Source organism: Myotis myotis, unplaced genomic scaffold (assembly GCF_014108235.1).
Source record: "Myotis myotis isolate mMyoMyo1 unplaced genomic scaffold, mMyoMyo1.p scaffold_m19_p_6, whole genome shotgun sequence".
In the NCBI taxonomy this organism is placed as follows: Eukaryota; Metazoa; Chordata; class Mammalia; order Chiroptera; family Vespertilionidae; genus Myotis; species Myotis myotis.
The window spans coordinates 66,565,832-66,626,779 of NW_023416368.1; the positions used below are offsets into that span (position 1 = coordinate 66,565,832).

A 60,948-nucleotide genomic window follows, 5' to 3' on the forward strand; every position below is an offset into this window, starting at 1 on the left:
TATTATCTATATCTATATTTACCAGCTCTTTAATTGGCAAGTTACCCACACTTAGTGCTGCAGTTGACCTTTCATGTAAAATGGAGGTGATAATGAGTATTTACTCAATGGGTTGCTATAAGGATTAATCATATGCAATATGTTTAAAACAATGTTGGGTACATGGGGGCACCGGGTAATGTTAGTATTGTTCCCCTATAGCCATCTGGTGATATAGATTTTGAAAGGCAGCAGGAGTCCTGGTCACCTTTTATCTCAAGTTTTTCATGCTCACTAAGTTTGATTAGCAGTTACTATATATTACATTTAAAGAGATGTACATTTTTAAAAGGAGTTTTGTAATTTTTATGGTAGTGTTGCTAACACTATTTTTTAAAAGAACTCTTTTTTTAAAAAGGCTTTTACATGTTAAGAACTGCAAAGAGCTGTATTAAAGAATTTCAAATCTTAAAAGTTCATAAATTGGAAGGAACTTTTGGTAAACTCACAGAGAAGGGCATGTTGTATGGTAGGAACATTTCCTCCCACTAAGTTCTGGGACATTCTGTTAAGCATAAATCAAATCAAGTTATAATTGTTCATGTGTACACAAGTGTGCAAAACCTCTAGTAGTCATCTTTTGCATAATTCTTTTTTAGTTAATGCTTTTCTAATATTCCCGTCAAGTGCAAACAAAATAGGTTGGGTTGCCAGAGAAAGAACAACCTTTAACAAAAATACAAATGAAAAGGAGAAATGGAATGTGGGAGGTTACTGAATGATGAGTTAAATCTTTATAAAGATTCTTAGCATTGTCAAAAGATAATAAGGGTTGCTTAAAGCTTCATAATTGCCTCTTACGCAGAATTTGCAAAAGAATTGTCAAGTGAAAATGCAAGGTCCTTTATCATCTCAAAACATCAAGTTGTTAATGTTAATAACATTTAAAAAGGGCTAATTTCTTTTCCTTAAATATTTTCCTAAAAATCCCTGAGAATTCATTTTCCTTTATTACTCTTCTTAATCACCATCTATATATGTGCAAGGTATTTAAGTTCAGAAGAAATGCTTTATTCTAAACTATACATGATAAATTTGTTGTATCACAAGTCAGCCAGCTAGATACCAGACGCCTTAACAAGCCAATTAATTAATTAGGAGTCATTTATTGTGCGCAGGTTCAAAGAAGATTACCTCTGTCAAATTCTGAACACCCAAAGGAGGAAGCATTCTCTTTTTATATTTTTTAGGTCCTTGTGTAAGTTATTTTTGCAGACAATTTGTAACCTTGAGTACATATCATAAATAACAAACACCCGTAACCTTGAATATATATCATATTTATACAGACACCTGAAACCTTGAGTATCATATCTATACAGGCACCTGGCATCAATATCAGTGTATCAGTTAGATGGCTAGTTTGCAAGGCCAGACAATTAAGTTTATCTTTTCTATTCAAGCAAAAAAAACCCCCCAAAAAACAAAGTTATTTTACAGTCTAAAAATAACAGAGTTGACCTACAGAATAAGAGACTGTCTAAGAATAACAGATTAGTTCAAACAGCAGTTTCAGACAGCAGTTTTCCAAAGGAGGGAATACTATGCTTCATTCCCCACAGGTTTTATGTAAATGAGTCAAATCATTGACTCTTGTGGGTCACTGTTGGGTAGGAGGTCATACTGGCTCCTGAGGACCATAAGCTTGATAAAATTAATTCTCTGTTGAATAAAGTTAATAAACCAGTTTATAAGACAGGGGCCCAGAGTGAGGGCCAGGAGTACATGCAAGAGAGTCTCAGCTTTAGTGGGTCTGACGAAAAGTCCTGGGTTCTCTATTCTGCCAGTGCTGCCTTAAGCCGGGTGTGATGAAGCCACGTCGGTATCCCGTCGACCTTGACTGCCGTGGGGGTGGTCAAGATGACGGTGTGTGGTGCTCTCCCAGGTAGGAGTCAGTCCTTGGGTGGTAAATTTCTTTACCCAAACAGAGTCACCAGGTTGGAAGGGATGGACTGGATCAGAAGTTGCTTTCTGGGTAGACTGTAAAGCCTGTAACAACTTGAGTAAAGATTGGTTATGGATTTCAGCTTTTCTAGATTGGGTTTCCATATAAACTGGTGAGGTGGGTAGGTCAGGGTATGGAAGAGTTACTAGAATTTGTAGAGGCCCCACTGGTTTTTAAGGCAGCCTCCTGGGCTGCTTTATCTACAGCCTAGTTTCCTCTTGCTTCTGGGGAGCCCCCTTCTCTCTCATAGGTAGAGGTGGGAAGACTTAGTTACATTTGGTAGCACTAGTTGGTCCATCATCCTTGCTCCGCGCATGTCTGTCTTACTGACTAATATGTTACCTCAAGGATCCTGGCTCTGAATTCTTTCAGGGAAAATGGACGTCAGTGGGCTCCTCTAACTGCTTCGTGCTGAAGGAGGACGGAGTTTTCTTTCAGAGCCAAGAGATCCTTGCTGTCTGTCAGAGGGACGATGAGGCCTGGGCACCAAAGGAGGTGTGCTTGTGACCTGGTGGAGACAAACTGCCTTATAAAAATTAGTATTATTGAGCAATTATATAAAAATTGAGTATTATAGAACAGCAAGAGTTATAACAAAAATGGTTTGGTGGAAGGGAAAGAAAACATTCCAGTTTTAATAACTTCTATTGAAATAGAATTTTTTTTCCTTAAAATTATTCCTCTGTTTATTAAAAGAGCTAAATCAAGACTAATTTATCTATTGCATTCAATTTGGCCTGATTGTTTGCATAAATATAATAAGAACGGTAACTGACCACCTTTGCCGGAATTTCATGATTGAATCTTAATTGACCCATAGGGCCAGGAAGCCAAGCCATCCAGCTGCCTCAGGCCTGCCTGCAGTATCTGCTGAGTTAGGTGAATCCCTCACCTGCAGGACTCCATCTGGGCCAGCGCCTTAGGCTTCAAGGCCTATTTCAGTAGCCCTCCTACTCCTGGCGGCCTAGAGTGCATGGGGGCCCCACAGGGACACAGAGGTGCCCTTATTGGTCCCCTTCTACTCTGACCAACCGCCATCGATGGTAGGGTGTGGGCTTGATGCTCCAGCACCAGCCATTTTCAGGGCCACCAAGCAGGATACCAGGCTTTCTTTATTGGCTTCAAGTGTTCAGAGTTCAGACAGGGCTCTTTAAAACATGACACTCCAGTCAAAGTTTTCCGTTAATAAAACCACTATTGAAAACCGGTCTTATTGAATCTATGCAAAGAAATGTATTGCCATGATTTATTAAAAAATTGCCAAATTTCAGAGGAATTATCTAAGGAGAAAAATATACTGACCTGCTTTAAGATTTTCTGACTTTCCTTGCCAGTCCTTTCTATGGATTCTTCAGAGTAGTATTTTTCTAAATGTATTATAATCAAATAGTAACTGCCTTTAAATGACAAGAAGAAATTTAAAATGTGTCTATACTCAAATAGGTAGTCACAGCTGTCCCTGTAGTAGGGTTCCCCCTACTTGACTTGTCTTTAAACTATATATGGTCTCTGGGAGGGGTGACATGCTCTCTCAGAATGGATTAAGGGAGTAGCTCTTCCACATGAGCTTTATCCCTTTGCAGGGTCTCACATGTCACAGGACCTCACAGGGTCTGTAATTCCTGTAGCAGAGGGCTGGTACTCATCACTTCCTTCTGCTCTATATAGGCCTCCCCCACTTTTCTGAAGTTGAAGTTTGTGCCACCCCTGACATGGTGGGCATGGTCACACAGGCCTGCAAGGCAGTATACAGGCTGCCAATTGTCTCTGAATAGAAACTAAAACCTGGTGGGTATTTTTCTTTGCCTATTTGGACACCAGCCCTTTTGGCAACTGCATTCAAATCTGCAAGAGAATTAAAGGTTAATATAACATGTTTATATAATGAAGCCCAATATTGGCACTATGGCCACTTCAGGCAGCCAAATTTTCTGCTACCAAACATGACACACGGTAGGGCTATACAAACATCTCAGGGAGTTGACTAAAGTTCATTTTCGACTTTCCCACACAAAGCAAAAGTGTCTTTGTCTCTCTGGAGTCATGTCCATAAAGACGCAGGCATCATCTAAGTCTATTATACAGTTTTGCAGCCGGTTCTTCTTTCTAGTCTGTCTATTTTCCCTAAAATGTATTCTGGCATAGGAGAAAGTTGTTTTGCTTTGCACAGGCAGCTTAACCCCTATACAACTGGCTTGGACCTCCATCTAGCAAACTGCAGTCTATAAGTTCAATATGCAGCCTCCAGTCCTTCTAATCTAACCCAGTCCTGAAGGCTCTCCGGTCCATGGAAATTACCTTCCCTTTACCCTCTCCTGTTAACCCTGTTTATCAGTTACAGGGCATTGCCATCCCTGTCTTTCACCACTGCTTGGTTTCTAGTGGTAAGCCGAACATCTCCGGGGCTGCAGGGAGAAACAAGCTTGCATGTAGCAAAGTGCTCCGGTGATGGCTTGGGCATCAGGCCCTTGCCTACCCACCTGTCCTCTTTCCTGGCAGAGACTATGGCCTCCTCTGCAGGCTCCTTTGCCGGGGATGTGCCATCCAGCCCCCCTTAACCAGGTATCTTGGCCCACCCCTTGGTCTAAGAGGTTAACTCTCTTTATTTCTCGGGAAGAATTCAAAGTCCTGAGCCCTCCAACTCAAAGGAATGTCTTTTCTCCCATTAATTCCTTGCAGTATCAGAAGCTGCTGCTGAAGTCTTAACCCTTTCAGTACATTGGCAAACAGGGAGCTTTCACTAGCTCTATTTGCTGCTTTCACAGATCCTGGGCTAGCTGCTCTATTCCTGGGGCTGCTGGAAGGCTGGTAGCAGTCACTGGCTTCTGGTTTAACTGCTGTAGCCAGCAAGCCAAAGGCCTAAGTTTTGTATTGCTTGTTGTGAAACGCTCATTATTCACTGGGCGGCAGCTGGGCAGCTCCAGTGTCAGGTAAATGTCTGCTGCTCCCACCCCCTTCTCCCCCCACCCCCCCTTGTCATTATTGCTGCTGTTTGGCTCTAGGTGTCTGACCTCCCCTCCTGCTTGCTCTTCTCACCCCACCCCCCCTTACCTACCCGCTCTTACTCTAGGCAAAAGTTTCTGCTGGGATTGCCTGGCTGCAGCTAAGATATGTGGCCCCTCTACCTTCTTTTGCCTGCTCATGCTTCTCTGGCGAAGGTCTCTGTCAAGACTTCTGCTCCCTGCTGCTCTTTGGGGATCTGCTTCCAAGTCCTTAAGAGGTGGGGAGTCAACACAATCTCCTGACAGGGCACTTACCCCTAAAGTCCTGTCCTGATACCTAGTGTTTGGAGCACTGGCTCCTGCTGGGACCAGCACATCTTCTAGATCACCGGTTCTCAACCTGTGGGTCGCGACCCCTTTGGGGGTCGAATGACCCTTTCAAAGGGGTCACCTAAGACCATCAGAAAACACATATATAATTATATATTGTTTTGTGATTAATCACTATGCTTTAATTATGTTCAATTTGTAACAATGAAAATACATCCTGGATATCAGATATTTACATTACAATTCATAACAGTAGAAAAATTACAGTTATGAAGTAGCAACACAAATAATTTTACGGTTGGGGGTCACCACAACATGAGGAACTGTATTAAAGGGTCGCGGCATTAGGAAGGTTGAGAACCACTGTTCTAGATCCTGCCAGCGAAGCCAAGTGTCAGAGCAGCAAGGGCACAGCTGCTCTGAGTTGTTCTGAGTTCCTATATTTTTCCTTTTTTTAATTAATTGTTTTTTGCAGTTTTAACCTTTTAACTAGTAAGCCAAATGCTTAAGTCCTTTATTGTACACTGTAAAATATTTATAATTCACTGGGCAACAGCTCAGGTGTCAGGTTACTGCCTGTCATTCCCCACTTTTCTCCCTGCTGCTGCTGCGGCTGTTTCTTCTGGTGGCTGTAGGCATCCAGGGAATCCAGCCTTTCCCCCATCCTCGCCCCCACCCCGCCTTCCTTCTCCTGGCTCTTGGGGGCTGAGTCTGCCTAGTAACCAGCTCTAAATCACCAGGGTGGCTGTGGACTTCAGCTCCGTCTCTCCTCCACTTGGCTCCTGGGAGTTTATGTGTGTGTTTTTTCCGAAGTCACGCCTGCCCCTGTCCTGGCTGCTTTTTTCTCTTGCTACTAAAACCTTACTCTGTTCTTTTTATTATATATGTAATCTTTATAAATTTCATACTTTCAAATTAGTCTTCAAACCTTTTTTTCTATGTCCTTCAAAAATGCATAACTATGCCTTAGATTAGACCTTCTATTAAGTATCTTTACTCTCTGTCACACTATCACCAACTTGTAGACCTTTCTTTCTTTTATTCTTTAAAATGTATTAAAATTTTTTACTCTTAGCAATAATTGCCAAAAAGTAAACAGCCAGAATTTCTTATTAATATTTATGAACACACTTTACTTTTTCAAGAAAATATAACTAGACCTTCTGTGATAAAACTAAGAGCAGGTAATTTAAAACTTGTCTAGTAAAAACTGCTTTATTTTTCCTTATGTAATTTCAAGTATATTGTATCAGTCTAATTTAGTTCAAAAATATTTCTTTTTGAAAGAGACAGATTTTTGGGTTATGTCAGGGCCCTAGAGATCCATCCCATAAACTGCCTTTTAGTTAAATTCTTGAAATATTACATTCGGAAAAGCTGTTAAATATATTTAATCTAAAGATTATTAAAACTTAAACCAGTTGTAACATTAAAGATTTGGTAGAATTAATTCCTTTTAATCTGGCCAATAAAATATTATATTTCAAAGTATCTCTGCTTGAACATTCTGGGGCAGCCCAAGAAGCACCCAGTAGCCCCACCCTACCAGGCTTGGAGGCAAACTTTTTTATTTTTAAACCTTGTCAGCCAGAGGGGAGATAACAATGCCATAAATAAAAGTTCTTTGTCCTTTGAAATTTACTACTTTGTTGCAAATAGTTAACTTGAAAAGACTTCTCTCTTGCTTTATTTATTTATTTATTTATTTAGAAGCAATCTTGGAACCTAGCCAGCCTTTATTTTCTCAGGGCTAAACCCTTTACAAATTTATACCATTAAATTTAAATTTCAACTAAGACAGTAAAATTATAAATCAGGGAAGAGCAAACCAAAACCCCTACTATAGATAGACAGAAACTTCAATATCTAAATGGGCTGATTCCCTCTGTGATAGAGAGAAAATGTCTCTGAGAAAAACAAGTCTCTGTAGCGCTACTTGAGACCTTTGCAGATTATCACGGCATTCAGCTTTTAATAAATCAAACGTTTTTAGCCAGACAAATCAACAAAGGTGCAGAATAAATCAAAGTAGCTTTTGCTTTTACACAGGCTCCCACACTTATATTTATAGACCAGTTAATGAACAGATAATTATGCCAAGACAGACAAACATCCATACTCACACTCTCTCAGCAGACAAGCACTCTTGGGAGTTAAACAGATAACTGAAACACTGCGCAACTTCCCTGATGGATGTGGGGGCATTCCCAGCACCCATGCCCCAGGCACTCTTGGAAGTTAAGCAGACAACCGGAACACTGCCCACTCCCCTGATGGATGTGCGGGCACTCCTGGTAGCCATGCCTCAGGATAGGATTCTTGACCAACACCTCAGTGAGAACCTCACCAGAGAAATTACAACTGCATCCAGTCCTTCTTCCAGTACAAGAAGACAAGTCAAACAGACAGAAAAGTGAACTCAAAATTCCTTAATTGAATTTGAATTCTTTCACCTCCAGAGGCTTTCTTTCCAATGGCTACAAAAGAATGCAGGGGCATGTCAGGTGTCCCTTGTCTGGCTGTCAAGACCATTGAGAAGCATCTCTGGGGCCCTGGAAAGCTTCGTTAGGTGGTACCTCTCCTTAGAGATCTTCAGGGCCTGGCAGCCAGGCCAGGGAAGCCGTCCTTCCCAGGTGTCCGAGACTAGGTGCGGGTAGGCACACGTCTCTAATCTCATTGGCGCCTCCAAATATTGTATCGCAAGTCAGTGAGCTAGATACCAGAAGCCTTAACAAGCCAATTAATTAGGAGTCGTTTATTGCATGCAGGTTCAGAGAAGATTGCCTCAGTCAAATTCTGAACACCCAAAGGAGGAAGCATTCTCTTTTTATATTTTTTTTAGGTCCTCGTATAAGTTAATTTTACAGACAATTTGTAACCTTGAGTACATATTATATCTAACAAACACCTTGTAACCTTGAATGTATATCATATTTATACAGACACCTGTAACCTTGAGAATCATATCTATACAGGCACCTGGCATCAATATCAGCGTATCAGTTAGATGGTTAACTTGCAAGGTCAGACAATTAAGTTTATCTTTATATTCAAGCAAAAAAACCAAAGTTCTTTTACAGTCTAAAAATAACAGAGTTGACCTACAGAATAAGAGACTGTCTAAGAATAACAGAATAGTTCAAACAGCAGTTTCAAACAGCAGTTTTCCAAAGGAGGGATTACTATGCTTCAAATTCAAATAAAAAGTATAAGCATATACCTTCTATTTCTTTATCAAATGATCGCTTTCATTTTCAACTATTTAGATACTTTTCTTGTTTTGTTTTTAGAAATAGCAAGGCGTGATTCAATGTGTTGATGGGGAAATAAAACAATAAAATATCTAAGATGGCTCCTTTTTGTATGTAAGATCTAATCAGTTGCCTGTATATCTAGACCTGAACTGTCCAATGATAGCCACCTGCATCATGTGACCATTGAGCACTAGAAAAGTGGCTGGTGTCAAATTCATTAAACAAGGAGGCCTTCAGACTAATGTAGCTGTAATGCCAGGGTGGCTTACATAAACAGCCCCAAATCTAAGTTTGTAAGTGCCTCAAGGTTCAGAAATTGAAACAAGATAACCAATGACAAACGGGCTAGGCTTTTAAATTGTAGCCAATCAATCATTTCCTCACTCTGAAAGTCTCTCTTGAGCTCTTGTTGGTAGAACGACGACGTCCTGTATGGTGCTGCCTGAATGGAATGGATTTTCACTCAAATAAACTCTTAAAATGTTTATCGTATAACATTAGCCTGAATCGAGATGTGCCTCAGGTATAAAACATGCACTGGACTTCAAAGTCTTGGGGTGAAATAAAGAATGTAAAATGAGCCCAGCTGGCATGGCTAAGTGGTTAACCATCAACCTCAGAACTAGGAGGTCAGCCGATCAATGATTCTCTCTCATCATTGATGTTTCTATCTCTCCCTCTCCCTTCCTCTCTGAAATCAATACAAATATATTTTAAAAAGAAGAATGTAAAATGATTCAATCATAGTTTTTATGAGGATCACATGTTGAAATTACAGTATTTTAGATACATTAGGTTAAATAAAACATATTGTTAAAATCAGTTTCACCTGTTTCTACTTTTTAAAGAGTTGGCTACTAGATACTTATTTAAAGATTTATATCACACATGACTTGCATTTATTTCTGACATTATATGTCTATTCAACCGTGCTGATAGATCATCCTTGCAATTTTCTAAGTAGACTTTAAAAACATTGCTTTGGAGGAAAGCATAGTTATCCTAATGCATCAAAGAATTACAAACACCCCATTATTTAATATCCTATCTATTCTATGCTTAAAACTGAGGATACAAAGTCATTAAACAAATATGTTTCATAAACATTTTTCCACCCACAAACGGACACCCTGCAAAAGGATTTGGACTCTAGACACACTTAACTCCCAAATCTTTCCTGCTGCTGATTCTCTCAGTTACTGGTTCGTTTTGACAGCCCACTAGGCTTTCTTGTCAGTTCGTAAATTTGATTTCTACCTACTTTCTGAGACTGATGATACTTCCTTCAAACCCTGCCTTCCCTTTGTCTCGGGTTCCACAATATGAACCCCTGATTCCTCATGGACCAACCTACTCACTTACATTCAGAGTCGCAACTGCCCAGGAACAAAAGAATCAGTAGCTGTCTTAGCCTGTGCCTTACACTGTAATGAATTTACACATGAACAACCAAAATCCCTTTGGTTATATTCTTTGTACTAATGCACTCAAGACCCGTGTGCACTCACAATATCAGATTTTGGTGCTGTAATTACCCAACTTTATGATTGCATTATATTCATGGGTGTATATAAATTATATTGAAGGTTGTTTATGTCATGTCATGCAGAAAAACACAAAAGAGAAGGTATTTACGGAGGTGTTCTAATTTAATTTTTTTAAGTTGTTATAATAATTGCCCCAGCTTTACTGAGGTATAAATGACAAACAAAAATTGCATAGTTTAAGGTGTGCAATGTGATGTTTTGACATATGTATACATTGCAAAATGATTACCACACTCAAGCTAATTAATATATCTATCACTTTACACAGTTACCTTTTCTATGTGAGTAATGAGAACACTTAAGATCTACCCTCTTACCAAATTTCATGTGTATAACACATCGCTATTATTAACTAAAGTCATCTTGCTGTACATTAGCTCTCAAGAACTCATTCATCTTATAACTGAAAATTTATACCCTTTGACCGACATCTTCCCATTTCCTACAACCCTGATAACCACTTTCTAATTTCTGTTTCTATGAGTTCAACTGTCTTGGATTCTACACGAGAGATCATTCAGTATTTGCCTTTCTGGTCTGACTTATTTCAGTTAATATAATGCCCTTAAAGTCCAGCTGTGTTGTTGCAAATAACAGGATTTTCTTCTTTTTAAAAACTGACTAATATCCTGTTATATATTTGTATCATATTTTCATCTATGGACATTTAAATTGTTTCCATGTCTTAACTATGGATTTCTTTTTTTTTTAAGGGTGATGTTTTGTAAGTTAATCAAAAATGGGCAATAAATTATATTAGTACTAATTTAAAAATTATCTCTGTAATACTCACTGACACTTCCTGTCTTTCATTTTAAGAGGTTATGTTCTATTTGAAAGCATGGCTACTTAAAATAGAGGCACATTTTCTCCCCTTGTTGTTAGAGAATCAAGAACACAACTCTTTGTTAAGGAATTTAAACTTAGGACACATAATTAAATAATATTACAGGGCCAATTTTTAACAGAAACACATGCATTAACGCTCTTATACACTAATCTGGATTAGTCATTGTGATTTTAGCTTAGAGTAAAAAAAAAAAGTCTTCACCAGGTGCTTGCCCCACCCAGTTTTATTTCCTGGAAGTTAGTTTTAAAATCCCTCACTTGATCTACTCATTGTTCCTGGACTATTAGAGAGAGAGAATGGTTAAGAGTTTAGGTTGTCTTTCTAAGTATTCTCAAAAAGGCCAGGCCCAAGTCATAGCATCACTTCACTGGAATTTTTACCAAAAAATGATGGAATTTTGAAGCAAGAATTAAGTTTAGGTAACCTCTTGTCCAGCTCCTTTTATACAGATTAAGAAACTGAATCTCAAGAAGGTAAATGACTTATCAGGACTGTGGGGCTGGCTTTGCCAGAACTGGACTCAGGTCTTGACTCTCTGTCCAGTGTGTTTTTTTGTTTGGTTTGGTTTGGTTTATTAATGCAAAATGATGGATTCTTCAATTTTCTCCTTGTAAATAAACAGTACTCTCATATTTGTATTGTATAGCTTCTAACATGAACTACATAAAACTTAGTTTGCCTACAATCATTCTGTCCAAATAGTTTTTATTACAAAATGCCCATTTTAACAAGTGTACATCACTTCCTAAGATTTTAGAAGAAATATTTGGGTGAAATTTTGAACTAGGTATGTTTGAATGAATTTCATGTTACACAAATGGACAAAATAGGGTAGAGATAATTATTTTTATGCCATTCCTTTGAATCTGGAGGCTGGTGGAAGAGATGGATTCAAGGTTGCACACAGGAAGTCCCTGTCAGTTGGGAAAAGAGGTGGTGAAATGCACTTGTAGGAGACATCCTATGTCTTTCCCTAACAGCATTCTCTGCTGCCCCCCAGAGGTTCTATGAGTCTTTAGTGAGGGCTGCAGAAAGGGAAACATACTTAGGGGTAAGCAGATAAGTAATGATTTTTCCCTACGAATTCTGCACCCATTTACAATGTGGGCTTTCCCCAACACACACACCACCAAACACTTCCCAGGACACCAGCTGGGTTTCCTACAATTCAACTCAATTTTGACACTATCTTCTAAGATAGCAAGTTTCATCCTTTTTCATCTCATGGAGCACATAAACTGATTCCTAAAATTCTGCAGCACACCCAAAATCTATATTTTTCACCGATCTGACAAAAAGGGGTATAATTTTTATTCATTCACACTGGATGGCTATTATTGTGTTGGCTGTTGTCATTTATTTGACAATCTAAAGGAAAAGAGGTTTAGTGTTTGCTGCCTCCTGCACACCCCACACTGGGGATCGAGCCCGCAACTCGGGCATGTGCCCTGACTAGAAATTGAACGGTGGCTTCCTAGTTCAGAGGTCGATGTTCAACTGCTGAGCCACACTGCCTGGCATATTGCATGTTTTAAAAATTCTTGCGGCACACTGGTTGAAAATCAGTCTTCTAGGAGATAGTATCAGATTCCACAGTTGAAGAGCTCAGCCCTAGAAAACTGCCCCCACTTCAGGGGCCCATTGCAAGTCTAGGTCATCTTCTGTGCTTCTGACCCACCTGCTATAATTCTAACATTCCCACAACACCCAATTTTGGTTTGATTAATGTGCTACAATGGCACACAAGCTCAGAGAAATGGTTTACTTAATTAAAAGCCTATTAACTCAAGAACAGCGAAATGGGAGAGATGCATGGGGGAAGATGTGAGGAAAGGGTGCAGAACCTCTCTGCCCACCTCTGCAGGCACCACTCTCTCTGCATCCTCACTGGACACTAATCTGGAAGCTCTCCAACTTGGTCTTTTTGGGCTTTTATGAATGTACTAGAGGCCCAGTGCACAAAATTTGTGCACTGGGGTGGGAGGAGTTGATCCCTCAGCCTGGCCTGCACCCTCTTACAGTCCGGAAGTCCTCGGGGGATATCTGACTGCCAGCTTAGGCCCGCTCCCCACCTCTGGGTGAGTCATGCTCCCTCTGTGGGAGTGCACTGACCACCAGGGGGCAGCTCCTGCATTGAGCGTCTGCCCCCTAGTGGTCAGTGTGCATTATAGCAAATGGTTGTTCTGCCTTTTGGTCAATTTGCATATTAGCCTTTTATTATATAGGATCATTGCACATATATGATTGATTAGATCACTGGCCATTGGTAATGGGGTTAGCCTCCAACCTCTCTCCCCGCCTTGGAGGTCAGAGGCTGGGGTTGAGAAGACTGAAAGTTCCAACCTTCTAAACACAAGAGTGGCTCCACTGGAAACCAGCCCCCATTCTTAGGTGCATGCCAAAAGTCATCAATAATATAACAAAATAAATCTTTGTCATTTTCACCACTTAAGAAATTCCAGGGGCTTTAGAAACTTGTGTCAGAAAATGAGACAGGAAGACCAAATATATTATAATTTATTACAAGTGACAATATCACAATATAAAATCTTCAGAAAAGACAAATTCTTAGGGACAGAAAGTAGATTAGTGGGTGTCAGGGGCTGAGGGAAGCGGTTAATTTGGAGTGACTGGCAATGTGTATAGGATGTAATTTTAAGATAATGCCAATATTCTGTAATTAGGTGGTTGTACAACCGTGTGAATATACTAAACCATTGAATTGGACACCTTAAAAAAGTGATTTTTGATAGTATCTGAACTGTATCTCAAAAATTTTTGAATATGGCAGACTAGAGAAAGCTAGAAAATGAAATTGTCATGATACAGTGAATTTTTAATAATTATAAAATCTAGTGGCAGGTGTATGGTTGTACCCTGTGCAATTCCTTTAACTTTTCTTTATTTTTTCAAATATTCACACACAAAAATGTTTGGGAAAGAATTTCACAGAAACAATAAAAAGAGAATAATACTTTTTTTAAAAAGCCTGCATGCAGTAGTTATTGGGGCCAATGAAACAGACTGATTGGTATTCACTAAACTTTGGAATTAGGAAGATGGCCTCATGCAAAGCAAACTTGATGCATAGAATACATCTGCATATGAGAGTTACACAGGAAACTATAGACACTGCATGTAGGCCACGTGGACCAAAGAGCATCCAGTTTAAGAAAATGTCTTAACAAGAGTTTATTTGAGCCAAAATGACCACAGTTGCTGGGAAGCAAAATTTCAAGGAACTGGGAAAACACTTGGAGAATGGCCATTTGCAACTTATTTTATACATTAGAATCAAAGGAGGAGATTTAGGAAGGATACATGAAATCCATTGGTGGTAGATTAGGGAGGCAGGAGAAAGCAAAGCAAAGCAATCACTGGGGTTGAATAAAAAGAAAAATGGAGAGACAAATGCTTCTTTTACACGGTGGGTACAGGATACTTAACTGAACATTTACAGCACATGGGGGTGGGATTCTAGGAACAAGATAACAATGAGGGGTTCTGTGGCCTCTTGCTCTGGTGAGGTGGGTGTGCCCCGAGGATCAGGAAAAGATTACTCTGACATTTCAAAGGTATGTTATCTTAGATGCAAAAACACAGTATACAAACCTTTGATAAAGACAGACCTTTGTCAAAGAAGCTACAGGCCTAAGACGTGACTACCCTCCATGCCCTGCCTTTAGTTAGGAATTTTTATGTTCAGACCATCCAATGTGGTTCATTTCAGTCTCTGAGTTTATGAGGCCTGCCATGCCTTCCCTGAGCTTGACAGGTTTAGTATGTGGCCCCTTTTTCATCCACAGCTACGAGGAGATGCAGGTCCTTACTTCCATTCGTCTTTAAACTAGAGCTCCATAAAATCCAACTGGCCTCCGTACCTTCTCACCCCACTCTGTTGTCCCTCTCCCCTCTCCTTCTCTATGTAGTCTTTTCCTTATCTTGGGTATGTTTTATCACTACAAATATCACACTTTTTTTTATTATTTGTATATGTGTCTTTCATTCCTAAAAGGCTGTGAGCACTTCAAGAGCTGCTGTCATTGCATATTAATCTGTATATTCCTTCCCTCCTCCACCTCCCTTGCCAGAGCTAGTCTTGTTTCTGTCATTTTGTCAGTTCTAAAGAAAAATCACTTTTTAGAATATGCCTAAGAGGAGCATTGAACTTTATAACAGCAATGAGTCTAAATTGATTTTACATTTATAATAGGTAAAATCATAAAATGTAAGTACAAAAATAGCATTAATAAAGTGACAACATTCATATCACGTATGTTGATGTAAAAACTGTCAAGAGACAAGTGGAAAAAATAATTTATTGCAGATTCTTTTATACATTAACATGGAACGTCTATACATATATCGATGTGTTGATATGAAATACTAAATTTAAAGACAAACATTTTTACACAAAAGTAATTGCACTATATTTTGTAAAGATAGATATCAATAAATTATGGAGACATTTAAGAACAGGCCAATTATTCCAATAGGAATGCATTGGTTGTTGCAATTAAACTAAGTTATCTGAACGTGATGCCCTACAGATAATCACATCCTTCTGAACTAAGAAAAAGAAGTTCATTTCTGAGAATAAAAGGCCAGGAATGGCTCTGATTGACAGAGTGTCCCAGTTGTATTCTTGGAAGTGGTTAGAGTCCTGAACCTGTATCCCAAGCTAATGTAATAGCTCACGGGGGAAGAGTGCAGTTTTCTGTGACCACTGAGTGTAGTTAATGAGATTTAATACAAGGGCTACAATACAAACAATAGCATTTTACAGGAATTATAATTGCCACATGATTTGAATAAGCATCCAAATATTTTAACAACAGACACGTGTGTTCTATATTTCTGAAGGGAAATTGACACACTTCAAAATAGTCCCTATATTCTTAGCATGATATACTAATTATTACTTTGGGAGTCTGAAAATAAATCATTTTTTTCTCCCTAAAACTTACAATCCACTCCTTTAGAAAATGATTCCTATAATGCTATACACCATCATGATATAAAGTTTGTTATATGTTATAGTCATTAAAATATACATATACATATATATGAAGCATGAGACAGATTTGGTCAACCATGATCTGTATACACAAGGCCAAATACTGTTCAGTTTCATTTAACTAAATTCAACAAATACGTATTGGGTGTCTACTACTTACAAATTACCATGTTGAGTAATGCTTGTAGTAGATTTTAAGACACACGAAGCACATATCATCCACATTTAAGCCGAACTTTAGATAATGTATTAAACCTTGAAAAGAATCCAAAGCAGAGCGAAAGTTGAGTAATGAGTAGTGAAAGTTATACCTAAGAGATAGGCTTGGGGTCACTGAAAAAGACAAAACAAGAATTTGTATCCATCGGTAACAACTGCTCCTACGCTTGCCAGATGTTAGGGGATAACCGGAACCTAATCCCAGTCTTCCTCCCGCAGTCCAAGATTCAGTTATCATCCTGGTTTGTTTCCTTGGGAAGGGGGAGACACAAGGGATTCATTTTCAGTGATGATAAAGCTGACAGCACCCTTCAAAACAATCATTTTCTGTAAGAGTGGGACCTGCATTCCTGTCTACCGTTTTTCTAAGGCATTCATTCCCACCATAACTCTGGGTGAGAGAGGGCCACCCAACTACAAGGACCAACACTCGAGGTACAGTTAAACGTATCAGAAAATATCAGTAAGCATGCCAACCCCAGAAGTAAATTATTTAAAGTAAAAACAGCTGGAAGAGGATACAGATAAATATTTTAAAATTCATCATTCCATTCCTTTCAGGACTTGTTATATTCTAAAAGCATTTTCAGGGGATGTATACATATAGGAAAAGAAATGTAATCAAGTAGTCTCACCCCCTCTACAGAACCAATACAGCAATAGGGGAACAGAGTGTCCAACTAGTTTCTGATGCCACACACTGCAAGTGGGAAAGGCTGGGCTTGGCCTGCATGTGTGCCAGTTCACTGGCAGTCATGGGATTTCAGCTCTGGGGCCAGTGTTCTGAGGTCCGCTCCAGCACGTGGGTTCTGGCGGGAAGACAACCACAGCGCTAGCACGAACCTAAAGCTTTCCTACAAAATCATTTACATTCTGGAAAATTATAAATCACTCTTCTCTGTAGGTAACACACTCAAGGGACCAGAATTGCCAAAGATTCCCCAAACATTTACAGGGAGATCCTTGGCCCTTAGAACGATCTAAAACCTCATGGTTGCCCAGTTGGTGTTGCTCAGTGGTGAGCATTGACCTATGAACCAAGAGGTCACTGTTCGATTCCCCTTTCCCTTCCCTGAGTTGAGGAAACAAGGCCAGGGGATTCCCTTCCCAACCCACGCACCTCAGTTGTGTTTGAGCCAGATGACAGAGCAAGAACAAAAAATCAGGGCTTCGCCATCCAGTGATTTTGGTTTTAATTTCAAAAGCCAGCAACCACAAAGTATCCCTTAAGAAGTATAGGGTGTCCCCCAAAATGTATACACAGATTTTGAATAATTATAAAGGCAGTGTTTATTAAAATACATTTCATTTTCAAAATTGAGCTATCAGCTGTTAAAGTGTGTATACATTCTGGGGGGACATCCCGTATTTATTTGTCTAACTGGCTCATTGGCAGTGCAGTACTTTGTCTGCTTTACTTAAAAGTTTAATTCCGGAAACAAGAATTCTTTTCAAATGAAACATGTTTTCAGTGATTAAGACTTAACTCCCCATTTTTATAAACTGTCTTGAAAAAGAATTAGGCTCTGCTTAGTCATACCTCTGTCCCTGTATTTTTTCTGGATAGAAACCAAACTTGCATTGGCTCTTTCTTGCCCTTCATGGACACTGGGCCTCTGTGCTCCAAGAGGAACTGTGGGTCTGAATTTTCTGGTGTCATAAGACATCTGAAAGACAGCGAACAGAGAGTAGGGAGAGAATTCGGGAATATGGTTGCATGGCGAGAGAGCGTGGCATGCACCAAAGCTATAGAGACAGCAAGGACCACACACTAAAATTGTGCTTAAAGGTAGTTCAAGATTTTAGGAGCAATGATCATATCAGGAATTTCTGAGATGATATGAAAACATTTAAAGTGAGAATCATGACGCAGTCTTCTCAAATACAAATTAAATAATCCTAAGAGTGAAGATGATAACTGCTTAACAGTAAACAAATTCACTCAGAAAGTTAAACTACACGCAAACAGACATTTTCCTTTCAAATCAGTGAATACCAAGACGTGTTCTCTTACCTGTATGTATATTCAGACACATTTATTTTTCCTTTTTCTCCGGTGGTTTCTGTCCTGCTTGTGAGGTTGACAGTATTTCCAAAAAGACAGTAGCGAGGCATCCTCTGCCCTATGACCCCTGTGACCACCTCGCCAGTGTGTATCCCTATTGTTATCTGCAGGAATCAAAGCTTTGCTTCAGTAACTTTAATCACTAACACACTAATATTTATTTATTTTGTGTTATGGAATAATGTAGAGTCACTATACAAAAATCATAAGAATTCCCTAGAAGAACTCCAAATGTATGACGGACAAAAAATAAAAATGCTCACAAAATCCGTCTTCCAAAGGAACATTCCTTTTCTAAAGACTTAAGATTTCGAAGATATGACTCTGGCAAGTTATGAGACACAAGAAAGAGATTTTAAGAAAAATTAAAATAAAACCAAAAAACCCCAGAAGGGACAGGAGGTTTTATTTCATTCTCATAACTGTCAGTACATGGGGTAGACTAAGTAATTTCAGATAAGTGGAGAGATTTGTCATCTCTATGAAAAAATGTAATACAATGGATTCTTTAAAATATTTCAGTCTTTGCTGTGAAGATACCCGTCCTTGTACATAATTTTGTGACTGATCAAGAACATGAATTGGTTGTCTACAGAGGCCCACTACCATTAGTGTGATATCTATTTTATTTACTAACCTGAACAGATTCACCATCTACTTGAACTTGGCCAGCAATTTCCATCATGTCCAAGGCCAGGTGGCAAATGGATCGTGCATGGTGGATGCACGGCTCTGGCAAACCACTCACTGTCATATACTTATCGCCAACAGTCTCCACCTAACATAGCACAGACAGTTAGATGTTTATTGGGTAGCATAAATATGACCGCTTCATTTGCTATCCTTATACAAAAAATTACTTGTCCAAGGCTATCAGTAACTTTAAACTCTCCTCCCACTTAGTTCTATAAAAACTTTAACAACAACAACCTGAAACTTTGTCATTGTTTGAAATGTATACACATGGCATTTGAGGTCTTTGATTACAGGCAGGTGTAGACACAGCATTATTTTTCCTCTTGTGAGTCCTGATTTTGCACCTCAGATACCCTTATAATTCAGTAAAACAATGTATTGCCTTATTCCCTCTCCCCCACAAACATATCCAAGCAGTGAAAGTTTAACAGCACAAGAGCCACTGCCTGAAGTTCAATGATTTATCCTGGTCCTTAACCATTTATTTTTATGATTTGCTCACCAAGTGTTACACTAAAGCTCAGAAAACAACTATAAAATAAATAGTTCTCAAGGCACTTATATGACTCCAGATGCCAGTGGATGGTTTAGTTAACATTCTTTCCTTTACGAAGCAATATTCCACTGACTTCATTTTTCCAATATTATCATTGCTTCTCATTGAAACCAAGGGCAGAAATGCCGCATGAATGTTTATCTTCAGGTTGTTGCTGTCTAAACTTCCAGCATACTTCTCATGCTGCAGGACTTCTTTCCCGTATAAAACATTTATACATTTCAGCAAAAATGTCTCGTCCAGAGCACGAAAACGAGTGCTACGTTTATATTCCGTGTGCTCAGATTTGTTCAGTGAGTGCAAAAAAGCTGCTGAAGATTACGTTTTAACTAGGGAATCATCTGCTCCATGCATGTTGGTTACAAGAAAGAGAATGCTTTATAGCAAGCATGTCAAACTTGTGGCCTGCGGGCCACATGCCTTGTGTATTTGGCCCGTGTTAGCCTTTGAGTTTGACATGCCTGCTTTATAGCCAGAGGTGATTACTTAAGGTAATGATAAGTATGGGACACATGGAGGTTTCCTATCTATGGAGGCTACACTCAGAGAACTGAATGGTGTGCCCCTAGAGGGCAGGGTCTGACAGCACTGCATCGCCATAAGGTCAGGACTTGCCTTATACACAAATGGATTTTTCCTGGAATCAGTCAGTGTGTCAAATCTGGTGTAGAGGTCATTGAGGAGGTTGACAATCTTCATGGCCCCTTCCCCAGAGGCATGCTTGCTACAGAACGCGTTGAAGCCCACAATGCCACTGAAGAGGATGGTCACATTGTCATATCTTTTAGCAGGCACAGGACGCTTGTGTCTCAGCTCATTGGCAACAGATTGAGGAAGGACGGAGTACAGCAACCTGTTCAGTGGGATCAGGAAAAAGCCGTAGTAAGGAATGCTGGGACTAGGTTTAGTGCTTCTATTGACCATTTCATAGAACATTGATATCTTTTGCTCTGTGAAGTCCTGGCTTCTTATAGGGAAACCTCTACAGCTAGCATCAAATGTTAGCTGTTTTTATGTCAAAACAAGACATATAGACAGTATAAATTGTTTGTCTGATTTGAATTACATACAATTCCCCAAGGCCAAACCAACGCAAACCAAATCAAAATAAGCCAAACAAACACCAGACCAAACAAAGAAAAGTCAGTTTTCATTTCTAGGCCTGTGTTCTGACTCTGCTGTTAGGATAGTCACCGTATGGAAGTTGTCACTGCCAGCCCTGAAAACACGGCATGACTAGCACACCGGGAGCATGCTTATCTCTCCGGAATGAGAAACTGATTTCAATTGTTGTAAAGCAATATTGAGAGGAGCAGGTTTCCTCCCATCGCCTTCATCCCTCACTCTTCTGTGGCAGAAACTGGCAGTACAGGTGGACCTTGGTCTAGACACGAAAATATTTTGTTTCTCTAGTCGATACTGAGACTGCAGCAATGGCCTCAGGGACCCTACTGAGGGGACAAGTGTGGTAAACACAACAGGAGAAGGGTGATCTCTGATGAATTTACAGGGAAAGAAACAGAAAGCAGGGAGACTGAGGACTCGGCGTGAGGGCTCAGAGGGAAAAATGAAGCCTCCTTCCTTTTTCTTCTCTGTAGTCAGAGGGCATAACGTGTGACATAGAATGTACAACATGGAGCTGAGCTCACATTATTTTTCCTAGCTTTAGTGGAATTTCCCCAGTCTTTCATTTTTAACTTTCAAACAGAAAATTTCATAAACTATTTTAAAGCTATATTTGAATATTAAATGTGAACAGTAGGACTACTTGGCTTGAAAGAAAAGAAACAGTAAAAGGGTTTATAATTAAATCACCTAGAGAAACAAATGTCTATAAAAAATGAAAATACTAAACTGGGGTGTTTTTCTAATATAACAGCCAGAGCAGAATACTAACTTGACTTTGAATCTTTGTCCTAAGGACTGTCTTACGTGCTCCACAAAATTTGATGTTTTTCATGGATAGAGTTGTACCATAGACCAATAAAACATACTGTTTGAGTTGTTTTTCAAGCAGTGGAAGGAATGTGAACTGTCTGTCCCATATATTTTCTGAATTTTTCAAAATACATGAATAGATTAAGGGGTTTGGTTTAGGACTGTGAGGAATGTTAAGTGGTCTCAAAAAATAAATAAATAAATAAATAAACACAGCTTTCACCTGCATTATACAAGGGCCAAGACAATGCATTAAGAAGCTGTGGAAAAATACAAGCATTAAATGGCGTTCTCTGTTTCATCCATGCTATGAATAAATAGCTAACTGATGTTTTTATGTGTGGGCAACCATCCATGGGCAACTACACATTTATCAATGCAAAAAAAAAAGCATAGAAAGTGATGTTGTTACCAAGATTGTAAGTGCTCAGGTAGAGTAAAAGCTCATATGGAAGTAAGACAAAGGAGTTCAATTCTCCAACAAGATATCTTCCTGTTATATAAACATTAAAAATGAACATACAAGGCCCTGGGTAAAATATCTTATGAACATCAGTGACTTAGTGCCTTTCATTACTATATGCAAGCAAGGCCAAGTAGTATGCCTGATGTGTATTTAAGTGAATTACTGAAAATGAACTACTACTTTAATGCTACTTGCCCCAAATTTCATAATTTCATCTACCATTCATAGAAAAATAATTATAGCCTTATACGTCCATTTTTTGATAATGTTTGCCTTTACAAATATAATTGTTGTCATTACAGAGGACATTACAATCTGTCAGATTCATATCAGCCAATTCCTAAAATAATTCAGTCCAAGAAAAGAAATCTTTTAAAATGTAATGGCCAACTCTAAGTTCTGTGTGCAGTGTAACCCTCAGAACTTGGCCAGCCCTTGGCGCACAGAGGATGCTCAAAATATATTTCTTGTATAAAGGAAAGAATGAATGATAGTTGGATTTCAAACATCTGAATTACTGTAATGATTTTCAGAGAGCTGTATTGGCATTTATTCTTTCAGCTTGATTTGTAAAAATAGAAGACATATTCCCACCACCATTGAGACTGATTTATTTCTGTATGCATAATTTCATTTTAAGTGATATGGAAGAGTTTATCTACTACTCTGGAGCTATAATGGCTCTCATGCCTTTTTAGTCTGACTATTGATCTTCACTGTAGTAGAGTCACTGTATACCTAGCAGTCGTGCAAGGTTACAGGCTTACGTGTCTGTCTTTTTCTTTTCATCTTCCAGTGCTCTTAATGTGAGCTGCAGTCTGTCTGTCAGAATTTCCAGCTCCTGGGTCAGTTTGTATTCCTCTCTGAATTGTTCCCCCAAAAGAACGAGGTCCCGTGTGGCATCGTGCAGAGGGATGTCACTGAGATACAGACCTCTCCTCGTCAAATCGTCCAGATTCATCACACTGTTATACAGAGAAATGAGGCACAATCATTCCAGCTCACCCACATGACAACGCCAATGTTGCTTACTGTCAGGGAGCATACTCCTGCCCTCTCCTAACATTCTAAAGCTTCTCGGGTTGAAGAAAAAAAAAAAGGAGAATCATCATTCATTCTTCTAGAGATTTCAAAATCTACCAAAGGGCAGTGAACTTAAAATGCATTTTTGCCAAAGTGTACTTTTAATGCTATTAGCCTACATTGAAAGATAATGTAGACAATCGCCCTATGCAACCTGCTCAAGTATTTAACACAAGGCTGTGATTTATTATCACATTTGCTCTCATTATCAAGAGATGAAAAAAATTGATCCTCTCTTTAACAGGGATATGTGTGCTTCTTCTGAGAAACTTGTTCGTTTCTTCCTATAGATTCTGCGACGCCTGTGACTGGTTGCTTTTTCCTTTCAGACATGATGATTAAAAGTTTACAACCAGATTTATGACCCATCTTCTACAAGTATTTTATGTATTTACTAGAGGCCCGATGAACGAAATTCGTGCAAGGGGCTTGGCCTCCACCACCACGGCTTCATCCGGAAGGACGTCCGGTCTAATTAGCATATTATACTTGTATTATTATAGATGACTTTCTGACATATATTTTTATATGCTATTCTTACTTTTGATTCTAATTTCTTATCTACTCTTATTTTCTTTGACTTTTGTTTCTCATTTATTTGAATCAATATATTAATTGCTGAATTTTATGCATCTTTGCAACTTAAGTCATTTTCAGAAACAACATAATATTTATTGATTCAGTGTAGACCTGGTAAATAAGTAGCTTTTTAAACAATGTTCTTAAAAATTTAATCTTTGGTTAAAATGTCTTAGGGTTATATTATTGGTATGAATTCTTTAGGTGTAAAGTAATTACTTTGGGACATTTACAATAATAATTTCTCTAAGATGACATAATTGAGATCTTCCTGAAGAATTATGGATTGCTAAAATGCCCCTCTGGAATACATTTTCAGCAGAAATGTCCATATTTCAAAGCAAAAATTAGCATGCCAACATAGAGATATAAAATGATCAAAACATTTACTAATGAAGCACATGGTCTCTTTAGATTTTGTTAAAATGGATATGTAAGTAAAACTCACTTGCAGAAATAGACTTTCTGGAAAGAGGCCAGATAATCTGCTAACTCGCATAGGACTGCCCATGAGCAGAGAAAAAAAATATTATATGCTTAAAATAAAAATGAATGGTTATGGCCCTTGCTGGATTAGCTCAGTGGATAGAGTGTCAGCCTGCAGACTGAAAGGTCCCAGGTTCGATTCCAGTCAAGGGCACATACTCATGTTGTGGGCTCAATCCCCAGTAAGGGGCAGGAGGGAGCCGATCAATGATTCTCTCATCATTGATGTTTCTTTCTCTCCCTCTCCTTTCTTCTCTGAATCAATAAAAATGTATTTAAAAAAAGAATGGTCATGAATGTTCAGACTAAGTTAAAAACAATCAAATTATGTCTCATTTTTTAAAAAAAATTATTTATTATTTTGTCAAACTATCAAGATTTTTTCTAAATTTGAACTAATTCTCTTGAAATTATTTTAGAAGTAAAACTGCTCTTAGTTGATCTCTTAAAATTCAATGTGAGTATGTCTTTTTTCACACAGGGACTGGTACCACATAACAATCTGCATGTGTGTCACTATGTAACTAATTTCTGCATATGATAGTTAAGAAATAGACTCCAAATTTTCTGCTCTGTTTCCATAGAAAACTTCATCACCATGAATAGAAACTGTTCCTATTGAGAAGCTCTCGACTACTAAAGTTCTACTTGGAAAGAAGCAGAAGAAAAAAAACAATATTGGTGGCAGATAAATATATAATTAGACTAATGCAGGTTGTTAATAAAAAAATAAAGTTTATGTTCCCTACTTTTGTCTTTTTGAAATCTGTTTTTATTGATAATTTTAGAGAGAGAAGAAGGAAAAGGGATAGAGGTACACTATAAAATCGACTTACACTTCAGAATATGTAGACATGATTGAATAAAATGCTATTGAAATCCTTTGTTAGCTAAAGATGGGTTCTTACCAGTATATACATTATAATTAACCTAAAAAGCATTACCTTGGTGAGCACAGAAAAAGTATGCTGTCTGCTTCAGGTAAGTAGATCATTTGACCCTTGAGACGTAAGCAGCTGATCTCAGTCCCAGTCAGTTCATCTTCACATTCTAATTTCTCTACATCCAACAATCCTTCCTTGAAAAGGCAAGACAAAACCGTTACCTAATGCCTTTTTCCCTACCTAACAATTCAGCAAAAGGAAGGACACATAAACCTCATTTCCCACCAAACCCTAAGGGAGAATAAGTGCACCAATTAGAACAAGGGAGAGATTTCACCAGAGTTCTGCCAGGGCATAAACATAGTGGCTCCCTTACAAACACTGCAAAAAACCGAGTTAATTCTCTCTGAGCACAGAAAGCCAGTAGGTATACTACTGTTCACATATTTATTTAAAGCTCCCATTATTATTTCTGATTTTCCAGTATGGCTACGCTATAACACCCTGTCTTAAAAACACACACACACACACACACACACACACAAACACAAACAAAAAAAAAAACAAGCCTCATCACTCCTCACCCCTGCATTCACAGAACAACTGGAAATAATTCCAAATAAAGTATGTGTACATAGGACCTTTGGGAAGGCTGTAAGAAGGATGAAGTGTGTACTTCAGGACACCTTTGCTCTATCAATCCCAAAGACAGGGTGAGATCTGGGTACTACCTAAATTATCAACTGAATGAATATTTTATCACTCCTATTTCCATCTCAAAAGTGGAACCAAGAATAACAGACACTTGAAGGAAGTGGGTGAAGTTTAAAAAACAATCTTTATCAGTTCTTCTGACTCCTAAAATAGGACATCGCAGCTATACCGGGGCTAAAAGATGTTGGATTAATATGTGAAGCGAGGTTGTCCCAGCGAGGCATTCTCAACACTTACTTTTGTCAATGCTGACCAGGTGACAGAGTCTCATTGCTCCTCCGGAAAATAAAAAATCAACAGTGTCGCCTTTGAAATAGGATTCCTTTTGAGGTTTGCTTCTCATCTAGCTATACCTCCTCCAACTTCTAGAATGGCATAATAGCTTCTTTCCCCCCAGAACACTTCTAGTATGTAACTCACCCTTCTTACTCACATTTAATAAAACAATATCTTGCTTACCTTGCTTCTCAATACGAAAACCGTATTGATGTGTGAAAGGATCCCATGGAAACTAATGTCAATATGAGGACGGACCAGAGAGAAGACAGACAAAAGGCTGCAAGTGCCAGGCTGGAGCTAAAATGTAGATAAAAAGAAAAAGAACACCTATTTAAAACAATGTTTATTTTATATTTTTAGATTAATCAGCTCAATTGTATATAAGCACAGAAATATATTATTTTGTAGGAAAGTTACCTCAACTATGGACTCATATCTTGACCTATGCAACTCGGTGATTAAATGGACATCAAATAGTTCCATGAACATAAAACCTAATATGGATTCAGATGACCAATATTCAAAAATAATCTCACAAAAATAGAAGTATTTTCAACGGAGAATGGAAATTTCTCTTTGAAAATGTAGCATGACCTATTAAATGCCAATGGCTTAAAATGAAATTTAAATATTAAGACCCTCATCAAACAGTTTATCAAGAGATGGTTAATAATAATAATAATAGGAAGCAGTTACTGATTGCTTATAGGGACAAGGACAGAGAGAGGCCAAGTAACACACCCCAGCTAATAATGAGGTAGAGCCTTAGCCAGCATAAGAGCCCAGGCTTTTGGATTTATAGGTTTATGCCTGATCCCATTTGGGCTAATCCTGGACTATCAAGTCTCTTCAATTACAAGTAAAAATTATTTCTGGATACATGTCATGTACAACTCCAAAAGTTGGTAGAGTAGAAAGGAAGGCTTTTACAACTGGGTCAGAATAATGCCAATCAAACGCAGATTCTCATCATGGCCTCCACTGTTGTCCTTTGACGCTTTTTCTACCCAGTCCCATGATAAGCTCTGTCGTTTTTAGTGTTTTTTAAAATTCTCTTCTTTTCCCTGAAAATGTCAAAGGTTGATTTTGAAAGCTATTTTCAGATAGTAGATATCCAGTGAATATTCAATGAATAAATAAGTGAAAGTTGATTGTTACTAGAAAGTGTTCCGTTATCTCATTTTTAAAAAGTATAGCATTCCCACTTGCCGTCTTTATTTTTTTAATCCTCATGTAAGAATATTTTCTCCATTGAATTTTAGAAAAAGTAGAATGGAGGGAGGAAAGGAAAGAGAAAGAGAGAGAGAAAGAGAGAGAGAGAGAGAGAGAGAGAGAGAGAGAGAGAGAGAGAGAGAGAAACATTCATGTGAGAGAGATACATCACTTGGTTGCCTCCCGCACAGGTCCTGACTCGGGTAGGGATGAGCTTGCAACCTAGGTATGTGCCCTTGACCAGAAATCAAACCTGAGACCTTTCACCATTCAGTCCATGGGCCGACACTCTAACCACTTAGCAAAACCAGCCAGGGCAGCACTTGCCCCGCTTTTAATAGAAAAAAGAAAAAGAAAAAACCTGTTGTAGGAAAGGTAGCATTATGTTTAAATATACTATGCTCACATTTAAACAATTTATGTAATATACGATATGCTGCACATCACCTAATACACAGTAAAAAGGTAAATAAAGGAATGTTCGCATGTAACAATAGCTCTTTATGGCCTTTTGTCTCAGTCCCCAATGAAGTGGGATGTCGTTTACCTGGGGAAGCACTCTGTATATGGCATTGCCACACTGAGTGACCACTAGGTCCCGGTCAAATATTATGTGGAAAGGAAAAGCTTTGCAGAAGGTGTAGGGGCTGATGCGTGAGTCCTGGGTACCATTTTCTTCAAATCTGTCAAGATCTTCATAAAAATCCTCTTCTTTAGACTCTTTTTCTTCAATTAAAAATTGAGTATGATCACATTCTTCATTTCTTTGCTGAATAACCTGGATGTCAAAGGGGAAAATGGTCTTAATTGTCTGCATTTCAATTTACTTAAAAAGGCCTAAGTACCTAAGAAACTGGTTTTGAGAATTGCATTTAGAGAGTTAATTTTAAAAATTTAATGTGTGCAAATGCTACACATGCCTAAAATAGAAAACATTGTCTGGATATTCATTTATGAAACTCGAAGACTGAATAATTATTCACAGTAAAATTGTGAATCTGTTATCAGTCCCCTAGTAGCCTGTACAGACTCTGGTAGAATTGGAGGAAAAGCAATCTCTTATCCTGGTGTGCTTAGCCTCTAAGCCTGGCACATTACTATAATGAATGACCTACAAACTATATAAGTAGTATTATTTAACATGTTAAAAGTAATACTTGCAGACAAAAATAAAATAATAGAAGCACATATTTAAAAATACATGAAATATCATTCTTTTACCCATCAATTGGCAAGTATATAAAATTACAATACCAAGTTGGTTAGGATACATTAAAAAATAAGGCTGAAATAGGGTGTTCCTCTCCCCACTTTTCTCAAATTTGGGGCCACTGAAAAATGGCTCTTTGGGCTGAATATGCTGAGCACACAAAAAGCAGCTCACTGGAAGAGACTGTCTGGATTAAATATAGAAAAATGATGGTTCTCTTTATTGCATAACTAGAGGCCCGATGCATGAAATTTGTGCAAGGGGCTTGGCCCTGGCAGGCCCAGCTGCCTCGTGGCCCTGCCCACTGGTCGTTTGGAAGGTCTTCTGGAAAGTCATTCCACCCTCTGGTCTAATTAGCATATTAGCTCTTCATTATATAGGGTTGCATTCATATCTTGAAATTCTCACCTAAAACTAACAATCCGTATTATCAATAGCAACACCTTTTTAAAGTATGAGACCTGGCTTCTTTCAACAAGTAATATAATTTTTTTTTTAAAAAAAGTAAAACTTTTAGTTCACAAAATAAGATATTCCAATGATATTTCAGGGATAGACAAAAAAACCCACAAAGAAACAATGCACAGTAATATAATATCTAATTTTATATTATCATAGAGTTTGACTGTCTGTGTTATGGAGGGTATTTTTTTTTTTTTGTACAGTTGGGCCTTGACTTACGAGTGTCCCGACTAATGAGTTTTTTGAGATACCAGCTGTTTCTCAGCCAATTTTTTGCATTGAGTTGACAGAGTAATTTGAGTTAACGAGCTCCTTAACGAGCTGGGTCTTGGAACGAATTAAACTCATAAGTCAAGGCCCCACTGTATTGTGAAGGACACAGCTTAGCCAGTCCCATATCCTCCTGCTTCCCAGCTACTGGGTGCTCACAGAGAATGCAAACTAAATTAAACAATGTATAAAAAGAAAAATCTGCTGAGACAAAGGGGAAAAATTGTCTGTATTCCTATATAATCTTGCAGTCCAAGGCCAAGCATAGACTTCTGGTGATGCCAGTGTTATGGTTTATACTAGTACTAGAGGCCCAGTGCACGAAATTCGTGCACTGGGGATGGGGGGGGGTGGAGTCCCTCAGCCCGGCCTGTGCCCTCTCACAGTCTGGGACCCCTCGCTCCTTACCGCCCGCCTGCTTGCTGCTCCCTACAGCTTGGCTCGCTGCTCCTTAGTGCTGCTGCGGAGGTTCCCACCACCTCCACTGCACTTGCCAGCCATGAGCCCGGCTTCTGGCTGAGCAGCGCTCTGCCTGTGGGAGTGCACTGACCACTACGGGGAAGCTCCTATGTTGAGCATCTGCCCCCTGGTGGTCAGTTCATAGCGACCAGTCATTCCACTGTTCGGTCGATTTGCATATTAGGATTTTATTATATAAGATATGCCTTTGGTGAGTTCCACTAGCTGCAAGAATTAAAGGTAAATTCACTGAGCACCACTTTTAATATTCTGCCATCTCTATTTAGAAGTGTCTTCATTACTGATCATTACCTTCATGTCGATTTCAGTGCCATGTATTTGTTGAGCTACCGTTTTAATGATTCCGATGACAATATCCTGAAGTCCTTCTCTCTCTGAGTAGTAGTGCAGAATGAGTCCTTTGCCCTTATCTGCATCAGTGCACCTAAAGGAAGGTGCACGCATGCCTGGGTAGATAGTAGCAAGGTGGTCATGCAGAGCATCGAGGTTCTGCAATGAAGAGGAAATAGTGATGAATAAACAATGCTCCCACAATGGCAGCTGACTCCTGGAAAGCAAGATAAAGACAGAAGGTTCAATCTGAGCTTAGTGGGCAGATCAGCCGAGTAAACATTCACACAGCGCGCCCTTCCCTTGCGGCACAGAGACATCTGTAAGGCAAGAACCACAGAGAACTTGAAACTCAAGTAGAGTAATTAAAACAAACATCTGTGGCTATTAATAGTTAATGCATCTTAAGAAAAGATAAATAAACAAGTGGGGTAAAAAAAAAAAAGGAATGACTGAAGCAGAAAAAAAGAAACATAGTTAGGGCTAAAGCAAAGATATACGTATTTATAGGTTTGGGGCAGCTATATATGCATGACACTATCATTTCATGGTAACATAGCAGTTTACCCAATTTTTCTAAGACTTGATTTTTTCTGATAAAATGGAGATAACTAAAATGATATATGTAAAACACTAAGCACATCCCAGGTGCAGCAAGCAAAATAATGGTGCTCCCCCAAGTTTCCATGCCCTAATCCCTTTGAATATGATACCTCTCCTGGCAAAGGAGATTTTGCAGATGGGATCAAGGTTATGGATCCTGAATTGGGAAGGAGATCCTGTATGATCCTGGTGGACCCAGCTAATCACATGCGTGACTGAGACCTTAAAAGCCAGGACCCTTTCCTGGTTATAGGGACAGAGAAGTGTAATGACAGAAGGTCAAAGAGATGGTGGCATGAGAATGATACTTTGTTCCAGGTTCTGAGATGTTCATGTGCAAGGGTGGAGAGAGGCCTCCAGGGCCTCTCAGCAAAAGCATCAGTTCATCCCCATTGCCTGTAGGGGCTGCTATTGTCATGTAAAATATGACAGACACGAAGTATTGGAAGTTAATATATAAACTACAAGCCGCTTGAGTCCCAAAACTATTTTACTTGGTTAAGTAGTATGAGGAGTTCTTCCTATGACAAGTTCTTCTCAGGATAATTCTTTTCTGAGAAGGGAAGACCTGAACACATAACCCTCCCAGATTCCATCTGCTGATGTTGCAAAAAGGTTATGAGAGCCCTGGCTGATTTGGTTCGGTGGAGAGAACGTTGGCCTGCAGACCAAAAACTCTCGGGTTCGATTCCAGTCAAGGACGCTACCTTGGTTGCAGGCACCTCCCCGACCTGGGTCCTGGTTGGGGCGAATAGAAGAGGCAACCAATCAATGTGTTTCTCTCACATCAATGTTTCTCTCTGTCTTTCCTTCTCTCTTCGACTCTCCCTAAAAATCAATGGAAAAATATCCTCGAGGGAGGATTAACAACAACAAAACTTTATGAGAAAATCTGGTGAGGAAAAAAAAATGACCGAAGAGTTTTATACTTATCTCCATTTCCCACAAAGCCAAAATTGAGCTTGTTGCTGCATTTAGGTAATTACTTAATGTCCTCAGGTTCAGTACTGTGTTGTGGCTCATTTTAAAGGTATAAAGATAAGTCCACCAATAATTTGAAAAATATATTTTAATAATATTGTTTCAATTTTCCCTCTGTGAAAAATTGAAATTTGTAATTTTCAAGTACAGCAACATATTTATATCATGTCAATATGCCTATATCATTTTCATACTCATCTATTTTCATCTTGTTCATATTATATTAACACATTTCTACATGCAGCTACGTCATGAGTCACAAAGAGATAAACACTTTAGTCCTGGCCGGTCACTCAATTGGTTAGAGCATCGTCCTGATAAGCCAAGGTTGTCAGGGCACATACAAGAAGCAACCAATGAATGCATCAATAAATGGAATAATAATTCAGTCTCTCTCTCTCTCTCTCTCTCTCTCTCAAAAAAAAAATCAATTTTAAAAAATTTAAATTAAATAAAAGATAGGCACTTCATCCTAAATGCTGAGCCATTTTTATTTAAATAAAGGTATAAATATTACTAATAGCATGTTGCTTAATTTATTGCTTCAAAGCAAGTGGGAAAGCAAAACATTTGAAGTCAGAATGTTCATCTTTTAGTCTTTGCGGTAACCAACTCTCCAGAGATTTACTGTTTTATTGAATTTACTGTTAATTAAATGGACAAGCTAAGTGCTTTCCTGCAACATGAAAGCTTTAACACCACTTAATGCAATATTGATTTTCTTTAGATAGCATCTAACATAAAAACACTCTTGGGATTTCTTAAGTTACAGCTTTCCTTACTTGGTTTTACTCTTTCAAAATTGAAGTGATTGCCACAGCCTATCTAATATGAGAAATGGAATTCGTGATTAAAAATTAAATTATTTTCATTTGAGTACACTTATATTGCTAAAAATGTACCTTCACCATAGATTAGAATTGTTTACAGCCACATTGAAGGCCAAAGAAAGATTCTCAAAATAGCGTAGATAAAACCTTGACTACATTTTGTAATATGATTTATACAAAGCTAATCATTTATCCACATGGCTGTAGCAATGTATTTTAGAGAATAAAAGTTTCGTATTAAAACTGGTATTGCATGTGTTGTTTTTTAAAAAATATACCCGTGGAAGCAGGTATACAAAGAAAAAACTATACACATTACAAAGAAGTATATACATTATGTGTGTGGGGGGGCAGATTGAGCAAGAAAAAGAGAGAATTCATGGACAACAGTGATTGTTGGGGTGGATGGGGGGGTGGAGGTAGAAGAGGGCATAGAAGGATAAATGGTGATGGAAAAAATAAAATTTTTAAAAAGGAAGTATACACATTAAACATAAGAAAAAAAAGTGAACACATACATATATTCTAGCACAAGTAGATTCCCAAGAATCAATAAAGAAAACCTCAAATGTGCTTCCCCTTCATTCTACTCAGCTTTATGAAATTAGGACACGGGAAAGGGCTAGAGAGCAGACCCACCATCTTTTTTGCCTCACGATGCCAAAAAGTTACTCTGAGGTTTTCATTTTGTTTCTTAACGCCCTGATATCATTTAACCGGTTTTGGGAGAAGCAAAATAAATGTACTTTTTCTCAGATCCATGAGTCCAGTTCATCTTGTCACCTAGCGCTTATCATTTGCAGAAGAAAAACGAGTGCTGGCATCCGGGAGGCGGTATGGAGTGGTCCATGTAGCACATTCCACAGATGGAGGCAGCCAAAGAGAATGTATCCTTCCACTGAGAAACACTGAAGTTCTACATGTTGAAAAATCTCGGAATGTTTCTACATAAATGCAAATTTTCTTTGTAATATGCACGGCAAAAATGAGTGCATACACAATTACAGAGGCAAAATTTCTAGAACTCAGCTACTTCTTTTTCCAGGCTTCCCGGGCATTTAATTAAAAATCCACATAAGTGGGCAGAGTAAGACCTCGCTTTGAAAGTTTTGAGACAGAGAGCTGTTTCCGTCTCTAAGAATCCGAGAGGATGGGAAAGCGGGAGCTATCTGTGTTACTTGAGAACGTTACTGGCACTTAGATCTGGAAGAAATCTTAAGATCAGTCCTTGCAAACCTCTTTTTTTAAGGAAAAAGGATGGGACGCAACATTTCCTTTCTTTTCATTCCTCACACTTCTGACAAACAAGACCAACGCCAACATTTACTTGTACGAGTCATGTAATTTGACAAATATTTTAAGTTTTATAAGAAAGGAGTCATCTTAGAATTTGAACATGAGAAATTCAAGCAGGCAAGACCTCAATAAAGTGGAAAACACAACCCCATAAGAATGGTCAGCACCAAAGTCAGGGTGTGAGCAGCATGAGGTCAGATGCAGCGTGGGCAAACTACGGCTCACTGGCCGGATCTGGCCTGTTTGAAATGAATAAAACTAAAAAAAAAAAAGACTGTACCCTTTTATGTAATGATGTTTACTTTGAATTTATATTAGTTCACACAAACACTCCATCCATGCTTTTGTTCTGGCCCTCCAGTCCAGTTTAAGAACCCATTGTGGCCCTCGAGTCAAAAAGTTTGCCCACCCCTGGGTCAGAGTAAGGAAGTTGACACTTTAAGGCTCCTGTTCCTGCCTTTTCTCATTGGAGCTGCTCCTTGAGAAATAGCCTCCCACTGAAAAGATACAGAAAATATTTTTTTTCTTTTAAGAAATAATGTAAGGCCCAATTTAAAAAAAAAGGAAATTATACCAGTTACTAAAATTCTTTAAATAATATCTAGAAATTACATATAGCTATCATTACCATCCTCTCAAGAGAAATATTTTAAAGAAAAAGGGCAAGTGATTATAGAATTGCCTGTGTAAAATATTTCACTTACGCTATAGCTCTTAAACTCATGTGTTTTTTTTTTTTTTAAAAAATCCCACTTATATAATACTACATTTGACAATCAATATTATGAAGATATATACCAGCTACTCAAATACTTATCTTCCTTTAAAGTCCTCACTTGTCCATTTAAAAACTGCAGGTTACAGAAATTAACGTTTTGGATGTTGAAGAAAATAGGTCCTTTGGAAATCCAAAAGTTAAAAATAAAATGGAGCACTTTTTCCTAAGAAACATTGTAAATAATTTAGGGAAGTATTAGAATTTCACAGCTGTTCAGGAAAATCCTCACATTTCCCAGAATAACACTTTGGACAAACATTTAAGATTTTAGATCGGTCATCAATCCCAGATTGCTCCTGGTGGGCTGGCCAGAGCGTTGTGTTTTGGAGGCCCAAACATGGAGTTGTTGTGACCTGGAATCCCACGGCAGGCTGAACAGAGGCCCTGAGAGGAACCCCCACGGATATGAATTGAGGGAATGGGTGAAACCGCCCATTGAACGAGCCAGTGTTTCCAGTAAACTCTGACAGAATATTTGTAGTATGATTCAACTGAAATTTCTATGCATATTTAAACAGGCCCATAATTTAAATTCTAACTCGTCTCTCAGATTGCATTGGCATCCTTTGAAGCTTATTTTAATTTCATTTCACCTCTGTGAAATCACTGGGTAAAGAAAATATAATGGGATAATAACGGAACAGCACTAAAAATGAATTGGTAGCCCTGCTGTGGACTGACTTGGGTTCCATTCCTGAAAGCCATATATTATCTTATCAATGATAGCCAATACTCAAAGCTTCCGACTCAAGGAAATCAGTCTAGTATGGGGCTGTCTACTCCTCTATATTCGATCTATGATTTATCTCTAAATAAAATTACATAGTTTCATCTAAAAGGGGGTTTTATTATTCTTAATAAAACATTTAAGCCCTAACCGGTTTGGCTCAGTAGATAGAGTGTCAGCCTGCAGACTAAAGAGTCCCAGGTTCGATTCCAGTCAAGGGCATGTACCTTGGTTGTAGGTACAGCCCCAGTAGGGGGTGTGAAGGAGGCAGCTTATCGATGTTTCTCTCTCATCGATGTTTCTAACTCTCTATCCCTCTCTTTTCCTCTCTGTAAAAAATCAATAAAATATGTTTTATGAAAACATTTAATCTTGAGGCTATGGTCATATTTGCTTCCTATTTTTACACAAAGAGCACAACTTCTTAAAAAAATAAAAAGACAGATATTCATTCCCAGATAGACAGATTGTATCTGTGGAGATACCATCATTAAGGGATTATACATGGTCTCTGGCTTCATGAAGTTTACATTCCAGCCCAACAAACAGGAAATGATAATACAGTATGAGAACAACTATGGCTGGGAAAATAAATGTACTATGAAAACATGAGAAATGCCAATGACCCAGAAGAAGTAATTTGACCAGTAGGATAAACAGAATTTATCGAGGTGAAAAGGAGCATGAACAGTATTCCAGATAAAGGAAAGAGCAGATGCAAAAACTCAGAGGATAAAGAGAGCAAGATTTAAAAAAAAAAAAAAAGTAAAGTTATGTTTGGCTGGGCTGCAGAAGAGGAAGAGGCAGAATGTATAGGGAATGTAAGTGGTTTCAGTCATTTTAACTATTTTTGACATTGCCCAATGAGCAATGGGGAATCACTGAAGGGTTTAAGAAAAAAAAAATTCTTTTAATGGTATGATGAGATATATTTGCATTTCAGAAAAGTCATAGAATAAAGATGAGATTGGAGGAGTCATGAGAGAGATAGAGAAATCATCCGATCTCTAGACAGAAGTGTAGGGGGAATGAAGAAAAGTGATAGAACTCCCCAAATCCAGCCCCATGTAGCTATTAGCTATCCTATTAACAGTGCAGCCCTGGAACAGAGAGGAACACACCAGAGGCGGCTTGCTCTCTCACCGCACCATGACAACCTTAGCAGGTGGCCACCACGAGCCAACGTAAAACAAAAACAATGTGAACATTTGTTGTGCTGTGTAAACGTGGCCATTGAGAGAAAGATGGAATTAAGACAGAGAAAATACAAGTTCAGACCTTGTTGATAAGGTGACAGTTTTTTTTAAAAAAATGGAAGATGTATTCCAAAATCCAAAGTCTTAAAATACTTTCAAATATCACACTTAAATCCATTTAACATAATTCATTTAAATACAGCCTGTTCCCGTTTAATTTACACATCTCCTGGCAGCCACTCCACTTGGAAGTGGCAGCGTTCTTGGACCCAGTAGTTAGGTAAATCCGCGGCAGGCGATCGCAAATCAGTTTCCATCTTGATTTAATGCTGTTTTAAGTTTATAAGAGAAATGTCACTGTGTAAACAACAGACATTTTGATTAAACACCAAAGTTCTTATTCTGGCTGTTAAATCAATAATGCAGCTGGACTGGAAGTCGTTTACATTCCCTCAAAACTGGGCTTCGGGTCAGCTACTATTGCACTGACATCATTTTCCAGCAAGATCTGGCGGCTCTAGGCAGCCAGTTTGGAAATATCCTTTACAAACAACCACATAATTTTCAACATTAACACATCAAGAAGACGGTCTCACAAATGGCCTCTGCTTAAAATAGGACAGACAATCCAAAAATAGTCTTTCATCGAATGTGTGCTTCACTAGTAAAAATCTTGTAAGGTAATTTTATCAGGAATATAAGACAAAGGCGTTTGGTGACGTTATTTATCTTGTCCTGCACCTGAAATTGCCTTTGCAAGGCCTCTTACTTTCCTTTCTCTAGTAGATTCTTTAACTAATTAGTTACATTAATTAATATGTAACTCAGAGTTATGATTCTCAAATTTGCTTTGGTGGCAGAGCACCTGTAAGCCAGTGGGCTTTTTACTAAACAAGCTCCGGATAGAAAGTCATAGATACTGGCATACTATTTAATTATGCTACGCGAAATTAAGGAATTAAGGAATGCTTTGCAAAAAAAAAAATAATAATAAAACCATGTTATAGAGCCAAACATAAAACCAAAACTAGTATCAAATACTACCATTAAAAAAAAAGGCAGTTGGGCCTGCCCAGTGTGGCTCAGCTGTTGAGTGTCAACCTGTAAGTCAGGAGGTCATGGTTTGATTCCCAGTCAGGGCACTTGCCCGGTTGCAGGCTCGATCCCCAGTAGGGGGTGTGCAGAGGACAGCCAATTCTCATCATTGATGTTTCTATCTCTCTCTTTCCTTCTCTCCTTTCCTCTCTGAAATCAATAAAAACATTTTTTTAAAGGCAGTTGGATACACCACAATAGACCATGATGAGTTTTTCAAAGAACCTTAATTTACAACTTGCATATTTATAGTCATCAAAAGTTAAAAGAAAAAATATGAAGCAAAAATGCTAAAAATGTATTCAAGACCTAATAACTATTATTTTATTGAATTGCAAAAAAATGTCACTATGATTCCATTTCAGCAGCAAGACACTCTCACACAGCTGGCTGAACAACAGAATGCTAGAATCTATGTTAAAGAATCACGAATTCAGCACTTTTAACAAGACCTCAAATCGCTTACCTGTAGGAATTCTCTGACATTAGATCCCAGGACGCGCAAGATTGTATCATAACCAGATTCTTGACAAAAGACGAAAAACATCTTCCCAAACATTTGGAGGATTTCTCCAGCGTTGAGATCTATTTTATAGGTTTGGAAGAGTAATAAGAACAAAACATACACGTAGACTATTATTAATGGGAAGAAGGAAGACAACTGAATAACAACAAAATGTGAAATATCCTCAATTTTTGTGCTTAGTGAATATACATCACATGAATAATTTCTGGCCAGGACAATATAATGAAACCTGAGAAGACAATACATTACCATGCTAACACTGTACATTTGTACTTAATAGCAAAGCAATCAGTTTCTCGGCTTCCATGACAAACTAGTTAATTAATTTTAAGCTTTTTTAAAATGTATATTTAATTTAGAACTTATTTTTTTCTGAAAAATACAGGAAGGTCCTGAAAATCATCCAGAATGCACATGACAATATTTTGGTATAGAAAGATTTTTCTTTATCTAAATACACATATTAATAAATTGGTTGCATATAGTATGTACTCTAATATCCTGCTTTTTTGTTTATATCCAATTATTATTTCTTAAAACTTTAAGATTTTTTCTGTAATTTCAATCACTACCTCACTCAACATAGAGATGCAACATTTTATTTAATTGATCCCCTTATTCAAAATGTAAGCTTCTCTAATTTTTGATACTATAAGTAACCCTGAAGTGAAAGCACATAAATCTTAATGCAAATAAAACTAATAATTTTCTTTGGAAAAATTCTTAAAAGGTTTAAATATTTTTTAAGTATCTGATTTATTTTTAAACTCTATCCTTGACTACACTAGATAGTTAATTTTCAAAAATTGACAAATTTATATGAAAAAAATCATACTTGTTTCAATTTTGATTACAAATGAGATTGGATATTTTCTTCTTATTATTAACAATTCACCATTTTTCTTTGTAATTCTTATATTCTGCAATAGATAGTATTTGCTCTACTAGTTATATTTGGCAAAGCTAAAAAGCTTTTTTTTTTATATTCTACCCAAAGCTTAGTTATAAATTAAGTACTTTGAGACTAAGAAACACTACTTTCAGAAAGACTTGTTTTTATAAAGCTATTTTTTTTAACTTTGCCTTCATTGCATAAGTTTTGTCTGACATAGATCTATTTCCTGTTTCTTTTACCAATAGCTAACAAAACTTATTATAAAAGAGATTTGGGAATCAAATTTTCTCCATTCCACAATGCAGAAATGAGTAATTATTACACTGTGCAATTCTGTGCTGTTGACATAGTAATGTATTATTACATTATTGAAATTACTACATTAAGAAGCAATAATTTATTTTTTCTTCCCCAACATATGGCTTTCTGTGGGGAGGGGCAAAGAGCTCCTCTATTCTCTAAAGAGTTCGTAAAAGGAGAAATAGACTGAGAATAGCCTCAGCCTAACATTATATGTAAATGTCTTCCCATCAGGGTTGTGCAGTGCATAACCTACATCCCTGTACATCCTATATAATACTACTAAAAGCCTAATATGCTAAATGTTCGATCAACCGGTCAGTCGTTCAACCAATCAAAGCATAATATGCTAATGATATGCTAAGGCCTCTCAATTGCTCGCTCTGATGTGCACTGACCACCAGGGGACAGATAGTTGACTGGTCGACCAGTCACTATGACATACACTAACCACCAGGGGGCAAATGCTACGACTAGTAGGTTAGCTTGCTACTGGGGTCCGGCCAATCCGGATTGAGTGAGATGGGCAGACATGCCCTGGAGCCCTCCCACGGTTCCTCCCGGCTGGCCAGCCTCTCACATCTCTCCCTGTCCCCAATCATGCACCGGTGGAGTCCCTTGGCCTGGCCTGCACTCTCTCGCAATCCAGGACCTCTTGGGGGATGTCAGAGAGCCAGTTTCCTCTCGATCCCACAGGCCAGACCGAGGGACCCCACTAGTGCACGAATTCGTGCTCCAGGCCTCTTATCACTATATAATGGACTATGCATTCCTTTGCACTTGTATGTGTAACCTGGCCAAAGAAGGAAAGTCACATTCAACTTACTGAGGACTTTGCTTGCAGCAGCAACCAAATCATAAGTTTTAGAATCATCATATATTATTCTGACAAGAAACTGTCCTTCTTCATCTAATTGTGCCTCTTTTCTGGAAAACAAAAATGAGAGAGACAAGAAAAAAAGCTGGAATAAAAGAATAGGTTCTATAATTACAATGATTGTATAAATAATGGTTTTTTATCTGAAATATAACTTCTTTTTGGCAAATTTGTTTAAATCAATGTGCTGTACTTAAAAGTCTGGTGGTTAAGAGGAAATTATTTCACATCCCCCTCCCCAAATTAAAAGGACATAGGTTAAGTATATTTTAGCAGGGATAACATTTCTATAGTACTAGAGTACTTTAACACCCAATCCAACACCTGATATTAAATATAACCAAGAAATAACTTTTGGTTTAATAAATAGTTAGCAAATATTTGTTTAGTTCCTATATATGCCAGGCATTGTTCTAGGCACTGGGAATACAGTGTTTAGTAACGTAAACAAAAATTCCTGATTACCTGGAACATTCATATTGCAAGAGGGGAGACAGAAGGGGCATAAAACTCATAAGTGACAAATATAATGGTAAGTTGTTTGGAGAAACATAAAGCCGGATAGTGGCATAAGGAGTTCAAGTACAATAATTGGAAGCTCACTGAGTAGCCGGAAATGGAGTGGAGTCTGAAGGAGCTCTGGGAGTGAGCCATGAGCCAGTGGGGACATGTGTTCTGGGCAGAGGGACGACGAGTACATGCAAAGGGTTAGACAGGAGCAGCCTGGGGAGTTGTGGGAACAGCGGGGGCTGGGGCTAAAACAGAGGCAGGGCAGAGTAGCTGTCAGGGAACAGATCAGAGAGGTAACATGAGGTTGGACGTTGGAATGACTGACATTTACTTGAAAGAGATGGAGGGTCCTGGTACTTGTGATATGATCACTGAGACTAGTGGACCTGGTTAAAGGGATCGATCCTGCTACTGCATTGAGAATGGACCAAAGGGCCTAGGACAGAGCAAGGAGACCGGTGAGAAGGCTACCGCCAACATTCTGGCGAGAAAAGCTGCTGACTTGGTTCAGAGCAGAAGCAGAAAAGGGAGTGAGAAGTGGCCCATGTTGGGATATATTCTGAAGGCAAATTCAACATGATCTGCTGAGAGGCTGGATGGAGGGTGTGAGAGAAGGAAAGGACACAAAGATGACTAAGGTTTTGGCCCGAGCAACCGGATAGATGTTGTACCCAATTCAGATAGGAGCTGAATTGGGAAAGACTGTTGGAGGTGGACAGGGGGGTAAGATAAAGAGCTGTGTTTCAACGTATTAAAGTTTGCGTGCCAAGTGTACTGAAAACATCCTCTAACACAGTGGTTGGCAAACTCATTAGTCAACAGAGCCAAATATCAACAGTACAACGATTGAAATTTCTTTTGAGAGCCAAATTTTTTAAACTTAAACTATATAGGTAGGTACATTGTTATTAACGTAATGAGGGTACTCCTAAGGCTTAGGAAGAGCCACACTCAAGGGGCCAAAGAGCCGTATGTGGCTCGCGAGCCGCAGTTTGCCGACCACGGTTCTAACATATCCTTAGACTACTACATACAGTAGCTCAAAATATACCCAGCATTAATGAAAGGGCTTTATAGTAACTGTTAATAGTTGTCATGGTTGTATACATATATCTATTTTGATAGGCTTTGGATTGTTTTTCTCAAACTAGTGTCCAAAGGGGACAGAAAATCTATTGTCCAAAGTATCGCCAGCGGTGGAAGAGAAATGACAAGTTCCCAGATACTGTTCCAATGTTCAATTCACAAAAATACGTGGAGTTTGGATATCAATCTCTGACGCTCAGTCCAAATCTTCTAAATTCTTGTACACTGCCAGGAGAATACAAGAGAAACTAGCCACTATTGTTAGGTAAACTTTCAACACAGTAGCTCGAAATAGCTCCTTAAATGCTGCCAAGGCCGGCCACATGGAGTCGCAACCACTTTCTCTTCCTCAGAAGCTATGCTACCACAGCTGCTGCTCGTGGCTCTGCCAGTGTCTGCTCAAGGGAACAGTTCAAATAGTGGCATGTCTTAGGTCCAGGTGGGATGGAGATGGTCTTTAAAAACCCTGTGTCCTTCAGAGCATACCATTTATTTGCTGGCAGTTATGCATAACAGTGCAGAAAACACAGCATAATTTTGTAGGCACAGAAATTTCAGTTCAGAGCCCACAATCCAAATGAACTCGAACAAGTCAAATAGACCACGTGAGCATTAAAACCCCTCTTTTCTAAAATGGGAGCAATTATATAACCCACAAGTGTAAAGAAATAAAGTGCGAAAGAATGTTCTAAGCAGTTGAAAAATTATATACTAATGACCATAGTACTTCCCTTATCTATATATTCAAAAATTTGATGTGAAATCCTCCCCACTTTTGCTGCACAGACACAAACACATCTTCAAAATCCTCAAATCTTTTTAATACTTAAAGTCAGTGAAATATCCCCAAATCATAACAATATAATCTACAAACACTGACTTATCTTTTGAAAAATGCTATTATGTACCTTATGCATTCTAATTTCTATTTGTATAAAAATACAAAATACTGATGCTCCTTGACTTATGATGGGCTTTTGTCTCAATAAGTGACCCAATAAACATCATAAGGTGGAAATATAAGTCGAAATATTTAAGTTGAAAATGCACTTAACACACCTAACCTAGCCCACCTTAACTGTGCTCAGAACACTTACATTAGCCTACACCTGGACAAAAATCATCTAACACAAAGCCTATTTTATAATAAAGTGTTGAATGTCGCATTTATCTGATGGGCTACAGTATCTGGAAAATGCCGGCAACACAGTACACTGTAGAGCACCAGCTGCTCACCCTCGCCACCGCGTGGCTTGCTGAGCTCACTGACACTCTCAGCATCACCAGCCTGGGAAGAGAACAAAATTCAAAATTTGAAATGTGGTTGCTACTGAATGCATATCGCTTTCCTCCCATCACAAAGTCAAAAAATCTTATGTCAGACCATCGTAAGTCAGGGTCCTTTTGTATAAGAAAAAAGCTTAAAAAAAAATCCTCCACTCTCCTGAGGTACACACTGTTATTCAATTTGTTCATACTTGAATATACTTGTATAAATAACACACACTAGATAATACTGCTTTCAAACCCCCCTTTCTTGACTTACTATTTGATAGACATCCGTTTATTATTAAGTATATTTCTATGCCTTGACTATATAAAATTGTATTCTATACACATATTAAAGTTTTAGTAGATATTTAGATTGCTCTTATTTTTCACAAGTGCAAACAATGTTGTGATGAATATTTGGTAGCTAACAATTTATATTTCTGTGTAAAATAGGATAAATGTTTGGAAATGGAGTTGCCGGTCTGAAGGACGTGGATAGACTAATTTTTCTCACGTTGTCACTAATATCTTGTTATGCAACAGCATTGCTCTACAGGCTGAAATTTTAAAGCCTCTGATTTAGGGCATCCTAGTAAAATATCAATTGATTTTAGCTAAATATATAATAAAATACAAATTAGTTCATGCTCTCACTGTGCCCTATTCTGATTCTTCCAGTGGGGATAAATCAAATGACATAACTCCTGGAACCGTCTCAGTTTCTTGGAAGCACCAATCCATAGCACCCATTACGTGAATGATGTACAAACAAAATACAAAGCCCCTCTAAATAAAATAGAGGAATGGCCACTTCCCTAGAATTCCCCTAACCGTGAGTCAAGACACCCTTTCTTTCCTAGCTTTCCTTTTAATGAAATAAGCTCCCTTATCTTTTAAGCTTTGCTTCCTGAACTGATCAACCCAACATGTTCCCTGGAGGAAGGCTGAAATAATAAATGAAATAGTAGGACATGAAAGGAAATAATCACTTCCATTAAAACTTTCACACTGAATTCCAATGACTTCTTCAAAATATTTAGGATTGCTAGTTTATTATATTTATGTTTAAAGTCTTTGGGAGCTTTGGGTCACTCTTTATTCTTTCCCACCAATGCCCTCCACCACTCCCCACTCCATACCCCACCTTAGGGGAGGGAATTTTGTCACAAATATTTGAGCACCTATTATGCCCTGGGACTTTCCTAAGCACTTTAAATATACCAATGGACAAAATAAATGTCCCTGTCCTCATAGAGTTTACATTTTAGCTGGCAGAAACAAGCAATAAACAATAAGCATAATATATGCTCAAATTTTATAATCTATGATGAAGTGATAGATGCTACAAAAGAAAGTAGATGAGGATAAAGGGTGAGAGCAGCACCTAGGAGCAAGGGGCAGGATGCAATGCTAGATGTAGTCAGCATGGAGGCTGCCTGGAGAAGTTAGCATCAGAGCAAAGACTTCAGGAGGCAAAATTGATCTCTATGACTTAATAATCTTTCGGGACCCATTTCCCTTCTTTCTGTAGCCCATTCTTCATCTTTTCCCCTTATCAGAGGAAAAGCTAATTGGAGATATTATAATAAACAGTTTAGGGAGACTTGATTGAATACATTAAACTGAACAGAATTTACAGTGCAAATGGAGTAATAAACAAAAGAATTCCTGGCCACATGGTCATTGAAGACAAACTCTCACCTGGGGAAAAATGGCAAATAATTGCACCCTATACATTTGTAGCTACAATAACTGTTTAAAAACTGAGTATTTATAAATGAAAATTTTTCCAAGTAGCAATTCATTTCCTAGTTACTTTTAGAGATGGCTATTTGTTATAGTTTAAACTGATCATTTATTTGCAGCACTTACCCTTCCCCCAAAGAGTAGTGTGCATATATCCTATATAATAAAAGGCTAATATGCAAATCGACTGAACGGTCACTATGAAGCACACTGACCACCAGGGGGCAGACGCTCAATGCAAGAGCTGCCCCCTGGTGGTCAGTGTGCTCCCACAGGGGAAGTGCTGCTCAGCCAGAAGCCGGGCTCACTGCTAGCAAGTGCAGCAGCGGTGGCGGGTGACTCTTCCGCCTCTGTGGCAGTCAGACATCCCCCAAGGGCTCCCGGACTGCAAGAGGGTGCAGGCCAGGCTGAGGCACCCCCCCCAGGTGCACAGATTTCATGCACCAGGCCTCCAGTGTGTGTGTGTGTGTGTGTGTGTGTGTGTGTATATATATATATAGTATAGCTGACTGGTGTTACTCAGTGGTTGAGCATCAACCCATGAAGCAGGAGATCACAGTTCGACCCTGGTCAGGGACATGCCCAGGTGCAGGAGGCAGCTGATCAGTGAGTCTCTCTCATCCTTGATGTTTCTATCTCTCTCTCCCTCTCCCTTCCTCTCTCTGAAATAAATAAACACATATAAAAGATTAATATATATATTAATTATTATTAATTAATATATACAATTATTAATTTATATATATATACACACATACACAATTTGTCAGAAATATCCAGGCAACATTTCTAACAACTCTTTACTTAAGGAGATATTCCTTAACTCCAAAATGTGAATGCACAAAACTGAATTAATATTCTCTACCTGAGCTCCAGCTATTATACACTTTTCAAGTAAGTTTAGTATTCTAAAGGATTGCTGGCTTTTAGGTAAATACGTTCCCTTGGAAGTATGAAAAAATGAGTATTCTGAAGTGGGAGATCCTGAATACAGGCATCTGAGAAAGGAGTCTCAGAACAGGGTGTGGTCTCAGGCAGAAAAGGTCAACAGACATCACACAATCAGCCCAATCAATGACAGCTCAAAGGGGTCCTGATCCTTTAAAAACCCTTATCACAGAGCACGTCCTACAAACAACAGTATGTCGGTGTTGTCTTGTTAATAAATCCTGGGATGTTCCATTGTAGTGAGCTGTAAAGGACATCATGAATGCTGGTTTGTGTCCAGCCACTATTAAAATTAAAATCTACCAATATAAAACACAGATAATAACTATAAGCAACATCTTAATTAAAAATGTATATATATTTTTGTGAGTGGGTGCAAAGCATTAATGGCTCTCAATTTTCAATAACCCAATCCAATGATTCCCAATGAGTCTGAATCCCCGGAAGGGCAGACTCTGGTTTGAGAGAGCTGCCAAGGAGCGAGGCCCTTCACATGCAGCGATGGCTTCCTGCTTGGGTCCTCCTTCAGTTGGCAAAGGTCAGTCCTTCCCATTCAATGTGTTCACTCATCCAAGGACTGTAAACAGTAACAGTAAATGCTCACATGAGTGACATAGATTTTGGCAAAGTAACATCACTCTTGATATATAATTGCATTTTTTTCTGACTGTGTTCAGCTTACCACGTGAGAGTTTTATTAGTAATGGCTTGAATTTTGAAACCATATGCACAAACATTTCAAATGAGCCCTTTTCAGTAGCTTCAGCAGACAAATGAATTTGCTTATTAGCCACCCATTTTATCGTCAACTCACCTCCTGAGTACATCCGGTCACAGCTCTTCTAAAAATAAACAAATTGCTCACAATTTCTGAGGCTCTGATTTCCTGTAGCAGATGTGCCAGTTGGTGAATCAAACCACCTTTAAAAATATGACAAGCAGCCTGGCCCTTGCGGCTCAGTGTTTGAGGGCCAACCTATGAATCAGGAGGTCACACTTAGATTCCCAATCAAGGCACATGCCCAGGTTGTGGGTTTTATCCCCACTAAGGGGCGTGCAGGAGGCAGCTGATCAATATACTCTCATTGATGTTTCTATCCCTCTTCCTTCTTCTCTGAAATCAATAAAATAAATAAATAAATATGACAAGCAAAATAACCTGTGAAAGTTCTTGAAAAGTTCAGGGGAGACAAAAACAAAAACAGGTGGTACTAACACACATCCTGTTGTCCATCTCCATGCTCATATGGTTGTCTTTGGAAAAGAGAAGGTCATAGATCCTGCTTTTGGGGGGAAAGCACATAATATGACCATTCCAAGCCCATCTGTGTGCTCTGATGATTAACGGCTGAGTAGTTTGGACACCGTTTTAAAGTACTGAAGCTTCACTTCCCCAATTTATAAAATGAGAATAATAGACATCTATTTTCTGTGGTGGTTATTGTGAGAATTAGGTGTAGAACCATATGGTAAGTGTCATATATATATATATATATATATATATATATATGAATTATAAAAGGTATATATGAATTACCTTTCACATTTTAATTTCCAGAGAATAGAGCACATGTACATTCATTATATATATATATATATATATATATATATATATATATATATATATATATATAGAGAGAGAGAGAGAGAGAGAGAGAGAGAGAGAGAGGCTTTCCCCTAGGCCACCAATTTTCAACCAGTGTACCGAAGAATTTTTAAAACGTGTAACACCTGATTATTTAGTCAGGGAAACTGACCTCTTTTCCCTTAGATTGTCAATAAAAAATGACAACAGCCAACACAACAACAGCCATCTGGTGGGAATGAGTCAAAATTATACCTATTTTTTTGGTCAAATCACCAAAAAACATGTTTTTTTGGTGTGCCGCAGAATTTTAGTAATTAGTTTAAGTGTGCCATGAGTTGCAAAAGGTTGCAAATCCGCTTTCCTAGGCAATCGTTATAATAGTTAGATAGAGGCTAGAGAGGCTAGTAGTGAGACAAGAAAGATAATCAAGTAGTAGAAATAACATAATTATATACTGCTGCATGTACAGTGAGACGTAAGTACAGTTTTGGAGGTAAAGGAAGGCTTCCTTAAGAAATAGCATTAGTTTTGTCATCTCAAAGCTGAGCCATATTTAAGTTAATGGGAAGGGTGGAGAGAGTGAAGAAAAGGAGACCCTTCTAAACTCAGGCTTTTGTATTCCTAACACATGTAAAAACTCAGTGTGCAGCAGGAACAGAGAACTGGCCCATGAGGCTACAGTGCTGACAGCGACTGCGACGTAAGGACTGAAAGGTCCTACGTTTGAGTGACTTAAAGATTGACCACAAATAATTTCAATAAAGCAACAATTTTCATGAATATTGCATGATTCAATAATGATGGGCAAGTAGATCAGAATATGCGATAAAAGCAAAGCTGCAGTAACAAGGAATAAATACTTCGAGTGTTTACCTTTACTGTGAGTAGAAACTTCTTTAACCTCAATATCTTTGATATAGAAAAAAAGCGTTCAGTTTTGCTAGGCATAAACAAAGGCACCATTTCCCCCACTGTTTCCTTTTTAATGAACGAAGTGGCAAAGTAGCAAATGGAAAAGCTGCAAGTACTCAGGTCTTCTGAGTTGTCAGCCTCTGAACTGGGCCAGCCATACAGATCTCTTTAAGTGTGTTTTCCTGTTGACATCCTCAGAGTATCCACCCAGAACTATCACTTTCCAACACCATGAAGAGAAACATTTGCTATGGAAAGAGTCGAAAGGACATCTGTTCCTTGCAAACTACACCAACACCCAGTTAATGTTGGCCACAATTAGATCTGGGTATGTAGGAGAATACAGATTTTCTGATTTATCCTCTGGTGCTCATTTCAGTGACCCACCCAATAACATGCTTCTATGATTTTTTTTTTTAATTCTCAAAAATTGCAGAATGCTAGTAAAACAAAGACCCAGCTTGAATCCCATGGTTGCCTCAGATCATCAAAGTAAAACCCTGAGATAAGACCAGGTTTACCTCCTGGGCTCCATGCTGCTCACCTGACATGGCCCAGGTTCTGAGAGAGTTCTCTGCAAGTGCTCACTGATGGGTATGTGAAGAGTTTACAGTCAGATATTTACTTTTACCCAAAAGAATAACTGCAAATGTTGGTGATGTACTGTGCCTTCGTTCATCTTTCAGGCTAACTGGCCTATCTTTCTACAGAAAAAGGTCTTAATCTAACAATTACCCAGTTTGTCTATTTTTAAAAATCTCAATATTAATTTGTTTATTTGTATTGAGGAAGTTTCTGGGTACAAAAATTAATATGGTTTCATTTTTGTATGTATACTACATTAGCTCCTATTTCTAACTTAAAAGGAATAGTAAATGGCACCAAAAGAGCTGGATTGAAGTACTGACTTCAATGATAAAGCTGACTTTATCATTAAAAAAATAAAATTGAGCTGAAACCGGTTTGGCTCAGTGGATAGAGCATCAGCCTGCGGACTTGAAAGGTCCCAGGTTCGATTCTGGTCAAGGGCACGTACCTTGGTTGCGGGCACATCCCCAGTAGGAGATGTGCAGGAGGCAGCTGATCGATGTTTCTCTCTCATCGATGTTTCTAACTCTCTATCTCTCTCCCTTCCTCTCTGTAAAAAATCAATAAAATATATTTTAAAAATAATAATAAAAAATAAAATAAAATAAAATTGAGCCTAGTCAGTGCCACTCAATGGTTGAGCATTCACCCATAAACCAGGGGATCAAGCCCACATGGCAGGTTGTGGGCTTGATACCCAGGAGGGGGTGTACAAGAGTCAGCTGACGGATGTTTCTCTCTCAGCCATGTTTCTATCTCTCTATCCCTCTCCCTTCCTCTCTCTCCAAAATGAATAAAAATTTAATAAATAAAATTGAATAAAATAAAAAACACTGAGCTCACTTGTATGTGGAAGCTAATAAGAACAAACTCAGAGAAACAGAGAGTAGAGTGACAGTGACCAAGGCTTGGGTGTGGGAGAAATTAGCAGCTATTGCTCAAAGGGTACAGACAACCAGTTATAAGATTACCAAGCTGATTATCCTATATAATAAAAGGCTAATATGCAAATTGACAGAACTGCAGAACAACCGGTACCTATGATGCGCACTGACCACCAGGGGTAGATGCTCAATGCAGGAACTGCCCCCTGGTGGTCAGTGCACTCCCACAGGGGGAAGTACCAGACACTCAGCCAGAAGCCGGTCTCATGGCTGGTGAGCGCAGCGGTGGTGGCAGGAGCTTCTCCCACCTCTGCGGCAGCGCTGATGTCTGACTGCCCATAGGGAGCAGGCCTAAGCCATCAGTAGGACATCCCTCAGGGCTCCCAGACTGCAAGAGGGCACAGGATGGGCTGAGGGCCCGCCCGCCCCATGCACGAATTTCATGCACTGGGCTTCTAGTAGCTAATAATACTGTATCATACGCTTGAACGTTGCTAAGAGAGTAGATCTTAAATGTTCCCACCCCAAAAAGGAAACGGTCCTATGTGGCACGATGGTGGTGGTAGTTCATGCTAAGGCGGCAGTCACTTCACAATGTATAAATGTATCCAGTCAACACATTGCACACTTTAAATTAAGCTGGTGGGAGTGGGGGGACTGTGCTAGAAAGGCCCTTCCTATCTCAAATGGGCATTGTAGTACTCAACTGACATGACAGAGAAAAGAATTTTGGAAATATCGAACAGCATTTATTATATGAAGTACCACTAATATATTAAAACCTACATGCGCAAGGGTATAGCGATTTACTTAGATAGCCTCATGAATATGAAAATCTGATTAAAACACAGTATACTATTTTGTTTGCATTCATTTGTTTTGATAAAATGAATATTGAGAACATATGCTGCATTTTCAAACAACAAATAGGAGTTGAGGGAAAGAAAAAAGAGTCAAAATGACAATGAAGTTGCTACTGTTCCTAGAGTGATGAAGGAACATTTAGACTGGTGTAGTACATACACTTCAATGAGCTACTGCTATTTAAAGGAGAGCTTCATATCTTTCAGGTGAGCTGGGGAAGGGAAAAGTTGAAACACTTTGATTCTAGAGAAAAATAATAGCTACCATTTATCAATGTTATTTTTCAAGATCTGTGTTTAGCACTATTCAACATATTACAACATTATAGAGTAGGTATGATCTACTCCTTATATACAGTTGAGGTAGGTATCTACTCCTTATATACAATAATGTGCCAGTTTACTGCGAGGGGATGTCCGACTGCCACGTTAGCAATGGCTACATGGCCGCTAGCTCCTACAATAAAGACTCTCTTCTACATCCACAACGTCTCATGGCTTCTTCATCTACCACCTGGCATCCAAGCAAGTCCAGCCCCTGGCAGAGGGGCTCAGACCTGACAGCTGGCATAGTTGGGCAGGATCAGGACCTGTGGACCTGACAACGACACAGCGAGCAGAGAATAAAGGAGGAGCTGAGTTCCCAACAGTTAGTACAGCGAGCAGGGTTCGAGGAGGAACTTGCTCTGACACTTGGCGCTGTGTGCCGGATTCAGAAGCATGTGTGGGTTCAAGGAGCGAGTGCTCCCACATGATTATATCATTCACTTTTCCACCCTCCAAGTCCAAAACACAGACTACGCTCTTTAAAAATAAGATTACCTAGAGAATGAAAGAATGAATCAATCAATGAAAAAATCAATGAATGCCTGCCTTACTATAGGTAAATTAGATATATAAGCATACTAAATATATATGTATTCTTTATACAAAGATGATGATTGACAGATTCTAGAGAAAATTACTCCAGTATTTATCAACTATCAGTGTCCTTATAGCATTTTCAAATCTCATACCAAAATTTTGATCACAATGATCTTTCAGTAAAACAGAAAAGGGCTGATCAATACACAGTGTAGCACTTAGGCATTTCAAGTCAGTATTTGTTCCTTGGTCTGCTCAACTCTAGGCACAATAGTTTTTACAAAGGTGTTTTTATTTGTTTTTAATAGACATTTAATCATCTTAGATTTTTTTTCTTATTTGAATCCATCTTTACGTTCCAATGACGTTAAAAAACCTAAAATCAAATCCAGTAATTTGATCCCATGATTAGTTTTGCCAGGACTAATGAAAGGGTAACATAGCTGATTAAATAAAGTATATAGGTACTGTTCTAATATGTATATCTTGATTTCATGGGGGTTTTTTTTCTGAAATAAAGATTGTTTTTTCTCTTCCCTTGGAAACCATGACTTCCAAAAAGGACTATCTGAAAACTGAAAGGAAACCAACAAAAGACTTGAAGTAGATTCAGAGATCTCTTTTGCTTTTTAACATGTATTTATGGTCTAGATCAGAGGTGGACAAACTATAGTCAGTTGGTCAAATTCAGCCCATTACCTGTTTTTGTCTGGTCCAAGAGCAAGGAATATTTTTTACATTTTTAAATGGTTACATCTTAATAGTTATATAGACACCTACATAATATCTTCAATATTGACTCTTGGCCTCCAGCACCTAAAATATTTACTATCAGACCTTTCTCTATCTACCCTCCATCTAGACCATTTATCTTTTTCTTAAAAAGGGGAATTTAAAGTTCTTGGGAAATGGTTACATTGTTGGGAGTGTAAGTAAATGCTGAGTTTACAATGAAGCAATTTTTGGCTCTTATCCACTTAGAACGTTCTGTCTGGAAACTGTTACTTGGGATTTTATTTGCCATTAAATGTTTCTCATGAAGAATGGATGGCCATTTCCTACTAAATCAAAAAAGTATGATGTAAATTTTGTAAACATCAATGTAGACAGTTTCTCAGAGACCAAAAATGAAGATAGAGGAGTATGGTACTTAATGAGACAAAACAAGTTTTTTCCATAAATTCAGTTTTTCCTAAGTTGAAACTGAAAACATCTTGCACCACTGACTACAGTGATCCTCCTTAGAGCTGAGGGTGAGGTCTGGAGAAGGGAATCAGAATCTCCCAGGGAGCATTTTAAAATTAAATTCCTCCAACTGCTCCCCTTCCCCCAAGCAGTGAGAATCTGTTTGGATAGGCCAATGTTCTTCCAGGGAGCTCTGAGTAATAATCCCTCAATGGGACTACCTGGGTTGGAAACCAATGACCTGCTTCAGTGCCCTGAACTATGTTCTCTGGTTCAGATACTAAACTATACCCAAGACAAGATGGGCTCCACCAAAAAGTATGTTTGGGAAAAAAAGAATCAAAATGAACACCTGGATTGTAAAGGCTAGTTTAACTAATAGTATTTCCCTTTCAAGAGCATATAATCCTTGAGATAATTTTATTTTTTTAAAAAGAGAGAGAGAGAGAGAGAAAGAGAGAGCCTCGTGTGGCTTAGTGGTTGAACATCATCCTATGAATTAGTAGGTCACGGTTAGATTCCCCATTAGGGCACCTGACCCAGTGATCCCCAGTAGGGGGCATGCAGGATGAAGCCGATGATTCTCATCATTGATGTTTCTATCTCACTCCTTCTCCCTTCCTCTCTGAAATCGATAAAAATGATATTTAGAAAAAAGAAACACCCATATGATTTGTTTCATTTTATCGTAAAAAGGTATTTGAATAATTTAAATTGTCAACATTTGAATAGATTAAGAACACTGTTTAAAGCAATTTAGAGATACATTAGGGCATTAAAATATTGATGTTTGATTTAAAACTAATAGTTTTCCAAAGTAGAATGTAACAATATTCTTAGTGATTTGGAAGAATTAAGTTTTCACATCAGTGTAATTTGTATATTTTTAGATATTTTTACTTTCTCTGGGGAAAACATAGCCAATACAAGCAAATAACTTGATAATTTAATTTTTTAAAAAATTTTGATATATTTCTCTATGACATAAAATTTTCCATCTCTGTATTTAACAGTAATCTAAATTGATAATGGGTAGGGTACATTCTAAATCTGGTTAAAATGCATAACAACGGTTTAACCATATTGCCATATTTTATTGTGCTCTCAAAATTCTAAATATATTCATTGTCATAGCATATCCACCAGAAAAAATGGGGATTTGTAACTTACACATGAGAAAACATCGTTTTCATAAATTTACAAAGTGGCTTAAAAATAATCCTATACTTGTTACATTGTTTAAAATTCTGCTCTTGATATCTCCCGTATACCTGTCCACTAAGCAAAATAAAAATTCTGAAAGCATTAATAAGATTCACAGAAAATTCAAATCTCAAAGTAAGCTTTAGTGTCAACATTCTCATTTGATTTAACTGCATAATTGCCAAACCTCCACTTCGTTTATAATATGTAGGCGTGCTCTCTGGGTAACATAAATACGGCTTAGGGATAGTGAAACGATGCTCATTGATACAGGCCCAAGAGAAGGAAAAGTTGCATTTTAGTATTTCATATTTAACCCTGGTCATTTCCATGGAAACTATTTATTTAAAAAAAATCCCTATCGTGTAACTGTATAATAAGCCTAATGCTAATAACTATAACCTATTTGGGGGGAGGGGAAATAGCATGAAAGCATCACCTACTTGATATACTAAAATCAGGGAGGACAGAAAACACGAGTACAGAATAGCAATGTGTTCTCCTTTGCCCACCCAGGTAACCACGCCCTCCGCCTCCATTTAATGGGACAGATTAGATTGCTGTTCCAATATGAAAATCCACAAATACGGTTTTGTTGTAGCTAGTTGGTTTGGGTCATATGCACTTAACTTATATTTCACTAGAACAAAGGGAAAGGCCTCTGTTAAATTGAAATGCTCAATATGGCCACCGAGACGATCCGTCGTTTCAACAGGTTTACTAGTAAACTCTCAGGCGCCTGTGGCCTTTCCGTCCCATCAGGAGTCCTGGGCTCCTAGTTCCAGCCTGAAACTAGGATGCCCTCCCACAACGGACAGCCTCCACCATAGTCCAAGCAGAAAGGGTGTGTGTGGGGGGGGGCGGGGAGGGGTTAATTTGGGGAAAATAAAAGGGCATACATTCCAATTCCACTTTATTTCAAAATGAATAAATGCAGGTGATAGTCACAGTTGCTCAGGAAATAGTCTCACGCTTTAGCATCGTGAAAAGGCGTCACTCTGCTTATGTCTGCGAGGTGCGTACGTGTGCAAGGAGCCGGGTCTCCCGTTTGTGTCTAAGGCCTCTGGGAACGGAACGTGGCGGAGGCCCGTGTGGTCCCCGGGGCCCTTCTCCGCGTGGGAGCCGCGGGGCCTGCAGAGCCTGGGAGCGCCCGGCGCGGGCAGCGCGTTCCCACGCTCGGGCGGGTCCGGAGGCCGCGCCGGGCCGGAGGCTCCTCTCCCTCCTTCCCTGGCTCGCCCCCCCCAGCCTCTCCCCGCCCCGGCGGCCCCTCCCCCCAGGGTCCCGGCCCCGGAGCGTGGGAGCGCAGCTGCGGCCGCGAGCGGCGGGCGGAGGCATCTCCGCGATGCGCGTCCGCGACGGGCGCAGGCGGCGGAGAATGAATCGAGGAGCGGGGAGCAGCTCCCGGGGCCGCCCGGGGCCCCTCCACGCGCGGCGCCGGAGCCGGGCCCGAGCTCCAGGAGCCAGTCACTTACTTGATGTCCTCCCACACCTCCGGGCCGTAATTGCGGATCACCAGCAGCTCCAGCGCGTGGTTCACGAACCCGTACTGTGGGGACAGAGGGAAGCCCGCGCGCGCGTCAGGGACCGGCTGCCGATGGAAGAGGCGCGAGGGCGAGGCTGCCTTGACTGCCTCTCGGCTGCTTTAACTTTGGGTCCAACCTATTCGGGGTGCTCGCCGCTAAAGAGGGGTGCCTCTGGGTCGCCACCCAAGCCACCAATAGGGGGCAGATCCTCTCCATCACCGCCCACCCCACACCCGTGCCACCTCCTTACCCCGCTCACCTGTCACGGCCAGGAGGCAGGCCGGGCAGCGGGGAAGCATGGCAGAGGGGACGAGCCCTGCACCCCCCACACCACGGCTCTCAGGATCCCTCACCCGCAGGGCCCGCCTGAGCCGGGAAAGCCCCGCGTCTCGGCTGCACGGCCCCTTCCCGGGCTCGGGAAAGCACGGCGGACCCCTTTGGAAGCAAAGGCACCCATGGCCCCCCGCCGCGATCTCCCCCTCCCCCACCTCACCCTACCCGCCCCCCCCCCCCCCCCCCCCCCCCCCCGGCGTTCCCATCTCCTCGGACGCGGGCAAACTGCGAGGCTGCTCCCGCGACAAGCGGTGCGCTCCCCGGGCCCCAGCGCCAAGCTCCGGCGGCGCGGTCGGTTCGCTTGGGCTTCCAGGCCCGGTCCAGCTGCGGCTTGTGGGTTCGGCCTGAGCCGGCTGAGAGCACTCACCATGGTGTCTGCGCCCGGGGTGGGGGAGGATGCCCCCGCGGAGAGGCACGGCCGAAGGGACCCAGGCGACGGAGGCGACAGCGCAACAGGACCCCAGCGGCAGCATAGAACTGGAATGAGCGCAGTGGTCTCGGTCCGCCTTGATTGCCACCTCTTCCCGGCCAATAGCGAGTCGAGCCGCAGGGGGCTGGCCGCTGCCTCCTAGTTTTCAACCAATCGACGGCAGAGGAGGGAATTCAGATGCTGTCACTACTGCTGCGCTCCAGGTCTTCCCGCCCCCGCCCTAGTGACAAGGCTTTCATTCGAGGCCACAACAATGACGATGGAGAAGCTCCAGTTTTGTTCCTTGCATGAATTTGGGGGGCAGGAAGAATGCAACTATTGTAGTGCCCCCAAATATATTCTTATCCAAAGATCTACCCGCAGAGGTAGCAAAAACTGAGTAGAGGTGTGTGTGTGTGTGTGTGTGTGTGTGTGTGTGTGTGTGTGTTTATCTTGCAATGCACAAGCCTTAAAAGGAATAAGCCCTCGTGGTCAGCATCCTTCTTGTTTAATGTCATCTTGCAGATAAATATTTCCTTTGTGGCTTGGTCCTGCAACAGTTTATGGTAAACTGAAAACTAATAATACTGAGCTTCACACATTTTGCTTTCAGTCAATGAGACTAGTTTAGTGAGTTAGCTAAAATTTTCAGCAATGTAGCTTAGTGTGTGTGGTGTCAAAAGAAACTCTGCCCGTTACTAAACTTCTCTACACATCCAGTAATGATCTGTGCTTGCTCCTGGTGGGATGCCTGATCCCATATCATGGCCAGGAACCATGAATCCAAAGTTTTTGACTGTCCAGAATTTGGTCTCTGTTGTTGTTTCTCAGAGCTAATGATGAACTATAAAAGGCCCATTACATAATGAGTAGACTTTTAATTAATCTAACCCCAGTCTGTAATCTAGGAGGCATTTGAATTAGTTAAAATTCTGAGCCACACCACAGAGATAAAAACTGATGATTAAAACTCTGTGCTTGGGGCATATGGACTCGATTGACAAGGGTGAGGTGAAAAGTGAGGAAGGGAAGGCAAGCGTTGCTTCCAGATCACAAGGGTCAAGTGGACCTGAGAAGCCAAGATGACATTCTATGACATGAGTAGTTAGCTGTGAGAACAGTTTCAACATGGTGAGAGAAAAGGTCAAAACTATAAAACTACTAGCATCCATACCCAGGGACCTATCTTGAGGCATAATAGGTTCAGAAATAATTACATAGGAAACAAATAAAACAATGACAAATTATAAAAGTACTAATGTTGAATAGTAAATTATAAATTTACAACGACAAATAATAAAACTATCAATGGTGAAATTATAAAATAAATTAGAATCTTTCATACCATGGAACACTTTACTTTGTACAAATATCAAAATATTAAACCATTATGAATATCAGCTGTCAATTTTAATTATTAAAATAGCCCATTGCTCTATAGAGCCATGAAAACACTAGATACGAGATGATACAGAAAGAGAAACTGACGTGAGAAACATTGATTGGTTGCTTCTCATACCTACAGCCTAGGTACGTGCCCTGTCAGGGAATTGAGCCTATTACCTTTCAGTGTATGAGAGACACTTCAACCAAATGAGTCACACCAGTCAGGGCAACCCTCAATTTTTTAATGGTTATACAGAATAAGGCGTCATTTGGATAACAATAACACATATACATACGCATTGCTATAAAAATGCATAGGAAATTTTTTTATCTCTGTTTTTTGTAATTAAAACCAGTGGCTGCCCTAGTTGGTTTGACTCAGTGGATAGACCATCAGCCTGGGTTTGATTCTGGTCAAGGGCACATGCCCAGGTTGCAGGCTCGATCCCCAGTAGGGGGCGTGCAGGAGGCAGCTAATCAATGATTCTCTTGCATCATTAATGTTTCTATCTCTCTCTTCCTCTCCATTCTTCTCTCTGAATAAAGTAAAAAGATATAAAATAAAAATAAAAAACAGTGACTGAAGGGACCAAGGCTTTTACTTTTTGCATTATGACCTTCTGTATCTTTTGATTGTTTTCTATTCACAGGTAATAATTTTTTTAACTTGTTAAAAAGACTTTTTCTCATTTCTCGACCTGTCTTCCTTTGAACAGCAGTAGAATGAGCTGTGGTGTCCTGAACTTTAGACTCTTGATAGGTAAAAACAGGGAAGAAAATTGCTCTCTAATGATGAAAATGAAGAAAGTTCACCTTGAGAAAGATGAGAGCAAAAATGAAGAATGAGCACCCTGCCAACTTTTTTTCTATCTCTGAAGTTCTAACTTCTACCGTCACTGTTCTTTTTGACCAGTAACTCTTTGAGCGTATCGCCCTTTTGTCCAACACCTACATGCATTTGTAAAGATGTTATACTGTGTGTGTTTTTTCTAACTGTCTTATATTCACTCAGAATCTCAAGGAAGGTCTGTTCACTAAAACTTTGCCAATTTTTGTTTGGCCCACAAGATACTACAAAGGATCTGCTGATCAGGGAGAGAGGTAGGCCACCAGCCATGGAAGAACCCAAAACAGGTCACTACGCTTCTGTAAACGCCCTATCCATGGTCCCTGCGGCTGACAATGGAGCATAGAAATCAGATCACAAGTAGGTTATGCCATATTTTCAGAAACAATAAATTGCCCTTTTCCCTGTATGACCCAAGCTGAAGAGAATCAGGGAGGAAAAGGAGAAGCCTAGGGAATGGCTTAGCCAGCCATTGTGTCAACCTTAACTATTTGAAAATCAGTCCAATGCATAAAAATTAAATAAATCAAAAGGCATACATGGCTTTCAGAAATGTCCACTGAAATGACTCACATTTTCAGCTAATAAAAATAAATTAGTAGCCTGGCTGGTGTGGTTCAGTGGTTCAGCATCGACCCATAAACCAGGAGGTCATGTTTCTTTCTGGTCAGGGTACATACTCAGGTTCGATCCCCAGTGGGGGGTGTGCAGAAGGCAGGCCATCAATAGTTCTCTCTCTCTCTCTTTTTTTTTTTTTAATAGTTCTCTCTTATCATTGGTGTTTCTATTTCTCTCTCCCTCAACCTTTCTCTCTCTGAAATCAATAAAAACATTAAAATAAATTAGTTGGGCGGTTTAAGTATTAAATACATATTTAATAAGATCTAATTTAGAATGCATTTTGATGGACCTTCAACTATGATTTCCGTTGTCTCTATATGACAATTCTCCCACATGACAAAGCGCATCAAACTGACATACAGAAACAAAAAAACCTGAACTGGTTTAACCAGATTCAGTGAGCCTTTAATGGTGCTTCACTTGAGAATCATCCATACCCTATTGAAAAGATTAGAGGGTAAAACAATATTCACTCCATTGGAATAATTCTAATGCTATTTAGTGGGGTTTTTTAATGCCTTATTTCTAAATAACATTTGCAACTAACCAAGTACTTTCACACACTTTGTCCCCTTTTCATTATCTCATTGGTTATGAGGGAGATAGTGTTTTGCTCATCTTGGCTGTGAGGACCTGAGGCCCAGAGTGAGGGATTCCTCACACATTACTAAGGGCCATCCTTTGACTCACTGACCCTATTGCAGATCTTAGATCCCAAACCCATAACTCTTTCCTTAAATATAACTATTTTCTCTTTATGTGTCTGACAGTTGGTGTTTAATGCCCAATAGAGTATACAAAAGTCAAAAGAAAAGTTATCTACAACTTGATAACTATGTAAATTGGGGGTCAGGGGAACACATGATTTCCCTAAATTTCACTTTCCTTATCTGTAAAACAAATATAAATAGTAATTTTATACCTCCTGTAAAATGGGTACATTACAAATAGTAACTTTTATAGCTTCTGTAGGATTTTGGTAAGGATCAAATGAGTTAACATATAGGTATGTATTTTATATAGAGTACAATTTAATGCACATTGGTTTTACTATATTTATTATATGACTCTCTGTCTGAATTATATAAATTTTTAATATTCTTCACATGAGAAAATACTATGAGGGAGAGGAGAAAATGCGATTCATAAGACTTCTGGTCTTTGGTCCTACAGTGGACAAGTTACTGAGCTCATCTAAACCTCTGAAAGTAAGGCAATCATGAAGATGAAATATGATGATATACGTCAATGATATATTACAGTGCTTGACACATGGTAACTGCTCACCAAATGTGAACTTGATAATCCATTTAAGAAATGTGTCTATAATAAGGTAAATAGTCCATTTCATAGGTGCTGAGTTTGAGTTAAGATAATGCTTAATCCCCATACTGACAATGCAGAGAATATTAGCCATGGTTTCCCAATTCCTTCCTTTATTATCAGTCCATACCCACAGGTTGGAGCCAAAGTTAGCAGAATGAAGCATCCCTTGATTTGTTCCATTCTACTAGTATTATCCTAAATGAATGAAAATCAAACCACCCTGGGTTATGTTTTTCTGCTCTACTTAACAAAGTAATGCACATTCATTTGACTGAACTGCTCTTATTTCTTTCTTCTTTGTACTCTGTTGCTTTCATTTTCATCCCTGGCAAGAAACCAATAAAAAACACCACAAATAATTGGCCATAATTCCCAAGGCTACTCAGACCTACATTGTGGGTCTGGCATAGAAATCTGTGTTTTTTTCCAGTCTAACCAAGAGTTTTCTCACATGAAAAAAAAAAAGGTACTGTAGAGTGAATTGAGTTAGAAAATCCTGAGCTGTGATGTGGATCTTCTCACATATGCAACATGAGGTATGCTTTAGTAGACAGAATAAGTCTTCCGCCCAACCCAAGGTGTTCATGTCCTAACCCCCAGAACCTGTGAATATGTTACCCTACTTGGCAAAAGGGATTTTGTACATGTGATTAAGCCAAAGATATGGGCTGAGCATCCTGGATTTTCTGGTAATCAGGAAGGAGATTATAAGAGAGAGGCAGGAGTGTCAAAGTCAGAGAAGGTGTCATATTAGAAGCAAAGGTGGGAGTGGTATAAGGAAGGCATCATGAGCCAAGGAATGCAGAAGGCCTGTAGATGCTGAAAAGGGCAAGAAAAAGGATTCTTACCTAGAGCCTCCAGAAGGAATGCAGCCCTGCTGACCTGGATTTTAGGACT

At 39.2% G+C, this 60,948-nt stretch overlaps 1 protein-coding gene across 2 annotated transcripts; it reads right to left on the reverse strand.

Moving 5' to 3' along the window:
- Positions 1 to 13,406: 13,406 nt before the first annotated feature.
- On the reverse strand, positions 13,407 to 55,983 carry GUCY1B1 (guanylate cyclase 1 soluble subunit beta 1). 2 transcript variants are annotated; one of them, XM_036314248.1, is made up of 14 exons: positions 55,830 to 55,981; positions 55,079 to 55,152; positions 39,907 to 40,007; positions 37,826 to 37,944; positions 29,815 to 30,012; positions 27,649 to 27,879; positions 26,070 to 26,186; positions 24,957 to 25,090; positions 22,632 to 22,829; positions 20,076 to 20,313; positions 18,846 to 18,986; positions 18,158 to 18,312; positions 17,684 to 17,810; positions 13,407 to 16,394 (listed from the first exon to the last, which is right to left on the reverse strand). In XM_036314248.1, the coding sequence occupies exons 1-14, from the start codon at positions 55,830 to 55,832 to the stop codon at positions 16,371 to 16,373; spliced, it is 1,860 nt and encodes a 619-aa protein (XP_036170141.1). In that variant the 5' UTR covers positions 55,833 to 55,981; the 3' UTR covers positions 13,407 to 16,370. The 2 variants fall into 2 exon arrangements, with proteins under 2 accessions (XP_036170141.1, XP_036170142.1); XM_036314249.1 differs by lacking the exon at positions 22,632 to 22,829 and having other exon boundaries at positions 55,830 to 55,983.
- Positions 55,984 to 60,948: the final 4,965 nt, after the last annotated feature.

What these genes read in the sequence shown, in the direction of transcription:
- GUCY1B1 (XM_036314248.1), bottom strand. An exon ending in GAAAAGAAAAAGACAGACAC is followed by an intron (nt 20,314 to 22,631) that starts GTAAGCCTGTAA and finishes CCCACTGAACAG; the next exon opens with GTTGCTGTACTCCGTCCTTC. An exon ending in AAAATCCATTTGTGTATAAG is followed by an intron (nt 18,987 to 20,075) that starts GCAAGTCCTGAC and finishes GTGCTATGTTAG; the next exon opens with GTGGAGACTGTTGGCGATAA.